General features: G+C 41.5%; 3 protein-coding genes across 7 annotated transcripts in view; 2 read left to right on the top strand and 1 right to left on the bottom strand.

Moving 5' to 3' along the window:
* The first annotated feature begins 12,662 nt into the window (after positions 1-12,662).
* Positions 12,663-36,199, top strand: GNE (glucosamine (UDP-N-acetyl)-2-epimerase/N-acetylmannosamine kinase). Its single transcript, XM_014953801.1, has 12 exons — positions 12,663-12,707; positions 14,732-14,940; positions 17,845-18,296; positions 19,390-19,542; positions 20,008-20,220; positions 20,882-20,969; positions 22,032-22,242; positions 26,152-26,281; positions 30,862-31,083; positions 32,074-32,256; positions 32,911-33,027; positions 33,760-36,199. The coding sequence occupies exons 2-12, from the start codon at positions 14,777-14,779 to the stop codon at positions 33,993-33,995; spliced, it is 2,169 nt and encodes a 722-aa protein (XP_014809287.1). The 5' UTR covers positions 12,663-12,707; positions 14,732-14,776; the 3' UTR covers positions 33,996-36,199.
* A 5,025-nt stretch (positions 36,200-41,224) lies between these two features.
* Positions 41,225-55,313, bottom strand: CLTA (clathrin, light chain A). Of its 5 annotated transcripts, none has more exons than XM_014953795.1 (7): positions 55,045-55,313; positions 48,528-48,565; positions 46,528-46,642; positions 45,404-45,515; positions 43,964-44,017; positions 42,711-42,746; positions 41,225-41,669 (listed from the first exon to the last, which is right to left on the bottom strand). In XM_014953795.1, exons 1-7 carry the CDS (start codon positions 55,232-55,234, stop codon positions 41,498-41,500), a joined length of 717 nt encoding a protein of 238 aa, XP_014809281.1. In that variant the 5' UTR covers positions 55,235-55,313; the 3' UTR covers positions 41,225-41,497. The 5 variants fall into 5 exon arrangements, with proteins under 5 accessions (XP_014809281.1, XP_014809282.1, XP_014809283.1 ...); XM_014953796.1 differs by having other exon boundaries at positions 46,528-46,639; XM_014953797.1 differs by lacking the exon at positions 42,711-42,746.
* Positions 55,314-68,543: 13,230 nt separating this feature from the next.
* Positions 68,544-71,633, top strand: part of NANS (N-acetylneuraminate synthase) — a 10,120-nt gene continuing 7,030 nt past the window's right edge. Inside the window, exons 1-2 of the mRNA XM_014953835.1 lie at positions 68,544-68,707; positions 69,836-70,051. Coding sequence (XP_014809321.1) covers positions 68,576-68,707; positions 69,836-70,051 — 348 coding nt within the window. The 5' untranslated portion in view covers positions 68,544-68,575. The remainder of the gene's footprint in view (positions 68,708-69,835; positions 70,052-71,633) is intronic.

The raw sequence follows: 71,633 nt of genomic DNA, 5'->3' as shown, positions 1-71,633 counted from the left end.
TAATTTTTTAGGTAGATTTTCTCAGAAAGCACTCAGCTAACAAGTGAAGTAGTTGCAATATTGAGGGAAAGGCAGAGGAAAGGCATACAGCAGGGAGAAGAAGGACAGCAAGTCCATGAAGGTTAGTAAGGTGGCACTGGAAAGAGCCCCAAAGAGCCAGCCAACCCCCCCAGAGGTGATCCTGATTCCTTGGCCAGCACTCCCACTGCAGGAAATAGGACTACTGATGCTGTTGCCCCAGGCTGTTCACTTTGCTGCCTGTAGAGCAGGTTTTGTGGCTTCCTATCATCTGTTTCCAGGGGATATGGCTCTCTGCATGCAGGAAGGGTGTGGAACAGGCATCGTAGGTGATGTCTGTCAAAATACAAAATAAAAAGTGTGTGCTTATTGTGCAAGGAAGGCCTGTTCCATTTGAATCTGAATGTCTTACCGTGTCAGCTGGAAATGCCTCTTTCTCTGAAGTGTTTCTTCACATATCCTCCCTTTCGTCTTGCCTCCCAGCCAGCTTTGACTTCAAATTTGGCTCCAGGTCTCCCTGAGATCTGGAGGGGTTAAGAAATATCATCACCTTGGATATTGTCCAATGGAGGCATCCATATAGGACTTTGATATTTTTCAAGAAATGGATTTCCAACAAGCACTGAAAATATGTTTGTTGTCCTTATTTTTAAGTAAGGAATTAACTGACAACACTTTTTGCCTTCTTGTAGCAGTATTTCTCTGTGCTGCTCTAAGTCTAAATGTGATCCTGTGCAAGTACATCAGATGCTAAAGAATAAACCCACTTAGGGACAGAAGTGAATATTAACAAAGCTCCTCATTCATATTAAGGAAATCAAGGGTGCCGACAGAAAACACAGAATGTTTGCATGTCCCCCAAGGCTTTAAATTAGAATGCTAGTATACAAAAACTAAATGGACTTTTTGACTTGGGAGCACTCTTCTACCAGAAGATTTCTCACTTCTTCTCAAATCTTCTACCAGAAGATTTCTGCTGCATTTCTCCTTTAGCATACCGTAGTTAAGTCTATCTGCAGCTAGTAATAAGGTTGGCAGCCTGCATTAGGGGAAATAATTAAGGAGATTCTCATCAACACTGTACTGCTTAGGGAAAGGGTACTTCAATGGGTTATGTAAAATTGAGACTAGGCCAGAGTAAAGGATCCCTGCAATCTTTTCCATAAACCATGTGGCAGAAGCCAATCATAGTGATTTTCCCACTAAGTACTTAGCTTTGAAAATGCAAAATATCTTCTGGAAAATCCTGTTCAAATTGGATGCTTTTTCTTACAATTTCATCATAAAAGATTGAGATGGATCATAGAACTTTGTATAAGAAAATACAGGTATAAGAGCATGCTACATAGTGTTAGTATTTCATAATTGCCTTTCAGAGATACACAAGGAGGTTTCAGAAAGCATAGGAAAAGTAAAAGAAAGAGCCTCTTGCAACATGGAGTCTCACTAGTGAAATGGCCGGGACATTCAGGCTGAGTTTCTCATAAATACTGCTTCTAGCAGCCAGGCCAGTCAGAAAGTCATCTGTAACCATATGATTTTGAGTAACCTCCTACATCCTGGAACATAGAGGGCCTTGCGAAAATAGACTGCTAGTCTCCCAGTGGTGTATGGTCTTTTCCAGAGGGACTCAGCATAGCCCATGGACACGTGTGTTGAAGTTAGAACATCTATCGAGAGTTGCCTTTCCTGAAAAATAAGGGAATATTTTAATAGTTGCTTTTATTTCATTGTACTTCTGGACCATCTGGACCATTAAAACATCCAATACTAAATCCAAGCTTTAATAAAAGAACATGGATAGCAAATCCAGCTGAGAAAATTAGACTATCCTGAAAGTTAAGTCAGAATAACAGTTGACTCAGATACTCTTCACATGACTGTTTTTCCACATCAGTATCAAAAAGCAGGAAGAAAAGGAGCAAATGGTTATTTAACATGTGAGGGTTTTTTTCTTTCCTAAATGTCATCCTGAACTTGAAAAATTGCTCTTCATCATTTACAAGGTCCTCTCTTCTTGTCCAAGTAAAGCACATTTACAGAAGGTTTGTTGGTTGAAGGTTTTCTATGCACTTTTTAGAGATAGTACCTCTTTTAAAATTGTGTGCTTGTTTTTACTTTTCCTTGACTTTTGTTTCTTGTTAGGAAAAACAAATATTTCTGGAGATTGCTAGTAATGAAAATAAGAGCTATAGATACTCCAAACAAAAAAAATGAGGACATTTTATTCTTGCACTAGAATTAAAAAAAAAGACATACTTTTGTGTAATGCCTGATAGAGAAAACATTTTGCTTTTGGCTGGCATTTGAGCCTTCCATTACATCTCAGCAAGCTGTTTCTTCAAAGGAAAAATCTGAAATGGTTTCAGGAAATTCTAATAGCCAGGTAATAGTTTAGGATTTAAGATTGGTCTAATAGTCACATGATTAAAGGAGACATTCAAATAACTCACCTAATGATACCTCATGATAAGTGTGTTACAAACTTCCAAAACAAGAAGACATTTTAATAACTCAGCTAATGATACCTAATGATAAGTGTGTTACCAGCTTCCAAAACAGGAGGATTTACCCTTTGCTTATTGAAACACTTCTTTGCCCATTTTATTTTATCTGTCTCTCAAAATTTCCTTATCTGTCTTTGAAACTGTAAACTGATTATATATTTGTACTGTAGTCATCTTTACAATCACATTTTCTTCTTTCGTCATGTTTGTCGTAGTGCAGTTAATAGCCAAAGTAAAAGTCCACAAACTACACCCAAAACTAATTATTTTATTATGGAAAAAAGGTGGAAATACATGCTTACTGTTATTATTCTTTAGCTCTGAGATTATATCTCTGCTTAGCAGATTTCTTTTCATAATTATGTAGTAGCATTATTAACCCTTAAAATTAGAAATTTGGAATTTACAGTGAGGACATAATATTTCAAGTATTTGTCAGTCCCATTGAAAACACAGCCGCATGCAAGTGCGATGCCATAGGGCCTCAGAAGGGAAAAGAAAGATGTAAACAAAAGGTACTAGTTGGACAAGAAGAATAAATAGGAACATCTAGAAATCTAGAACTGTTTGCAACACAGGAGGTATTTATTAATCATGACAAGAGGTGAGAGTTTGATGGAGTATTCCTTACTGTCAGCCATTTAACTTTCTTTCCAACGCTGCGCGCCAATTTTAAGTGGAAAGATTAGGCAGTCTTATCACTAGATGATTGTTTCTGGCTCCTCCTTTCCTTTTCTGCCAGCTTCCGGCCTGTTGGACTTCGTCCTCCGAGACATCACAGCTCTTACACCTTTGTTAGACCTTGCAAGTCCCCACAGACTCACATGCACAGCTGCTCCTTTCTGGACAGACAACACAAGCCACCGTTAGTCTCATTGTACCCACTGAAACATGGTAATTTTCCTATCTTCCATCTTTAAAATTGTGATAACACAGTAGGAATAAAAAAGAAATTACATAGGTTTAACTTCCACTGAAAGATAGATAGAGAATTCAGCTCAGTCTTGCAAACTTGCCTCTTTAAAGAAATACAAACTTGTTATTGTGATGAAAGCCCAAGTGACAAAGAACTGAGAAGCTTAAAAGAACTTGCTTCCTTGTCTTTCACATGTGATAGTCATTTGCATCCAGATAACTTGGCTTTTTTTCTGCATAGTTTCCTTGACCAAGTATGCATAACAGACAACTATTCCACCTGTAGCTGAGGTGGAAACAGATCTGGTATTTGGCAAATTTACACGCTTTTCTTACCTACAATCTTACAGCTTCCAATCCTCTCTGGCTTTTGTTCAAAAACTCTGAGTATGTACAGCAGCTCTATTCATTCCTGTCTGAACATATTCCAAGGCGTTTTAAGTAAACCATGTTGTCCACAGTTCAAGGGGTTTAGATGCGCAGCACAGTATGAGGAAGAACTCCATCATAAGAATCACCCTGGTATAGGCTGCCATCATTGTTCAAGAGCAACTAGTTTGAAGACAGCTTGGGAGTGGTGACCTGTGTCATATTCCCCAGTGGAAATTTGATGCGTGTCAACAATTTTATTCCCACAGGAGACTGAACTTGAGTGGAGCTTCAGAAGAAAAAAACTAACCATAACCTTAAGAGCTTTTAATCCAAGTAAATAAAAAAGACCCTTTTGAAGGATTAAACAGATCACACAAGCAGAGTGAATCACATCATGACAGTAAAAAGTGGGTCAGATCCATTATTGTATTTTTAGAGAGAGGGAATGGGAAAGAAAAGTTTTGTGGTTTTTTTCAGCTGAAGTTAAGATGAAGGCTCATGTTGTTAGAGATTGAATAAACTGGGGAAAAAAAAATCCTATAGAGTTTGCCAGGACTCTTTCCAGTGGTTTTCATAGGTTTCAGATGGATACTATTTCATCCCCTCATCTCTGACCAAGGAATCCCCTAGAACAGAGGTTGCTTTTCATACTGTGCCTCTATTGCATCTCACAACTCTAAGCAGTTACTGGAAACCTGACTCAAATTTTATAGGATATAGGCAAATGCAATTATGTCATAAAACACCAGACATCAGCATCTTTCCAATAAGAGACTATTATAGAACACTGGCAGCTCTAAAGAAAATCCTGAAATATTGTTAAGCTAATTCCTACATATTTCAATGATACTCACAGCTCTGCTTGTTACCTGGGGATTTTGATGCACCTGAGTTTAACATAGAATTGTAGAATCATTTAGATTGGAAAAGACCCTTAAGATCATTGAGTCCACCACTAAACCGTGTTCCTAAGTGCTTCGTCTACACATCTTTTTAATACCTCCATGGTTGGTGACTCAACCACTTTCCTGGGCAGCCTGTTCTAATGCTTCATAACCCTTTTGGTGAATAAATTTTTCCTAATATCCTAACATCCTAAACCTCCCCTGGTGCAACTTGAAGCTGTTATCTCAACTTGAGGAAAGACACCCTGACCTCACTACAGGTACTTATAGCGAGTGATAAGATCTCCCTTCAGCCTCATTTTTTCCAGGCTAAATAACCCCAGTTCCCCCAGCCACCCTTTGTAAGGCAGCTCCCTTCACCAGCTTAGAGACATATTCTCCCCAAGACAAGCAAGAAATTTTAACATAGTTTTGGATTTCCTTTCCCTTGGCCAGGAATTCTGTGCCTAGCAATCTCATCTACATGCAGGTCCTCTTTTTGTTGGTGTGAGACACTGAGCAAAGATGTGAGAGATCCATGTTGTGGTGAGGAGACAATAAAATCCCAAATTTCCTTTTGCATAGCATGTATGACATTGCCTTACCCTCCATCTCTTCTGAAACACCAGATATAAGCTGCTAGCCCATTATGTGATACTGGCCTAGCTAACACCCTGCTGTGGTTGCTTACAGTTACTATTAGCTGCACAGCTCACCTGGTAGTTTTAACTGGGAAGAACAAAAAGGAAGATATAGGAAGGTAATAACTTGTTATGCTTTCTCCACTATGTGTATCTGCCAGTATTCTCCATATATCATGTAGTATGTGTTACTTGGTCTTTTCCTACAAGAGATCTTCATAATGGAGTGCACTCAAAGCAGCTGAGCACTGCTGTGCTAGAATCTTTGAAAGTTATTAGTTTGGCTGTGTCAGAACCTGCTCTTCAGAAAGCACTATGAACCTTACCTTTAAAATTGAAATTGCTTTCAAGTATTTTAGGCTGGGCAGTATGGAAATGACATGGACATCTGCTCCAGTTGGTTTTGAAAGTCTTAGCCTAAGTTTTAGAATCATAGAATCATAGAGTGGTTAGAGTTGGAAGGGAATTTCAAATTCAGTCATAGAGTTCCAACCCCCCTGCCACGGGCGGGGACACCAACCACTAGAGCAGGTTGCTCAAAGCCCCATCCAGCCTGGTCTAGAACACTTCCAGGGATGGGGTATCAACAGCTTCTCTGGGCAGCTTGTCCCAGTGTCTCACCATCCTCACAGTAAATAATTTCTTCCTAATATCTAATGTAAATCTCCCCTCTTTCTGTTTAAAACCATTATCCCTTGTCCTATTGCTTCACGCCCTGAGAGAGTCCCTCCCCATCTCTTCTGTACTCTCTCTTCAGGTACTGCAAGGCCGCTACAAGGTCTCCCTGGAGCCTTCTCCTCTTCAGGCTGAACAATCCCAACTGCCTCAGCCTGTCCTCATAGGAGAGGTGCTCCAGCCCTATGATCATTTTCGTGGTCCTCCGCTGGACTCGTTCCAAGAGGGCCATGTCCTTTCTATGTTGAGGACTCCAAAGATGGACACAGTACTTCAGGTGTGGTCTCACAAGAGCAGAATAGAGGGGCAGAATCACCCCCCCCCAATGCTTCTTTTGAATGCTTCTTGCACTTGGCCTGGCTGAACTTCATGATGTTTGCACAGGCCCACCTCTCAAGCCTGTCCCTTTCCTCCAGCATGTTGACAGTGCCACATAGCTTGGTGTCATTGGCAAACTTGCTGAGGGTGCACTCAATCCCACTGTCCATGTCACCAACAAAAATGTTAAACAGCACTGGTCCCAGTACTGATCCCGGAGGAACACCACTCGTCACTGGCATCCACTTGGACATTGAGCCATTGACTGCAACCCTTTGAGTGCAGCCATCCAGCTAGTTCCTTATCCACCGAGTGGTGCACTCATCAAATCCATGACTTTCCAATTTTGAGACCAGGATGTCATGTGGGACAGTGTCCCATATCGGACACTGTGGGACAGTTTTCACATTCTTACACTCACAATCTGGTTTTGCCATAAATAAAATGGATGTAAATTAAGAGCTAAGGAAAGAAGAAATTAAAGCTCCACCTCATACAGATGTTGATTTAAAAAGAATATTCCTTTACTTTCAAGGGCAAAGAAATAACACAGTGCTACAATTTAGTCACAAGTGCTACTGATTCTGTCTGCCCACACTATCCACCTCATGAACATAGTCATGCACTGACAAATCCCTTGTCAGACCACAGTTTAGCCCCTCTTTCAGGATGGAATTTCCAAAGAGTCTGATCTCTGAGCCAGCTGCAAACCAAACCAGATGATCTTGGTCCTTCTGTTAAGCAGCAGGACCTCTCTAGAAAGAAGTAAGCTCCTCATCTCCAGCATTTCCCAGCATCTGCTGTATTAATGTCTGTTTAGACCCTGCAGAGCTGTTACTATTTCTGATGATTTTTGGTGAGGAGGGGCCAATGAATTAACATGAACACTGAGTCCTTACTCCTCTAATAAGCCCCAGTACTCCTTTAGGGCTTGGCAAGGACAGGAGGCCATCTTCACAGGGTCATTAGAGATATTGAGCAGCAAAGGTTAAGGCTAACTGGAGCAGGCAGATTATGGGGTGAGGCTTCTCCTCCCATGCCATCTTTCTGAATAGCATTTGTCTCTCTGCTGGAAAGACTTGGGGCAGGGCTCACTCGGTAACACAAAATAAATTGCATCATGTTTATGCATCCTGTTTGTGAGGGAGAAATAAATAAAAGGAGCATAAACTTGCCCCTTTCTTCTGCAGTTTGTGCTGCAAGATGCTGAAATACCATTAAAACATTTCTAGAAAAGAAACATCAAGAGATGCACCGATTCTGTTGTAAGAATAATTAACTATGTAGTTGCTTCTAGCAGTGTAAGTACTAGTATGATTCAGAATTTGAAAATATACATGCACTTTCACGCGCTCATGCTCAAATATGAGTCAGGCTCATCTTCAGCATTTTGGTTCTGTGACATCAGCTGTAGATATACTGGTGAGCTTATCATAACCCAAAAAGCAGGAGACAGGAGACAACTCAAACTTACTTACAATGACATTTCCACAATGCACACAGGTTTCTAAGCAATGTGCAATATGCATGAAGAAAGTCTACTGATGCAGAGAACAATGAAAACAACTGATGTGGGACAGGAATTAACATAAGGTGCCTTCCAGTTGCTACTACTACCTCTGGTCAGCATTTCAAGTTAAGATCCCTGGTAATCTGAGAAGCAATATTCTCAGTACACTGAGGCTTTGAGGAGCTATGATTCATTGGACCATAGCTGCCTGAGGACTTTCTGAACGTCACCACAAAATGTTCTTTCTGCCTCTCTTGGGAAACAGTCAATTCAAAATTTTAAATTCCCAAGGGCAAGTCTTAAAGGTTCTTCACTTTTAAAATTACATTGCCATAATTTCTATTTGAGATTTTTTTTCGTTTTAGGCTTCAGTATTCATTCTTCAAAGCTGTTCTAAAAAAGTATTTGTAACAGGTAGAAAAGTCAACATCTCTTTGGTAAAGGACAGGGATGCAACCATTCCCATTCCTTGCATCTATTTTTTTTATCCATGTCAGCCACAGGAGCCACTATTAAGACTAATTTTTCTGAAAAGTAGAGGGCAAAACAGAAGGGATTTGAGATACCTCAGGTATTACATGGATGAGCAAAGATACATTTTGTACTGAAAAACTATGTCAGAGTGCAAGTATGAAACAGCTGAATGTAGCACAGGCATGATCACAAGGATGGCCCTACCACATTAGACTGTCAGGTTTCAGCCACACAAATATGAGGTCTATCAGAGAGAGAAATGGTGAAGGGTGAAGAATTCTCATTCGACTTGACACCAACAGTCTGACACCAGCTACCAAAATGTTTTATTTAGGTACTTCCATACACAAATACAGTTGCCTAGGGTACACATGGTCCCCAGGGTACTGAACTAGGATCCAAGTCACAGTAGTCTCACTAATAAGAGACCACTTTGACCCCAAAACACATCCAGTGTGAGAAAACAAGACACATCTCTTTTACAATCAACTGAAACACGCAACCAGCATTACTTGACAGCTGGTTTAACAACTTTCTTGAGTGTGTCACATGCCAATGAAGTCAAGAGGGTTTAAGGAAATGCAGGCATTCTTGGCTAAATTAACACCAGTCACAGAATTCTGTAGCACACCCAGAAACTCTTCATGACGTACAGGCAGGAACTCTAACCACAGTGGGCTGTACATCCTGCAAGGTCTGGCAACCTCCTTGTTCTTCCCATGCGTTGCTGTGGACTGTGTCTGTCCTCGTTTTCCATCTCCCACAGGCGACCTCACAGCTCGCTGTTTCCAGACAGCCCTCACTCTGAAACCCGCAAGATCGTTCAGCAGTTTTAGCTGGATTGCTCTGATGCAAAGCGCCATCAGGTTATCCCACGTGTAAACCGGCAGCCAGAGGCTGTCCCGACGCAAGGGTGCTCGTTAAGAAGGCGAACCAGCGCAGGACACTACCGACACCGACACGGACCACCCCACGCTCAGCCCCTCGGCTGGGAGATGGCCAGCTCGACACTCCGCCCGCGGCAGGAGGTGCGCGGTGCCCGGGCAGGAGCGAATGAAGGCCCCGGCCCCGGCCTGCAGGGCGCGAGGGCGGCGCAGCGGTCTTTAGCCCCAGGGGAGCCCGCGCCTCAGCTGGGCTCAGCCCCCCGCCGCAGGGGCGGGCGTGGCGGGACCGCCCTGCTGGGGGCGGAGCCGTCCTTCCGGCTCGGACTTTGATGCGCTGGGTTCCAGCGCCGCCGCTGTGGCCTCAGCGCGGGGTGAGGTGACCGCGGAGTGGGGTCGCGCGCCGGCCCGGCCCGGCCCGGCCCGGCCCGGCCTGGCCTGGCCTGGCCTGCACGGCATGTCGGGGCGCCCGGAGGCACCGGGGCCGCTGAGGCCGTGCTGCCGGGGGGGACGGGGCGGGAAGTGCGGCACCGGTGACAGCGCAGCGGAGGCGGGGGGTTGCGGTGGGAGCTCGACAGAGCTGCCGGTGGCCACGCCGGGACGCCATGGGGCCGGAAGGGCTGCGCGGGGTCGGTGGGAGGCGACGGCTGGCGTAGCGCTGGGGGGTAGGGGCGCATGCGCCTGGGGCGCCGCTGCGGGACCGGTGCTGGGCAGGGCGGAGGGGGGAAGGGAGGAAGGGCGGTGAGGCTGCGGCCTGGGCGGGTGGGAGTGCAGGCTTGGCGGGGGGCCGCCGCGGGGAGAGCCGCGCCGAGGGCCGTGAGCACGGCTGCCTTTGGGGACCTGCGCTTCTTGCGCCGGGGAGGGTGCGCGGGAGCCTTCCCCCGCGGAGCGGAGATGAACGGCCGTAGGCGTGGGGGCGTGCAAAGCGGGGAGAAGGGAAAGGTTGTCCGCGGGCGGGCAGGCCGGCCGGCAGGGAGTTTTGCGTATGGGAGGTGTGTTGGGGGAGTGCCCTGGCACAGGCGGGTGAAACAGGCCGGCAGAGAAAGTGACCCTTCCCACGCGTGTGTTGCGTGGCGGAAGGTTTCTCCGTGCAGGGGCGTGTGTACGTGTGTGTGTGTCGGGGGCGTACAGAGGGAGTGGCACCGTGCAAGTGAGAGGGTACGGGGGAGCACATCCTGCACTGAGGTAACAAAAGTATCTATAGACTTGCGAGGTGCAGAGGGGGCGATCCCACGTACACACAAGCAAGAGGGACAGTTGATTCTGTTTTGGGGGGAGGGAGCGGAGAATGGTGGACAAGGTGTTTCACCGCATCACAGGGTAATGTGTGCACGGGGTGATACTGAGAATGCTTTCTCCCCTCACACGGAGTGGAAGGAGGCTGTTGAAAGACTTGCTTGTGCACATGGTCACCTGCATAGGGCTGCAGAAGGGCACAGGTGTGTGGATGCAGGCAGTACGGAAGCAAAGGCGCTGTGGATAAAGAGGGTGGCAGGAGTGCTGGTAGATGGAGTGGGAAGAGTTTTGGGCAGAATAACCAATATGGGTACTACATAGCAGAGCAGGTGGGACGGCCGCATGATTCCACAAGCACGCTGGCGTAGGCAGAGTGCAGAGATTGTAAAGAGAAGTATTCCAGGCTCTTTGATTTTGAAAGTAATCGCTTCAGAACTATGAATGTAGAATACACAGGTGATATATATATTTTTTTTAAATTTTTTTTTTGTGAAATATCAATAAAGGAGTCTCTTTTGCACTTGAGACTGCTAGCAGAAATACTGGCTATTTGGTTGCTGTAAAATCTGGCCCAGAATTTCCCAATCTTAAAAAGTCCTTAACCTCTAATAGTCTAAAAGCCTTAAGATGGGATATGGAAGAGCAGTAGACCAAAAAAAATTGAGATTAATTACTTCGCATAGTCCTTCATGGAGCACTGTTTTATTTCTTCTTTCTGCTGAAGATTGCTAGTCCTAGCAACATGGAAGAGATGGACCTTGGAAAAGGAAGGTAGATCCCAGACTAGAGAAGACTGTGTAGGTCAAACTAAGTATATCATTGAACACCTACAAACTAAGAGGCAATTGTTATTGATTATTGCAAAGAATTTCAGTTCTGAAAAGAAGTGATTAGCCTGCAAAACTTGTTAAAAATACTAAAATCATAGCGGTAAAAAACTTAAAATTATGTAGCTACGACATTACAGCTCTGCTTGAAGAAATAGAGTGTTAATGTTTGAAGAGGCTTTGCCATTACTTATTGACAGTGAATGCTACCTGAAAATACAGAATTATTTTTGCCCTTATAGTCTCAAAGTAGGTCATAGTCAAGATAGAATTCTGTTTTTAAATGTGATGTAGCAATACATCACATTTCTTTAGAAGTCATCATACGACTTAACCCAAAAAAACAACAAACTGGTTTAATTAGTGGTAAATTTCCCCATGTAGCTGACAGTTATATTGGAGTGTTATCAGCCCTTTTGCTAGTTGTGGTTTTTTTTTTGTTTGTTTTTTTTTTGCTTGGTTCTTCAGAAAAATCTGTGTTAAAACTGACAGCAATAGAAAACTGTGTCTGCACCAAGGCCTGTGTGTGGCTTACTTGCAGCTTTTTGAAACTGTTGTGTTACAGAGGTTTAAGGCAGTATTAAAAATAATTCTGCTTTGGGGCTTACTGTAGCCTATTGTTAACAGAAGTTGAAATGCACAAATAGCATTAATTACTTTTGATTCTGGTCAGTTCACATGTTTTTAAAGTATCTCCCCATCTATCTCTAAAATTATTTCAAGAGACTGTTATTGCAGCCAATAGCAACTGTAATTAAACGTGGTCTGTGTGGCCAGAAAGATGTGTGGTCTAGCAGTTCAGTTCTGATAGTTCTGTTATGTAGTTATGGTGAACTATGAGATGTTATTTTTCTTACAACTTACAGACTTAATATCTTATGAGGTGGTCTTTTCTGGATTTGGATTGAAGGGTTCTAGAATTTTAGACACTGCTTGAAGATCAAGGAGGACAGAAAACTATTCTGCTTCTTAAAAGTCTGCTTTGCACAAGTGAAAAGATAACTGCTTTGTCAGAGGGGACATGATGATTCTAGCTCAGGCAGGTAACTTGGAGTAAGCAGACTTTGGGGAAGGTCATTTTGTTACTTCCTTGTTCTGTGCCCTTTTACTTAGGCTTCTCAGTTTTTATAGTATAGGATGTGTATGCAGCAGTGGCTGACTTGAAAAGTCTTGTGAGGGGTTGGCTTCTAATTATACTAACATTAGTCATGGATCTTCAGAAACAAGCTTATAGGGGTGTCAGTAGTGGCCTTCACATCTTAAACATGTTTTTATTTGAATTAGTGGCTGGTTTTACATATGAAATGACAGGATGTCTTGCTCAGAACCATCTCCTAGCTAATGTAGTTTCATGTTTTACTTGGTGATAGAGGATAATGTGCTCTCTGAACTACCTTTACACAGCATCTAGCATCCTGCAAAGTGCTCTCTCTACATTTTCAACATGAGGTACTGAATTTCCTACATACATTTAAAGTATTTCAAGCCTGTTGGAAAAAGAAAGACAAGATTAAATTTAATCAGCCATCATATACGCATATAACTGCAGATGTTTTCAGCATGAGGAAATAACCAGTTTGCCTGAAGGATTATCATCTGGCCTTTTGAAAGTGTAAAACAGTAATTGACACTACTTTTCAAGTAAGATTCAAATGTAAATTCAAATGAAGGGGCTCAATGTAAACCAAACAATATCTGTTTCTGTATAGATATATACAGTTCTCCATAGAACTCAGCTTAATTTGTCACGATAGCAATCAAATGCTGAAATTGCAGACTGTATCTATTCTACTGAAGTTGGTTAGCATAGCCATAGCTGCTTTGCCTGACTAAATGAGCAATGCCATTTCTTTTCTGCTTAGTCACAGCAGCTGTCCTTGCTTTTTGCCACTTCAGTTTTATTCTGAAAGGTGATGTAAACGACTCAGGAATCATAGTTGTTGGAGTTAAACTTGAATAGCATCACTGCCAGTCATAGTTTTGCAGAGCCATAATGGATTGCAAGTGGAAACTTGAAATGTCTCTTACCTTGGACAACTTGGGATAGATTTCTGATCATCCAAACACTACTATTACTGCAAAACTGTGTTTCGTTACGTCTGATAAAACCTGAACTCATTTGTGTTAAAAATAGGGAAATTGAAAAGTTGCTGAATTTTGTAAGCTGTGTAAGAGCCTTTCTTCTAAAAAATTACTGAAAACAAAAATTTGAACATAATATAAAAGTCATTAAATTGGATGCCAGCATTATCACGCCTGCATAGCAGCTGCTCAGAAAGAGCTTCTCGAGCTGTCAAAACCATTTGAGAGATTGATGTGGCTCTGAGTCAGAGGTAAGCAATCTTTGTGCATTAATCTGGAAAAAGATTACTTGCCATTAAAATGAACTAAAAATCTGACATTCTGGTATGAAATCTAATGTTACTTACTTAAAATAGTTATTTTTGGAACAAGAAAACCAGAAAGATTATAAATAGGTGGTCAGATACCCTCTGCTGCCAATTTAATAGTTTCTGAGGGAGAGGAAATTTGGATTATTTGGGGGGAGTATTGTATCCTTTTTTAATAGGCTTTTCTTTTTCTCCAAAGTTTTTGCAGACTGTTAAATGAAGGGGGAAAAAAAAAAAAACAACTGAAAAAAACCACCAAATCGAAACACAATAAAAACAGCAAGGCAAAATGGTGAACTCAGGATAGGTAAACTTTAAAAATGATGACATGACTTAATCAGCTACTAAACAGGCTGGATTGGTTTAGGATAACGTTTTGTAACAGTAACTGTTTGTTGATGTTGCTTGTAAAAATACTAAGTTTCTGGGGCATTTCAATTGCCAGAAACTTTTTTTTAAATAGCTTCCAAATTATAGTCATCATCATTATTTGTCTACTTGTCTTGAAAAGTTGTTGTAACCTACTATTGTATTATTGCATATCTTGTTTTAGTCAATGTTTAACTGACTTTACGTCAGCAAAGTGTATTTAACTAATATGTAAACTGACTTGGGCAAAAACTTCCCCTTTTTGTTCACGCAGCCTGTCAGTGAATGTATTTTTTAGCAGTTTGTTCCATTCCATGGTTTCGGAATATGAGATTTTTTTTCTTTCATTTACTACGGCATTAACATTTTTTCCACTTATACAGAAGTTTCCATCTGAACAGGAAAAAGTTGTTTTACTGTTTAATTACATAATTGAACTTCATAATACTTATATATTCCATATATAGAAATTTTATATATTATTTACAGAAATAGAAATATTAAAATTAAGTGGGGTTTAACTAAAAAAAAAAATCTGACCTTTTCTAAAATCATTCTATGATAGGTACTGTAAGGTTTATCAATGGATGAGTTAGTATGTGTCCACAATTCTGGGCTGCCCTTGTGTATGCTGTTCAAGAAGTGTATCATTTACTTGCTATAAAGATTACTATTAATACTGCTGCTTTTTTTTTTTCCCCCTTGTTGTTTCAGGAAGTGTATTTCAAGAATCTTTCAAAACAGAAACAAAAGGAAGTCATGGAGAAGAATGGAAACAACCACAAACTTCGTGTTTGTGTTGCTACTTGCAACCGTGCTGATTATTCAAAATTAGCTCCCATTATGTTTGGTATTAAGGCAGAACCACAGTTCTTTGAGCTTGATGTCATAGTGCTTGGTTCCCACCTGATTGATGATTATGGGTAAGGCAAATTTTTGTATCTGCCAATCTGTTTCTGAGGTGTTAGCGATAACATCATGACCGTTAGGTAACAAAATACTTGTCATCATTAATGTACACAGCAAAATTTTAAATGTATTTTTCAGATTTTATTTAATTTTGCAGCTCCTTCTGAAACCGCATGTTTCTGAGTTTTTTCCAACAAATCTTGGAATTTTAGAAAACTTTGTGTAAATGCTGTAACTGAGATTGCTCAGTTACAATCTGAAGAGATGCTGTAACTTCAACATGATCACAGACTTTATGAACTGAGAAGCTCAATTCATTCAGATTTCTGTAAGAATTTGGTGATTATCAAATGAAAATGTGCTAAAGTTTTTAATTTTCACAGAGAAAAGGTGATCTTTAGTCATTTTAAGTTGCAATTCTTCTACTTTGTGTAGCTATTGGAGAAAGTACTTAGTATTCCCTTGGGATATGAAATAAATGTTAGTTCTTCCTTCAAGGATTGTGGGAGAAGGAAAAGGTGGTTGTCTCTTTCTGAGTAAATTAATAACTGATAGAGATATTAGGTATGGTTTGGCAGGAGAGATTAGGGTCCTGTCTGTAACACCCTATAAGTAAGCAGTCAGATCACTTGCCTGGGAGGATGGAATGTCTTCATGCAAATTCCTTCCTCTGGAAGGCCTTCCCACATCCCAAGTGATTATTCTTCCATTTTGTGGGGAAAAGGCAAAAGGAATGGCAGGCATATTCTTGCTGGGTTGTGGTCATTGTTTGCTTGTACAAGATTTGGCCCAATCAAGTCAAATAGGTTGGAAAATACTGACTTGGCAAGTCAAAATCAGAATTTAGCATAAGGCTTGCAACGTATCAGCAGGTTGAACTTTTAGAAATGTTATGCATATCTTCAAGTAAAGACATTTTTTAGACTTTCCAATGAGGAATTCTGGCACTTTATAAGTTAGGGTGTGAGAAAGTTATACTATCTCAGCTACTAAGACAAGAAGTTCCACTGCTGCCTGTTCTCAGTACAGAATCACATGGGGTTGGAAGGGACCTCTGGAGATCATCTAGTCCAACCCCCCTGCCAGAGCTCTGTATAATTATATATAATGCTCTGTTCCTTGCTTTGGATGTTGGCAACATGGCAACATCAGAAAACTAACCTGATTTTAAAAAAACAAACTTCTAACTAGCTTAGCATATTGAATTGCATTGTGCCTGACTGGAGAAATAAGTTAATCCCAAATTAATTTGAGGAAGAGGAGAAGCATAGCCCTGATTTTTCTACAGTTCTGAACCCTTTGCTGCCTGCAGAGCTTGTGCAAAGTAATATGAAATACTACTTTTCCAATTCAAAAGTGTTTTAACACCTGTCTCTCTGATGTAAATTATTTCTAATGCACAAAGCAATACAGATTTTGATCTGACAATTGTTGTTGCTATTAGTTGCTTTGTGGTAAGCATTTTTAAACCCTGGTACTGCTTGGGTTTTCTTTTTCAGTACCTAGCCCTGCAGTCCTTAATCTGCGGGACCCTAGAGGATTAGTAGGTCCTCAAAATGTGTGTGTTCTAATTATTTGAGTAGGGTAATCAACAGTGACAGAATTTAAATGATAGTGATCAGTTTCTTCCTGAAACGTTTGGAGGATAATAAATGAAACAAAACACCAAAATGCAATCTTGTTTGTTCCCTAGATTTTGAGCTTGCAGAAGGGAAATAATATAGAAGAAAATAGAAGAATTTTTTTGCTATAAACGTGCATATAGGGGAAGAACAAGAGTAATTGAAATGGAGTTGGTAATGTAATGCAGTTTATGCTATAAAAATCTGAGCCACTTTACTTGGTCACATAAGTTGATTTTTTAAAAAGGCAAATCCTTTTTACTTGCCAAGTTACTTGTAGGAAAATATCCTGTGTGTTACAGCAATGAGCAGAATTGAATAGATAGGTAGGGTTTTCTTTAGTTACACAGAATGGAAATTGCATCTTTACTTGAAGTGGAGCACTTCATAGTTGTGGCTAGCTTTGTTAAGCTTGCAGGTTGTAAGATTTCCTTTTGCAGAATGTGAGTAGCAGGGTGGATTTAATGAAAATTAAATCTGATTTAAATCAGTTGAAAAGTGAATGTCTCAGATGGGTTGAAGGCAAAATTGGAAAACTTGAGTTTTTTCTCTTATTCTAGCCAGAGCATGCAGACTGCTTAGGTCAGGTTTAGTGAATGTGGAAGACAGGTGATGTTATACTGAGGTGTGAACTTCCATATTTCAAATACATAACTGTAAACAGTAACAATTGTCAATATTCAAGGAATGTTTTAACTTTCTCATTATGGAATGAAGCTGGTAGTATACGCAGACAATCTTTTTTCGTTAGTGTCCTTTGAAATTCAGGCCATTTTGTACAGTGATCTCTTAAGTCTACAAGTATGTAAGTGTCAATACATCTCAAATACAGAATCTGAAAAGTGGATGCTAGCTGCAGTATGTTTTCCTTGAACATAAAGGCCTCAGCTTTGCATCATACCTGTTGTATTTATACATTTGTCCAGCAAAGCTGATAGATTGGTAAGGAGTCAACATACCTTTCCTGAAAGGAAGTTGTGCCATATCTGTTCTCTGAAAGGCTCCACAAACACGTGAAGAAAGCTTTTGATTTCTGAGGATTTCCAGAACATATTCAGCAAAGCTTCTCAATAAAGGTGTCTGGAAAAACTTGATGCTTGGATTATGAGGGAAGATCCTCATACGGATGAGAACATTCTGTAAAATTGTAAAAACAAGTTTCCTCAATGAAGGACCTGTGATAAGCAGGCCTTTTTTTTCAAACGCAGTACAACTATTCTAATATGTACTTATTTTGTCAAGCTGTGCTCCTGTAAAACCAAATTGTATTTACTCTAACTCTTTTCTTACCTTCAGCAATACCTATCGTATGATTGAACAAGATGACTTCGATATTCATACAAGATTGCACACCATTGTGAGAGGGGAGGATGAGGCAGCTATGGTGGAGTCAGTGGGCCTTGCATTAGTCAAGTTACCAGATGTCCTGAACCGCCTGAAACCTGACATAATGATAGTTCATGGGGACAGATTTGATGCTTTGGCTCTGGCCACATCTGCAGCCCTGATGAATATTCGCATTCTTCACATTGAAGGTGGGGAAGTCAGTGGGACCATTGATGACTCTATCAGACATGCTATAACCAAACTGGCCCATTACCACGTGTGCTGCACAAGGAGTGCAGAACAGCATTTGATAGCCATGTGTGAAGACCATGACCGCATCCTTTTAGCGGGATGTCCCTCATATGACAAGCTTCTTTCTGCAAAGAATAAGGACTACATGAGTATTATACGTGTGTGGCTAGGTGAGCAGTCCACTTCTTATGTTTTTCATTACTTCCAACACTATACAAACTCAGTAACTGGGTTATCAATCTGTGGTATCTGTTGACTAGTGGCCCTGAGAAAAGTACAGGAGAGAAAGATGAACTTCTTGCTAATAAGCTTACGTTTGCTTTATTGGAGATGATTATCAAGCATCAACCCACTTCTCAAAAAAAAGCAGTATATTTGGTAATACTATCTAATGTTTCTTTCTTTCTGCATTTTCTCTTGCTTTTGTTTTGTGTTCTACCACGTATAGCTGGAAAGCTGCAAATCTGTCCTAGTAAACACACCTGGTCCTTTCGCCAAATCAAAAAAGTATCTCCTTAAGTGGGTAATTTTTCTGAGCTGAACAATTTAAAAACAAAACAGCCTTACGTGAACAGTTATTTTGGTGTGAAGGATGTATTTAAATAGAATCAAAGAAAATTTAAGTAGAATCAAAGCTGTTCAAGGCTATTCTAAAAAAAAATCAGTGGGAATTTATATTAGGAACGTTATTTTGAGGAATGCACTGCAACAATGGGGGTTTGTGTTTGCTTTTTGTCTTTGACAAAGCAACCTCCTATATTGACCTGTGTAGTTGGAACCTGGAATTTTCTTAAATGAGTAGCTGAATATTTGGCAGATAAACTTCTTTATCAAATGTTCTGAATTATGGACATTTTTAAAGCAATGGGAATGAAGTCTTTGATTGAGGCTGGACAACAGACAGAAAACCTGAGCAGCTTCAGGAGTTTCACGTTACTCCAGACTTGCACTGTTTTGAGAACAGGCTCTTGACTCTGGTACAATCTTGCAAAGCTTTAAATATAGGCTTGCAAGTTAACAGTTTGTTGGGGTTTAGGTAGTGGTCTCTAAAGTTATGAGACTTCCTTAGAGAGGCAAGTAACAGGATAGATCCTTCTGTCACTGCCTTCAATTTTATAGTAGCATTAAAATTTATATGTTGGATATCCCATTCGGTGCCTTGACTCTTCAGGTTTTCATGTCAGTTGTTTCAAAAGTATGTCCTCCCTGCCTCTTACTGTTCAATGCCAATGAAAAAACTTTTTTTGGGCTCCATTTGGACAGGTGAAGATGTCAAAACCAGAGATTATATAGTTGCTCTGCAACATCCTGTAACCACAGATATTAAACATTCCATAAAGATGTTTGAGCTGACACTAGATGCACTCATCTCCTTCAACAAGAGAACACTTGTTCTCTTCCCCAATGTGGATGCAGGTGAGTGAAATACCTTAATCACAGAGAGACATATAACAGATTGTCTTTAAAGCATATATTGGTTTTTATGGAGTGCTTTTATCCCAGAACCTCCAGCCAGATGGAAATAGCTGGATGGTCTTACATCAGGTGTGCGTCTGCTGTAGCTCCATGTTCACATTGCTGGAGGACATTTCAGCTTTTCAGTGTGGGGAAGAAGATGAAGGGAAACCAAGTGACACATAGAAGCAATGTTAGTGCCTCTTAAATTAACTAAAGACTACAAAAATATTTTTGCAGTGGATTTTGGGATCAAACTTGGTCTTATGTGCCCAGCTCTGCAACTTACACTGTGAGGATAAATACAGAACAAAACCAACTCTGAGCTGGCAACTCAGTGAACAGCTATTTGCTCCTTCAGATGTTTTGATTTTCAGTTTAACGACAGAACTTGAATCATTTAGTCTACTTCTTGTTTTTCTGCAGGAAGCAAAGAGATGGTTCGGGTGATGAGGAAGAAGGGCATTGAACATCATCCCAATTTTCGGGCAGTAAAACATGTCCCATTTGACCAGTTCATTCAGCTAGTTGCTCATGCTGGTTGTATGATTGGTAACAGCAGTTGTGGTGTCAGAGAGGTGGGAGCATTTGGTACACCTGTCATCAACCTAGGGACACGTCAGACAGGAAGAGAAACAGGTACAAGTTTGCTTAACTACTTTGATTTCCCCATGGTTCTGAGTTTTTTTTTTCTTCCACGGGATAAAGTCAAATGAATGTTTGACCGAGGCCATATTGAAGTATTGGTGTAACATAATTTTTGACCCATGTTAAAGCTCTGCCAGCTATTCCTGTATCATGTAAGATAATGAGGCTATTATCTATAGACAAGTTAGAATATATTTGCAGTGGATTCTGTTTCACAGAATAGCAAACTCATTGTTTTCCTTTATAGCTAGTTTGATGTTTTACATGTATGACAATTTCACTTCAAAAAATACAAAATCTTCACCTGTTCAGGAAGTAACTGTATTGAAGTATTTCACGATACGCAGATATGACACAAACAGCTATTTACCTCCTGTTTTCATTTGTGCATTTTTAATTTAATAATTGAATTCTGCTGAAAGCTAGCATTCTACTTTGTAGTGTTTTGTAATGCGCAATCATAGGAGTCACCATTGCTTTACTGGGAGCAAGGGGAGGCATATAATTGACGAAGAGTGATGTTGATCTGGCTGGAGTCTTTCCTGCTCAGAGGAAAGAAAAATAATTATTTCTCCACTTCTAGAGAAGTTATTATCCTCTAATGTAATTCGAGGAGCTGATCTGTCCTATTATGTTAACTTTTGTAATCTAGGTGAAAATGTCCTTCATGTTCGTGATGCAGATACACAGGATAAGATTCTGCATGCTCTACAGTTGCAGTTTGGTAAACAGTATCCATGGTAAGTATATTCTTGCTTCATTGGAGGGGATTTTACAGCAGTAGATAAGTCCTGAGGTAGTTCATGATATTTGATTGGAGTGCTTTTAATGCACTAATCTGAGGTTATAAATTATTTTTCATTTCACGTACTTCATTCAGAATCATAATGCAGTATCTGGTATGCAGATTAGCATTTGTAGACCAAAATGTTACTTGTAGTGTTTTGATACGACTAGTAATTTAACATCCAATGGAAAGTCAAGAGGACAAAATTTATACGTTAGCTTAGTCTACCATGACTTCAGAGAGCTTGTTCCATAGGAGCAACATGAAGGAGAACATCCTCTCTGCCTACTTATGACTCATGCCTGCAGGACACACTACTTTATAGCTGGATTGACCTCAGGCATGTTATGAAGAGAATCCTGAGTGCAAGCTGCAGGATTATAGCAAGTTGGTTTTAGTTACTCTTCAGCTATACAGTATTGACCCTCAGTTCTGTAAAATACAAGTTCTTACACACTTCAAGAGATAACAGTTGTCTAATTAAGGATAAGAATCAAAAGTATATTTCTTAAGAACCTCAACAGAGTAAAAAAAAAAAACTAATTCTGTAATACCAAATGTCTGACACTGTGTATGATGATATTTTAAAATCAGACTTGCACATTGAAAACTGATGTGAAAGTAGTTTATTACATAGTTGTCATCTATGTGGTAGGTATATTTTGTCTGGACTTGTAGCACATACATAAACTTTCTATAATATAGAGCTTTATCATGTTGGTCCTTCATTTAACTCTTATTATTTTTTTCATCATTAGCTTTCCAGTTTGCTACATTCCATGCTTTGTATTCCAAAATGGAGCTAATGCCAAAATTGCACCATCTATTGTGTGATCTTCAAACTACTGACACTTATCTACCATATCCCATGACAGACTTGAGTAGCGTGAGCTGCAGCATTGTTAGTGTAGCCATATCATAATTTTATAAAGACATAGTGTTACAGCCTCTGTCATATGAAGGACTTTATAGATTGCAGTGTTACTTCAAATTACTTTTTTTTTTTATATTATAGCTCAAAAATATACGGAGATGGCAATGCTGTTCCAAGGATTTTGAAGTTCCTTAAATCTATTGACCTCAAAGAGCCATTGCAAAAGAAATTCTGTTTTCCTCCTGTCAAAGATAATATCTCTCAAGATATTGACCATATTCTAGAGACACAGAGTGCTCTGGCTGTGGATCTAGGTGGAACAAATCTCCGAGTAGCAATTGTCAGTATGAAGGTAAATATTCTGTTGTGCTTTAAGATATACTGCGAACTGCATTGGGCTTTGTGGTTCTGTTCCTACAGTGGAGATAAGGGCTTATAATGCAGAAGAGCTCCAAAACAAAGCAGTCCTACTGGCTTTTGCTGTTGAGGCGTAGAGCAGATTTTTCCTCATTTGTTGCTCTTCACATACAGTCTTGATACAACTTGCCTGCTGATTTGATCTTCTAAGACAGCTGTTAAACTAGCAAAGCCCATTTGCTGATACATGGTCCTGGCTGCTCCCTCTCTGTGGGATGTTGTAGAAACCTTGAAGAATAGGACAACTTTCAGATGTGTTGGTTCCTGATAAAAGGTTACTCAGTTCACCCTGCAACTTTTTATATGTCAAGCAAAAAAAGATAAAGGCTCCAGAAGCAGTCTTCTTACTTCCTCACTGCCTTATGCAGCCATGTAATAGACACAGAACCATTTTGAGCAACAACAAGCATCTAGCGAAGCAATTTACAGAGAGAGAGTGGTGGGTTCATGGTGGGTTCTTCTCTTCTACCAAATGAAGAACAGCCAGTAATCAGAAATTCTCAGTATCTTCCTGCATAGAAGCATAATCAGTAACACAGTACTGAGCCTCAGCTGGAAGAATGTTCACTGTTATGCCTCACACCAGAGGGACGTAGACCACGTGGAGGAGGGAAAGCAACAATAATCACTACAGACATGGCAAATGGGAAAAAGTTGAAGAAACTAGAATTGTTTAGTCTAGAAAAGAGGAAATTGACTGGAAAGGAAAAAAAAAAAGCCTTCAGATATTTAGAAGCCTCTTCCATGAAGAGAAAAATCAGATTCACTTCTGCATAAACAAGTAGTAAAGTCTTAAAATAGTGGAAGGGAAAAGTATTTTAAAGTTTTTATTGCCCAGCTTAGACATCAATGCAAGAGAATAGCATTGATATTGCATCTCTCCAGATGTTAGAGATAGTCTGGAAGGGTATGGTGTCTTCATTGCAGAAATAGTAGGAAATGGTTTAAAAAGGTCTTCTAACACCAGCTGAATTATAGTTTGTTGATCTTACATTGGAAGAGTGGTAGATTTGAGTTTTATGATGATCTAAAATTCCTATAAGGGTTTTTGTTTTGTTTTTGTTTTTTCAATTGTGTTGGCTGTGTCCTTTGATATATTAAAAGAGGTGCTTGATGGTTTAATACCATCATCAGAATATGTAGAATTGGATACATACACTAGAATTGATAGAGACTTTACAGATTGAGTGAGCTTTGAATCTGAAGTACCCCTCTTCTTGTAACGTAACCCATTTGAAATAGGCTTGAAGTTACAGCTTTGTAAAGGCTGTATGGAGAGATGTTCAGGTTTAGGGATACTGTGTGATTAATGGCCTCCATGTTTAGAAGTTCCTCAACCCACTTCTCTGGCACAGTAGGAAGCTTTCCATTCTGTTGCATGTGTCATAGCTTATAGTAATAAGCACTTCTGCTAATAAATATGCACACTTCCATAGCTTCACTAGTCATAGATAACATATTACAAAAGTTTAGTAGCTAACTTAGGATGATGAAAGTTCAAGCTTGGCAAAGATAACAAACTGAAGTCTTAAAGAACAGCGAGTGGGGCTACCAAAATGGTGTCAGTATCAGCCTGGTGCCGGATCACTTGCAGAGGCATCTTATAGTGAAGCAAGTAAATATACCCATGAGCATCAGCTGATTATCCAGATCACTATATTTTTTTAGAAGTAAAATTGACACTGTTTTCTGCCAACATAAACTGGGAAAAAATTAATTATAAAAAACCCTGTCCATTTTGCAGAGTGTAGCTTGACATGGCTTTTATAAAGTTGACATGTTAGCAAATCAGAGGTCAGACTTTCATATTACAATTTATGCAACAGATGTAAGCATTTAACAGGAAATGGGAGAGTTGAAGGTGTAGTATTATTTTCATTAAGAAAATCATAGAATCATAGAATTGTCTAGGTTTGAAGGTACCTTGAAGATCATCTAGTCCAACCATCAACCAAACTCTGATTAAAAAAAATAGTAATAATAAAAAAAACCAAAACCATGTCACTAAGCAGTATGTCGACCTATCTTTTGAATACCTCCAGAGATGGTGCTTCAACCACTTCCCTGGGCACCCAAATCCAATGCTTAATAACCCTCTCAGTGTAAAAATTTTTCCTAACATCCAATCTGAACTTCCCCTGACACAACTTGAGGCCATTTCCTCTTATCCTGGTGCCCATGACTTGGGAGAAGAGACCGACCCCCACCGCTCTACACCCTCTTTTCAGGTAGTTGTAGAGAAAATAAAGTCTCCCCTCAGCCTCCTCTTCTCCAGACTGAATAACCCCAGCTCCCTCAGCCTCTCCTCATAAGACTTACTCTCCAGACCCCTCACCAGCTTCGTTGCCCTTCTCTGGACCCGCTCCAGCACCTCGATGTCTTTTTTTGTGGGAAAGGGCCCAAAACTGGACACAGTACTCAAGGTGGGGTGTCAACAGTGCTGAGTACAAGGGAACGATCACCTCTCAGGTCCTACTCACCACACTGTTCCTGATACAGGCCAGGATGCTCTTGGCCTTCTTGGCCACCTGGGCACACTGCTGGCTCATGTTCAACCGACAGTCGACCAACACCCCCAGGTCCTTTTCTGCCAGGCAGCTCTCCAGCCACTCTTCCCCAAGCCAAAACAACTGAGTTTTCAAAGCTCCTTTTAAAAGGGGTTTTGTCTTCCAATGTTTGGTGCAGCTTTGTCTTATCTAAAATAACTTCATCTCATTCCTTTCCCCCTCCAAACCAAAACCAAAGAGGAAACTAAACATAAAAATTCCCAAACCCTGTTGCTGATGTGATTCTGAGATGGTGGGGTCTAATACTCAAACCATTAAGGTCTTGGAATTTTCCTTGTTATTTTGACAACAATGGCTCAGACATGTTGCATATAGAATTTGTTAGTCCTTTTTGATTAGTTATGTTAATACAATGCTGTTAACTTAGATATATTGTAGAGTATGGTGGCTATAATAGGGAGAATAACACTGCTAAGCAGCGTATGCAGTTTCCTGGCCTAATGCTGCAATATTATTATGTGCTCTAGGCAATCCTGCTTTAGCAGGGAAGTTGGACCAGGTGATCTCTAGAGGTCCCTTCCAACTCTGACAATTCTGTGATTAACATTACATTAAGATAGTTCCTCAGTACCCACAGATACAGGCATGTATAATAAATGCTTTCATTACCGGTGCATGACTCCTAGGGTTGAAAATAATCAATCCCTCCCTTGTATAACATACGTCGCAGTAGATGGTACTCCAGAACTATTTTAAGTGACTTGAAAGTATAATAACTTAGAAGAAAAGTTATTTCTGAAAGGATAGTAAATTCTGCATTCAAATTTCTAGATTTCTCTCTGGCTGACTGTCTTCCTGCAGGTAAAATAACCATGTCTGTGACACTATGCAAGATTTTCACGTAGGCAAATTGGAAACATTTTTTTCTTAATGCACAATGGCTTTTCTGTCCTTTTTAGCTATTGCTATTCTCACTTTCTTTTAACACTTCAGTATTGAGCTATATCGTGGTTAAGTCTCAACAACAGTTCTAGCAGCTCCTGTGATATTTCCTTGCACAATTAATTTGTTTCATAGAATATGTATTCTGTCTTGGACAGGGGAGGTTGATTACAGAATGTAATATCTAGTCTTACAAACTTGTCCCCAGAATTGTCTGGAATCTTGTGCAGAACAGACTCTAGGACCAAGATCTAAAGCGTGCATCTGTTTGGTTTTTTTTTTTAGAGGCAAGTTATGACTCTCCATTTTCAAGTTGACCTGTAGTTTAAATTGAAGAGAAATTTCACCACAAATAACATTTCTGTGGGGCACATTTTGTTGTTTTTAATTTCTAGGGTGAAATAGTTAAGAAGTATACACAGCTCAACCCTAAAACTTATGAAGACAGACTAGAATTAATCCTAAAGATGTGTGTGGAGGCTGCATCAGAGGCAGTAAATGTGAACTGCAGAATTTTGGGAGTGGGTAAGTAAACAAACTAACTTCATCTTTTCATCTAAGTTTTTCAACATGAAATGAAATCACTACTGATTAATTTAAAACACCTTTTTAAGATGGATCTTGTGTATTTTAAGTTCTTAAATTACATTCTTAACACAAAAAGTTTTTCAAATGTCTGTGAAAATGAGAAGCTGACTATAAAGATTGAAGTTGCCCCAGTCTCTAACAGCCATGAAAGCAATCTGCTAAATTATATCTAAACTCTATCTAAAATGTATGGTATATAGATTTTGTGGATTTTGAAGCTTCCTGCAGTCTCAGAATTGTGAGTCAGATGCTTAGTGTATATTGAAACAGCTCTTGAAACAACTGCAGCTGAGTCAAGTTTCCTCTACTGTCTGTAAGCCTTTCTGTATGGCCAGAATCAACTGTGCAGCAGAATTCTTAGTTACACTAGGGCAGACTAAAAATGCAGCTAACAGAGACAAAAGCAGCCTTTTTGTTGACTTCTGGTTTACTTAGACTGTGATAGAGTTCCCTGTTAAACTCTGTGTTTATACCAGAAAGGACTTCTTCAATTTAAAGATGACTGGAAGCTTTGCTCTTAAATATTAGTTATTTATAAAGGTGTCAATTAATGTGTCCTGGATTTTTAAGGAGGACATGAAATCCTCATTTTAGCTGAAAAATGCTCCAAAAGAGAAGTAGTTTGCTCCAGATCAAAACTTACTTGAATCACACAGTACGAATCACAGAATCACCATGGTTGGAAGGGATCTCTGAGATCACTGAGTCCAACCTCAAAAAAAACCCAAGCAAACAAAACCACAAAAAAACAAGCAGAATTGTCTGGAATCTTGTGCAGAACAGACTCTAGGACCAAGATCTAAAGCGTGCATCTGTTTGGTTTTTTTTTTTAGAGGCAAGTTATGACTCTCCATTTTCAAGTTGACCTGTAGTTTAAATTGAAGAGAAATTTCACCACAAATAACATTTCTGTGGGGCACATTTTGTTGTTTTTAATTTCTAGGGTGAAATAGTTAAGAAGTATACACAGCTCAACCCTAAAACTTATGAAGACAGACTAGAATTAATCCTAAAGATGTGTGTGGAGGCTGCATCAGAGGCAGTAAATGTGAACTGCAGAATTTTGGGAGTGGGTAAGTAAACAAACTAACTTCATCTTTTCATCTAAGTTTTTCAACATGAAATGAAATCACTACTGATTAATTTAAAACACCTTTTTAAGATGGATCTTGTGTATTTTAAGTTCTTAAATTACATTCTTAACACAAAAAGTTTTTCAAATGTCTGTGAAAATGAGAAGCTGACTATAAAGATTGAAGTTGCCCCAGTCTCTAACAGCCATGAAAGCAATCTGCTAAATTATATCTAAACTCTATCTAAAATGTATGGTATATAGATTTTGTGGATTTTGAAGCTTCCTGCAGTCTCAGAATTGTGAGTCAGATGCTTAGTGTATATTGAAACAGCTCTTGAAACAACTGCAGCTGAGTCAAGTTTCCTCTACTGTCTGTAAGCCTTTCTGTATGGCCAGAATCAACTGTGCAGCAGAATTCTTAGTTACACTAGGGCAGACTAAAAATGCAGCTAACAGAGACAAAAGCAGCCTTTTTGTTGACTTCTGGTTTACTTAGACTGTGATAGAGTTCCCTGTTAAACTCTGTGTTTATACCAGAAAGGACTTCTTCAATTTAAAGATGACTGGAAGCTTTGCTCTTAAATATTAGTTATTTATAAAGGTGTCAATTAATGTGTCCTGGATTTTTAAGGAGGACATGAAATCCTCATTTTAGCTGAAAAATGCTCCAAAAGAGAAGTAGTTTGCTCCAGATCAAAACTTACTTGAATCACACAGTACGAATCACAGAATCACCATGGTTGGAAGGGATCTCTGAGATCACTGAGTCCAACCTCAAAAAAAACCCAAGCAAACAAAACCACAAAAAAACAAGCCCATAAAACACAACACCCCACCACATCACACCCACCCACAAACCAATAATCTCGGGCACTAGAGCATGCCCTGAAGAGCCACATCTACACGTTTCTTAAATACCTCCAGGGATGGTGACTCCACCACCTCCCTGGGCAGGCTGCTTCAGTGCCTGACCGCCCTGTCAGTAAAGTAATTCTTCCTAATATCTAATCTAAACCTCCCCTACTGCAACTTCAGACCATTTTTAACACCAGTCGAAGAAAAGTTAATCTGAATGTCTTTTAAAAGTATCCTTCAAAACCATGTTAAGTATATAAAGTCATAAGAAAAAACACGTCACACTTTGAAATCAGATATTTCAGACTATCTGTTGGGTGACTTGACTTAACCACCCGTATTACTTTCTTTTGTCCAAATACTAAAACTTGAAAGCCTCATTGTTCCTGTAGAAAAGATGGTAAACTCTGCAGTAGTCACTGGTGCAAGAATCTAAGAACAGTTTACAGTCAGCTACATTTATTAGGATAATGAAGCCATAAACTGGTTTACAGAGGCTTATATATACGGGAAAAAAACTTTCCTTGTGTTTGTCATTTTACAAGAATTACATTCCTGTTTATCCTTAGCCCCCTTCCTTCTGTGACTGATGTCTTACTGTTGCATTACTGAATAATGAGGGGAAAAGTTGTGCTACAGAGTAAGAAATTTCTGACCTGGCTGTTTTTACTGACTGCTCTTTGCCTGATTCAGACGCATAGTTTGAATCAGAATACAAGCTGAAATGGAAAGTTCTCTTTAGAAAATGGTATATAATTCCTATAGGAATAATTAAAACATTAGATTCTAGTCATCTCCTTAAGGCTAACAATCATAAGATGGAGAGTTCCATCTCCATTTCTTTGGAGAAACTTTTGCAAGACTGAGCAGAAGGACTTAATCCTGGACTTTTTATCAGTAACGCTAGCCACCTTCCAGCTATCATAGGTAAAAGCAATAACCACTGGAAATTAATAAGGAGAAAGAGCTACTAGCAGAAAGCAATGAAAAAAAAGTGTTTTCATTCTCTTAGTGCTATAAACTGTTGTCAGCAATCAAAACACTAGCTACATGAACATAACGTTGATTGAAGAACTCCCACTAATACAAAACAGGTTTTCAGAGTGATTAAAAAGTGGGAATCTGAAAAAAAATCATAATTTTCAACATCTTTTTGTCTTGATGATCAAATAAGTCTAGATTGCAACAGCTCTGAAGTTAGTTTCAATTTTGTTATTTTTGTTGGGTTTTTCACTAAAAGCAAAGCATTTATATTAAAAACAGCTTTATGAAAATGAGGGAAAAGTAAAGGCTATCAGGCCTAAAAACCAGAAGGAGCTGTTACTGAATTTTATTTTTTTTTTTACTTTTACAGAACACAAATTTTAAACCAAAGGAGACCTAGATCTATACACAAATGTTGCATAGAGATACTTGTGACAGCTATGTATTTGCTGCTATTAGGCAGTATGTATGTTATCTTTCTGGAGCTGACAGTAGAGAAAAAAGGATGAAGAGATAGCTTCTGCTAATTCCCATAGTCTTTTACATCAATTACAAAATTATTTTATTTAGAAAATGTAGATATGTTTTACTAAGCTATTGCTGAGTTAGCAACCCAGTATGAAATAAGGTTTTGTTGTAATAAACATTTGTTTGTAAAATCCTAAGGAGATCCTCACAGATTGACATGGGGGATGTTGTTTCTACTAGGTACTTGCTGACAGGTTCTCAGATTATTTGTTCTTTACAAAGTGAGATTTTTGGGGGTCTTACAGCTTTAATGTTCGATTCAGGTGCTTGTCTCATAGCTTTTGTGACTGCTTTCTATTATTAATGTTAAACCTGGGGCTCTTTTCTATCTTTAGATAAGTGACAGAATTACAGGATCTCTACAAGAATAGATAAAAAGTTCAAACTTTGTTGTCTAGAGCTAAATACCTCTGTAATAGAGTGGCCTACCTTTCAAAGGTCCTGACAGTCCATCAACATTGGAAGCCTCTCCAGCTAGGGAAAACATGGTTTGGGTAATAGTGCCTATTGTTAGCCTTTATTCTGTTCAGTAGACAAATCTCTGAACAGAGTAGTGGTTTTTTTTTTTTCTGGAAAGCAGTGTATTTTTAAGTAGAAATCACTACTCAAAGCCCAGTGATTATTTTTTAGTCATTCTAAATCTTGAGAGTTACAGCAAATTTCAGGACACATCTGCTGTCCCAGGGTTTGAACAATTTATTTTGTACAGGTTGCTGTTGTATGGGTTTTTTAGTCACCTTTAATAGGTCACTAAAAAGCAATACAAGTATTAAGTGATTTGGTACAGTCTTGCCTAATGCAGGAACATTAACTCTCTGACTAACACTAACTATTACCCATCTAGTTAAGTCTTAAGATACTGATTGCATTGTCACTACAGCAATGGAGTTCTGTGAATTATCTGTACATGTCAGAAATTGCACTGCTAGTAATACTTTTACTTTCACACTCTACTTCCAATGCCTAGCATTAGAAATAAAAGTACTTGTCATTACAAAGAGAAAAATAGATCCTTTACTTAAAGTATTACACAGACTTAGTTTCAATTTTTTTCTCCTATATTTCTGGGGTTTAGGTATTTCCACAGGTGGACGGGTAAACCCCCGAGAAGGAATTGTGCTTCACTCTACAAAACTCATTCAAGAGTGGAGCTCTGTGGATCTCAGAACTCCAATATCCGATGCCTTGCATCTGCCAGTCTGGGTCGACAATGATGGAAACTGTGCTGCTCTAGCAGAGAGGAAATTTGGTCATGGAAAAGGAATAGAAAATTTTGTAACACTTATTACTGGTACAGGTGGGTATGTTATAGTTTAATGAAACTCAAAGTCAAAACACCAGGACCATCACACAGAGGCTCAGCTAATCTTAAAAGCATAAGGACCACCATTGTTCCTGGAAAATCCAAATATATTAGGTTCTTAAACCAAACATAATTTAGCCACTGTATCTATTTGTTTCTTTAATGTACTTTATTCAGGCAAATGAAACCTTTTGCATAGTATAAGCTTCTTGATAAAAGAAGTTCTGCTGCTACAAGCTATGCAGGCAAACCATTTTTTCAAAATAAGGGAAATCCAAGCAACTTTACCTGGAATCATTTTGCTTTTTTCAGCTTTATAGCTTAATTCTCTTCCAGCTGCAGAAATACAAGTCAGATCAGGATACGTATCTGATAAGCAACTGAACGTGAGAGATGATCCTTATTATATCTCAAACACAAATGTGGAATAACTTTTCTCATTTTTTAAGTATATAGTCCTTTAAAATGGTGGCAATAATAACTAGTTGATGAATTTGGTTTGGGAAGATGCAGCAGAGGATTGCAGATTTAAGTATCCTTGGCTCTTTGGCACAAAGATTTAGGTCTCCAAGTATAGAATTAAAACATCTCTGAAATGCAAAAAATTTAATGCCGCTTGAAAGGTTAGTTTTGCTTATAAAAAGTATGACTTATAAGCTTAAAAGATTTGTCATATTAGTTCAATACCATCCATGGGCTTTTTAAGAAAGGAAAAGCATTATATACCATTTTGATACATATATGAATAGGAGGGAGCTATGAACTTGCTTATAGAGATGTGTTGAATGAGTTCTTCAATAGCCAGTAATTTTTGGTTTGCAGTATAGACCACTGATGCACAGATTTTATCTTGTCATGGTAGAATAAGCAAATGTCAATGTCCTGCAGAATTGAGGCCTTTAGAAACTGTATATAATCCTTTTTTTTTTCTTCTCTTTTTTTTAATTGTTTTCGTTAATTGATGAAGTTTTCATATCTTTGCAGGAATTGGAGGTGGAATTGTTCATCAACACGAATTGATCCATGGCAGTTCTTTCTGTGCTGCTGAGCTTGGGCATATTGTTGTATCTTTAGATGGACCAGAGTGCCTGTGTGGTAGCCAAGGATGTATAGAAGCATATGCCTCTGGAATAGCATTACAGAGAGAAGCTAAAAAACTGCATGATGGTACTACATCCTTTATTTTTGAAAACATGATTATTAAATTGCAGTATAGGAAGACATTTGCAAAGGTGTTATTAAGAAAAATAGACCTGCCATCTCTTTCTAGGAGGAGACGAGAATAGGTGTACAGGCAACCAGGTAAGGTTCCTGTGTATGGCCAGCCCAGGAGCCACCACAACCTGTGTAGTACAATACTTTTTTGATGATGGCAAGAACCATGCAAGCCACATTTGGAACCACTGGTCTCAAAATTACCAGAAGCAGGTAGTAGAGCTTAGTTTCTCCTTTTCAAGTGTGCTGTAAGGTAATCTGACAGGCATTCTGTGAGGTTTGATTTAACAGGGATTGTCATTTGGCAATAGCTTCTCAGATAAGTTTGAGAAGATTTATATTTTATTTTAACTTTTGGGGCTGAGACTAGTGAATTACCATACTATTTGAGTTTGACGGCCTGCTTCTACAGGTAGTTCCCTGCATAATATGGATGTGATCACTCTGCCTAACCTCAGGGTTGGACAGATTGCTCAGTATTCAGGCTTCAGTATGCAAGTAAAAGAGATTTGAAGATCTTAACTGTCTGTTTGTCACCTTCTATTTCTTGACTTACCACATCACTATGTTTTGTTCTTTTGGCTTTCTCTCCTCCTCTTCAAACAGAGGATCTGCTTTTAGTAGAAGGAATGTCAATGAAGAAGGAGGAGGTTGTTAGCGCTGCACATCTCATTCAAGCAGCTAAACTTGGGAACACAAAAGCAGACAGCATTCTTAGAACAGGTGAGAACATAGTCCGAAGGGTGGAGCCCTCCCATGATGGCATTTTGGGGGGTACAGAAATGGTAATGAACTGTAACACTACAAACACACAACTCTACATATTGAGGACCTCTCTCTATAAAAATTACTATGGGTATTGAAATGTTAAATATAAATGTTGGAGGAAATGTGAGCAGAAGTGTATATTAAAAGTGCCTGTTCTAATAAGTGAAAAGATGAAAAGCCTCTGCAAAGGTCAGTTCAGAAAAAAGTGAGGTCTCAACATTCTCATATTGGAAAATTCGGGGACACTTCATTGTAGGCAAGTGAATGGCTAGTCTGTGCAAGCAAAGGCAATTTATGTATTACTTTACTTTACATATGGTAATATACTCTTTTTACTAGTTTTAAATACAGTCCTCTTCCTCACATATAGCTGATAGCACTAACATGGTAGAGTAATGCTTTCCTATTCTCTCTTAGCTTACAAGTGTGGTAATATATTGCTTTGTCTTTCACATCCATATAATTGGATAATGCATTGTTATGCAATAAAATTGCTTTTCTTTTACTTTCAAAAGAAAAAGTAATGGCAAACATATTGTTTGATAACATAAACCTCAAAGCTGTCTGCCAGGCGGATTAGAACACTTTCCTGACAGTGTCATTTGCTGCTAACAGACCTATTTCAAATACTGATGCATGGACTGATTTGAGTGTTCTGCTTAATTTCTTTTTACTTTATCTTTTCAGCTGGGACAGCACTAGGCCTTGGAGTTGTGAACATTCTGCACACCATGAACCCTTCTCTTGTGATCCTTTCTGGAGTTCTAGCTAGCCACTACGTTAATGCTGTCAAAGATGTGATAAATCGACAGGCTTTGTCCTCTGTTAAAACTGTAGATGTGGTGGTCTCAAATCTAGCAGATCCTGCTCTTCTTGGAGCTGCTAGCCTGGTACTGGATTATACTACACGTAGAATATACTAGGTACCTAGAAGAATTATAGAAATGGACTATTCAAATTCCTAATCGGTGGAGGGAATACTTGCCTAAAATTTTTGTTTGATGAGAGCAGCTACTGAATCATAGTGTTCTGACTAGTTAGTGACTACTTCAGTGTTTTCTAACTGAGGTACTATCTTTTTGTATTTTTCCCAAATTTCATTTGACTTCATAGGAACTCACGTGTAATTCTGTTGTTTTTATTAACCTCTGTTGGTAAGCCCCTATGTTGCTTTAAGTGTAGCTGAATTATTTATGAGCCTATCTTGATGTATGGTGGGGAGTGTGTGTATGGTGTGTCAAATTATAGCAAATACTTGGGGATCCATATCTCATTTCCCATCTATGTGAAATGAGAAGTCTAGAATATGACCAGCTTTTCAGTTTCCACGCTTCCACCCACGAAGTAAATACAATGTAATCACCAATAGCAGGTAGTAATTTCAGTGGGTGGAAACGAGGGAAATTGCCTCTACAGTAAAAAAGGCTGCATTTAGAAACTGCAGTTCATTAAGAACTTGGACGAGGCAGTTATTTATTACATCATCTTTAGAGGGCGGAGTCTCATTTTAGAAGCTTTGCATATGTAGAAAAAAGACCATAGTCTAGTGAGCTTACAGCTTGCAAAACAGTCCAAAGAAATGTACAAGTGTAGTGGTGACCATCTTTGTCTCCTGGCTATGGCCCACAGTAAATTACCTGAATTTTATTGTTTGGGGTTTTTTTAAGGGACTTAGTTTACTACTTTGTCTACCAAATTAACAGAGAAGGGACCATTTATTCTTGTGTAGCCAGCTAGCTGAAATTTAGCTATGTGGTGCATCTGATAAAGAGTCTATGTTTCAAGAAAACTCTTCTACTGTTCAGTGACATAGTGCATCTCCTCAGCAGTTCTGGTGGCTGCAGGTACACTGTTCTTTTCTTGCATTCATCATCAGCTTGCAGGATGGAAAGTCAAATCTGATCTTCATCCTCACCTTCACATATTCAGAAGCCTGAGAGCAAAGCGTGTAAAAAACCAAAAGCTTGCCAAGATAAACCATGGTTTATGTTTCTTTAACTAATCCTTCTTGATATACAGCTCTGTGTCTATCCAGCTGCTTTTTAGCACACTTTCAAGATCCTGTAGTAATAACTATTTATCATAAAGAGAAACTGAAAACCAGACCCATCTAAGTGATCAGCTATCCCAGAAAAAAAGATACCTGTGGAGATATCTATCCTCTGTCCTGCATTTAATGGCCTATTTTGACATCTGACTCAGTCACAGATGATATTCTTAGAAACCCAGTAACGTACTAGTACACAGGAATAATAAGGGTTATATCCACACTCAAATGTCTTTTCCAACAAAACACCCTTCTGCAACCACTGCCCTCTGCTGTGCAATAATCTTGGACTGAATAGCTGTTAGTATAGTGAGCAACTCCACTAGCTAATTCTGGGATATAATTACACAAGTTGCCTTCAAAGGAATGCTTACTGAGAACTCACATCTTCCTAGCAGATTTTAGAACCACCACCTGATCCCCTTCTTGCTTTCTCCAGGAATAGCTGCGCAGCCACTATATTGTAGTTTTTCTCAGAATCTGCAAAGACTGTCTCTTAAAGCCTACTACAACTTTGCACATGGTTATGTCACCAGGGTTTCTTAGTTTCTTTTCCTGTGTTTTCTTGGTTTACTTGGTGTTTCCCACTAATTTCAATAATAGAGCAGTAGCTCCATGAGCAGGCCAAGGAGAAATCAGCTTTGCTCTACAGTAGTAGCAGCTTAGGTCAGGAGTAACATTATTGAGGCTGTTAACAGAGAGGAGCCCTGTCATTTATCTTTCTATCACAAGGAATGCCTGACTAAAAGTGGGACCAAGCTTTTGCTTTCCAGACCTCTTGAAGCTCTATATTTTTGATATATCACATTCAGATATGGGTGGTGAGCAGCTCTAGGGAGGATGCAGGCATAGTGAAAAGATGAAACATTAACGCATTTGAAAAAATTTATCTAAATACCTTTAATGTCTAGTGCTATTAAGAAAATGGTTTTTCAGATGCTTTTGAAAATGTGTTTTCTGTCAACTGGACAAGAACCTGCTGCAAGTGCAAGTGATGCAGAAATATTGCACTTTTCCCTGAGAGGCCTGTGGGTTTATAAAATCAGAAAGAATAAAAAAAAAAAATCATATTTAAAAGCATACTAGTGTTTGTTTCTCCTTCCTTGCCTGTTCAGAAACCTCCCTCACACTTCAGGCACATTGTTGTGGACTAGAGGTCTTATGGCCACTAGCTCCCAATTGCATCCAGTCCCAGGGAGAGCAAACAGCAGAGGTTTACAAAACATCTGCAGTTCTGTGCCCGCAGGTTACTTGATGCTGACCCTGTGTCTTTTAGAGTAGCCCATACTGTGAAAGTCATGGTCTCCAGTGAGAACAAACCAGTCTTTATCTCCATTACTGGGAAGGAAGAAGACAACAGCTGAACTCTCCTTCCCCAGCTATTATCAGCATATCACAGCCTAAAGCAGCAGAGCATTCTCATTACCTGCAGTGGCAGCATCTGCTAATAGTACCTGTTGGAGGAGGAGGTTTGGTTTTGCAGCTTCCCTGATTACTGTATGCAGTACCCTAACTGCTGAAGCCTTAGCAAGAATGCCACTGTCCAGCCCTCTCTGCAGAACTGTATGACACTCAAGAGCTCGGGCAGGAGGACACTCCTCATGGACATGCATGTTTATAATCAGCATTGCATGAGCAAGCACCACTCAAATGAGAGTGGCAAAAGGTTGGAAAGCAACTTAAAGTTGCAGCTCTTAGTGCTGTAGAGTGTAATTCATGTAATCAATGTTAAGACCCCTACCAGTCCCTACACTTCATTGCTCCTTATCCTTGCATTTTATGGAAAAAGACTCCTTTGCCTAAGCATAGAAACCAAAGCAGCCAGGACTTGGCACCATGGGGAGGCCAGCTGATCTTACAGATCATTGCTGATGCTTTGCATATAATCAGTAGCTAATACATAGCTAATCAGTACAGCAACACAGTCTGGAATTTCTTTTTGGTATCCTGAGCAGGAAGTTTAGTTATTCAGCATTTTGAGCCTTTGATCTGCCACCTAGACACTCAAAATTAACAAATACCTCGGACTTCTGGTGGTCTTGAAGCACTGTCCTGTGCCCATTTAAATGTATCAAAATTGTCAGAACTTGGGCATACCACCCATAGAAGCAAAGACAGTAAGGTGCAGGTAGAGTCTATACTCTGATCCAATTTGCATTAGTGAAATCTGATTGCTGTGTGGAGTTCACAGGCATTAATATGGGTAAAAAATCCAGCCTGTACAGACCTTGGACCATTCCAGATAATTGTATTTATTATCTGGCTTATCAAAGATACATTGGAACTCATGCTTTGGCAGGTGAAGTCTTGGTGCTAAAGCCACATATTTAGTACAGCTGTTTTGGTCTGGCACCAAGCAGATGCTTCACATTATGGGCACATAATGTGCTTTAGTAACAACTAAAAACAGTCAAGAGATTCTGAAGACACAGCCAAATATTTTTAGGCTTTGCTTAAGTTTGCACATACAGTTGTCATGCTTGGTGGGCTGGTTCATTTGACAAGTTCACACAAAGCAACATCAAACCATATACTTTAATAAGATGCCCAAATCACCCACTGCTTGTACATTGCAGTTTGCTGTAAAATCAAAGCTGACCGCTTTTCCAGCTTGAGCAAGGCAAGGAGGTGGCAAGTAACACAGTGAGTTCTTTCTAATGCTGTCATAATTGAGGGAAGCTTTTGATTTCACAACCTCCTGACCTCACAGAGTTATCAGTTGTAAGTTGTTACTGCCAGCTGAAGAAAGCTTTGCATGCTTGAAAGCATACATTTTTCTCCATTATACTAAAAAGAGGTAAGACATGTCCACACCACTTTTCCCTTGCTTGTACTATTAGACCACCATTGTTGTACCTCTGTATCTGCAGATGACTGAATAATAGGTCTTCTGCCTTTTTTTGCAGGAAGCACATTAAACAGAAATTTTACATGCAAATAAAGTGCCAAATCTGTGCTCAATTAGAAAGTGTAAGAAGACTATTTAAGGTAAGTGTTTGAATAAATATCCTGATTAATTTTTTTCCCCTTTATTTTTAATTTCAATTTCACAACTCCATCATAAATACAGATATAGCACTTTTTAAAAAGCTAGTAAGATTTCACCTCATGCCTTGAGTCCGGTAAAATTTCTGCTCATAGTAACCAGCTGTGCCCAGTAAACAGCAACATGAAGCAAAAGATTAAATGTGCTTGGAACTGTAGCCAAATGCATTGCAGTGCTGTAATCACACATAATTGCAGTACTGCTACAAGATCTCATGAAACACTACCTTGTTGAACAGTGTTGAGTAGCCCATGCTTCCTGGTACTAGAACATACCAAAACATGTATATGGCCTATCACCTAGAAAGTCAGACCACAGAGGCCTGTGTTGTCACTAACCTTGTAACATCTGAGGATCACGCAGATGTGGTGCGGCTCCAGGCATGTTACCAACCACCCAGTGCCAGTGTGCTGCTGCAGCACAACAGGTCTGCAGGGGAACAAGCTTGCCTATATGACAGGTGGAATTCCCACTGGAGGAATCCTCTTTTGGCAAAGACAATAGACGCTCACCTTGTCCAGTCTATAATACAAGCCAGTAAATTATATATTTCCCTCTTCACCAGCTGCTCAGAAAAAAAAAATGTCAACAAGAAACAAGCAAGCCCTAGCACGTTGGTTTATAGCTATTTAAAACTTACCATGTCACAACATCAAAGTAGCTAAAATAATTCTCAGACATAGGAAGTCTAAGCAGAGCGCTGGTGAGGCCACACCACTAGGGAGGCCACTTCTCAGCACTGGTGAGGCCAGACTGGGGGCACTGGTTCCACTTCTGGGCTCTGTAGTATAAGAGTGAAGGACATACTGGAGACAGTCCAGCAAATGACCACAAAGACCATTAAGCAACTAACACATCTCTCCTATAAGGAAACACTGAGGCAGTTGGAATTGTTCAGCTTGGAGAAGAGAAAGCTCAGAGGGATTTCATAAATGTGTACAAATACCTGTAATGTCTGCAGCCCATCTTCAGAGCCCGACTCTTTTCAGTGGTGCCCAGTGACAGGACAGAGGCAACGGGCACAAACTAAAACACAGGAGGTTCCTCCTGAGCATCCAAACCCACTGTGAGGGTGCTGAAGCATTGGCACCGGTTGCCCGGACAGGTTATGGAGTTTCCCTCCTTGGAGATATTCAAAAGCCATCTGGACATGATCCTGGACAACCAACTCTTAGGTGGCCCTGCTTGAGTCGGGGAGTCAGACCAGATGACCACCAGAGGTCCCTTCAAACCTCAGCCAGACTGTGATTCTGTGACTGCACTTAATAGGAGGTAGGAGAGAGACTGAGCTAGCATACTTGAATATAAAATTAAGGCAAAAGAGAGAATCTACAAAATCTTAGAACAAGAGCTGAAGGAGGGAACCAAAACCCACGGAGCTGCTTGTTAAGTGTTCCAGCTAGATGGTGTACACAGAAAAAACCCACCAGATGCATCATTATCGCCTGCAAACCCAGCTTATAAAACACTTTTCACTTCTGTAACATTGAGTCTTTGTCCATTTTCTTGGATTGAAGCTCAAAACCATGGCCTTAGCACTATGAGATAAGACAATGTGGTGATTAATCAGTTCCATAACTCAGTGTGCAGGAAACCCTCTAATCTGCTGAACTTTCAAATCACATGAAATTCAAATTAACATTTTAAACATTGTATATTTAATGCAGTGGAGTTTTCTTTATTAAACAACCAATTCATTCTAGAAGCCTTTGTTTGTAGAGCTTTGGGTTGAGTAGAAGAACAGAAGTTTTCAGTCTAGGTGAATGCATGATTGAGTATGAGTATTCTATGAACTTGCTCTGTGTTTTAGTCCTATTAAACTCACCTGTGGTACCCCTGTGCAGTTCAGAAAATAGGTTGCTGCTTCAATCTTCTACAGAATTAAGCTTCCAGGCATGTAGTCTACTATCATTTTCTTATATACTTACCAGTAGTGTGTGAATACACTTGCAAACATAAGAATAGCTCCAGTCACTACAGACAACAATAAGGTACAGCTTAACTGTTGAAGCCCAACTGGCAACCATTTATATTCAGTATCTTATCCACCAAAGGGACAGAGCTGCAGTAAGACAGTTGCTGTGCAGTGAGAACCTTACTAAGGTAGTAAGGGAGAACCTTACTAAGTTTTCATCTGCATCTGCGGCCCTCTTCAAATTGCCTGGACTAACCTAGCAGCTTGTACACAACTGTTACAGCAATTTTGCTACACAATAGTTAAGCTACTGTATCTTTGATTAAAATGGTGAAATAATGTATGAGACTGAACGGACCATTCTTACAAAATAGACAGCTAAGGGAAGTCTTACCAGAGCAAGGCTAGAATACAGCCCCTTGGTGAATGCTGAGTGAGATTAGAGAGCCAAGGAAGCAGCAGAACAGGTTTTCTGGATCAGTTTGTTTCAAATCCAACCACCTTGGCAGACAGAGCTCCAACCCAGTTGATGAGCAGCAGTAAGAGCAAGTCTTCCCTTCTCTTGCTCTCCAAATCTCCCAATTCACCACCCTGGTGAGAAAGTGTCTGGAAGAGTCAGTAAGGACAAGGATACAGTTCAAAAACACCCAAACCGCCTCTGCACAACAGGACTTTGCATACGAAGCCAGCATTAAACACATGTGAGAATAGAATATGCAGTAGAATATCAAAGGTTTTAACTACTCAGTGCCCATCCTGCATTTCTAGCCTAAGATCTGCAGCTGGAGCAACAGCAGTGCTACAGTGCTTCACAGAACTGCTTACCTGCAGAAGGCAGTGTCCTCAGTTCCACTAGAAGTGAAATAAGCTCCTTAACAAGCCTGCTGCTCCAGTTTCCTAGATCTTCTATCTTCTGTGATAAATTGTACTGGGAAGCAGTTTTTAAACTAAAGCTTTCAAGAGCTTTAAGAAAGCTTATAGACAAGCAGGACAGCCTCTCAGAGGCCAGGAGCATTGCTGGCTGGTCAGCCACTAGCAAGGTGAAATCACTAGCAATTAAGAGAAACATTTTCTTACACTCAATTCAAACCTGTGTTGTCAAAACGGAACAGAAGACCTCCTTCATTCATCCAAAGTCAACACATTTTGCTGTTAAACAGATCTTTAATATCAGTAATGTGGGAAGTGACATCTCAGTGCACAACAGCACAGAGACTACAGTTTTGGAGGTTCTCCCATTTCAGACACAAAAAGGAAACATGAGGAAAAACATGCAATCAAACAATGATCAGCTCTAGATACATCATGAGGTTTGGTCCAAAAAAAACATTGAAACAATTAATCCAGTTACTGCAAACATAGCTTCTCCGAGTACGGTTAAGATATTGCATTTGTAGTGTTTCCATTGTACTTTCCTTCAGCGAACCAGCGGAGCCTGCTTGAGTGAGATGAGGACCGAACGCATGCGGGACACATCTTTTGCCTGCTTACTAGACTTGGGATTAAAGTCACAGAGCTGAGCCACACGTTCCCACTCAGTGCCCGGAAAAACATCTTCTGCATCATTCACAAAGGCTTCTTCAGCTGCCCTAAAAGCAATGCAATGCACCTTGCGTTAATGCCCAACAAATAAGGCACTCTTCTCTTACAGGATGCAGTTTCTTTCAGCACATTTTGTAAGAAATGTGACCTGACAGCTGCTTGTGGAAATTATGGCTACTTACGCTCCCACTGCGCCAACCCCAGACGTGAAAGTAGGTTGCAGTAGTAAGCTATGCACAAGCAGTGCAGAGGGTTGCTGTGTAAAATGTTGGAATACAGGTGTTTGGTTTTAGGAATAGTTACTGAGTCTTTGCCTAAGGAGTCACCCACAAACTGGCCAAGAAGTAAGGTCCTATACCGGCATTTTATTTACATAGAAATGCCCAAGCTTTAACTACTTAAGCCTCTGCCACTTGATGGCTAACATTGGACACTTGCCAACCAGAAATTTAAAACTCTCTGCAAGCATGTCTCCAAACAGATTCCATTTGAGGATTTAATCAGCCCCAAGGCTTACAGGCCATCAAAAAAACCCCCAAAAACTATCTGCTGATGATTCCCAATGCTGTAGTGGAGCAGCATGAAAAGTAATTTAAGTCATGAATTCCATGCTTGTGGGTGGTATAGACTTAAGCACTTCTTGGCAGAGGGGATGACTTGTTTGAGGTCAGCTCACAGGATAAACACATTTACCCTGCTCTCACCCTAAGAAGACTCTAAGGAGGCTTTGCACATTATGTACAGGTTACTGCCACTGGCTTCCCAGCTGTATCCTTTTGGCATTGCTATGCTGCCAACAACATTGCTTCAATGCAGGCATAACACTCCAGCATCTAGTTTACATGAACTGTGGGGCCCCTGGTAGCTGCCCAAGCGCAAGAGCAGTAAACATCATGAGGTCAAACCAAATCCATCTACTCCAACAAATAGTACAGAAAAAGCAGTGAAGATGACTCTCCCATGAGGGTTCAGCACTGTTCACAGGGATGATAAGGTTACAGACACCACTGAAGACAAGGGTCACTACAACACTGCTACTTCATGTGACATGACACTTTTAAGGGGCAGTGAAGATTTTTTTACTTAACTGTTCTAGGCTGTAGCAAGGATGATTTATGTTTGTGCTTAAAGGTGAAGAGAAGAAAAGAAACAAGGAGAGAAAGTTTAAGTCAGATATAGAAAATGAGAATGAGTTCAATGCAGATGATCAGCTGGCTGAACATGCAGTAGTAGCCTAGCCTACATTCAGCAAACAGGCTGTCAACTTTATTCTGCAGCACTGCACATTTGCATTGGATATAGGAAAACAAGGGATTTATAGGAAAAAAAATGTATCAAAATCAACTCCAGGAGACTTCAGAAAAGTCAAACACCACCTGTAAATCCGTCATCTCACAAGTCTTGGTTTACATCCACCTACAGTTAGATAATGAATTCCACACTGGACCTTCAGTATTAACTCACTCAAAGCCACACCATGGCTCACAATACACCTTGTAAGGGTGTCACCTTAGAATCTGTGACATGGCCATCTTTCAATTCAAGTCTAAAAATTAAGGGAAGAAATTAAAATACACAAACAAGCCAATGAACATTGCAATCCTTCCAGCCCACAGAAACTAGCATACTCATTGGGGCTCGAAAGTCACCGTTGTATTCTCATTGATCCATTAGACTGGCAAAATGCACAGAGCTCTCCTAAATGTTCTCCTAGCAGCTGATGCTGATCTTCCAATATCACCTTCTTGTGCTTTTCATCTGTTCTCTACATGTACACATCTTTTCTACCTGCTGTAAACCAGGGTAGTTCCTTTCTGCCTTCCTTGGCTTGCAGAGTTTTACGTGCAAGCATTGCTTGAATATTTTTCTGATTACATAGGGAAACGAGCACAGAGCAGGAGCTCAATGCCTATTACAGAGAATGCAGAGTTAAACACTGTGCTTCTCTGTGGAAGTGACTAGGACTAAATACAGCAGCCATGTGAGACTGTAGACACTAACCCACATACCCAGCAAAGCACCTTGCTAAGCAGTGTTCACTGGCCTGGAAACAACTGTAAACCCCTACATCTAAAGGCTACTGAGGTCATTACCAAAATTCCAGCAGTATGTATACTACATGACTTAATCTGAAAGTGCAGTGAAATGTTATGCAGTGTATGGGATACTTACAGAAAAACTGCACTCAATACTGTAGATCAGAGTCAGTCCAAATAGTGAAGGCTATTAATTTATACTGCCCTGAAATATTCAGAAGTCATCTTCAGACATTCAACACTATTTCTGACATTCCTCGTTAGCTAGTTGGCTAGCAAACAGAATTAGTAGTTAAGCAACATACACATAACCAATCACGTCAGCGAAGGGTTGTTTGAAGAAAGCTTCATCTGCCACCCTAGGTAGCAAGTAGTCCAACAGGTAGGCAAGCAGGCAGGAGAAAAGAGATAAGGATAAGAAGTAGGGAACACAGCTGAAGGCAGTTTTAACATGCACATTAACCTTGTATCACCTAGATTTACTGTAACAGGCAAGCAGATACCACACGGAATGTATCAATTAAGCCATTGCCTCAGAGGGGCACGCAGAAGCTCTGCTACACCCTAGAAGTTGGGACCAGCCAGTTTAGGACTAGAGTCCCAATCTTAGTATTAGGGTACTTCCAGTGGACAGAAGCTACCATTAGGAGAGCCATCTCTCCAGGCTGATGAGAATGCCAAACATTCCTTCTGTGCAACAGTTGCAAAATGGACTTTGTTCCAGAACACATACCCTGCCCTCAAACCCTGGCCACAATAAAGCTGTGGGGGTAAGACAAGCTCTGGCCACCATTAATTACATTTCCCTTTCTTGGCCCAACCAGAAGACTGTACTTCAATGAACGGAACTGAAAAATCCATAATTCTGTAGGAAGTGTAGGCCTCCATGCCTCCTTTAGGAAGAAGTAGGACTTTACCTACTCAAGACAACCCTGTTTCTGTTAAGAAAAATGGTGTTAAAATAAAAAAACCCACCCCAAACCCAGTTTATCTTGAAGTCTGTGGATTCCTAAAGTATAAAGCAGCCCTGATCATCACCTGATCAGAATGACAATGGTAGCCCTAGGTCAGAAGTAGCAATCTAAGTGGTATTAAGTCAATACTATCACCTTCACATAGCCTGAAGTTAAAATTTCACAGGGAACTTCTCAGAAGATGTAAGAGCTTACTAGACTAGCAATCAGGTCATTAGTTTCTGACCTACAGCCCATAATTAAACAATGCAAACCCAACAGAGTCAGCATTTAGTTATTCACCACCAGAACTGCTTCGGGTTATTTCTCAAATGCTTCCAAAAAGGAGCAGTCGAAGGCTTTAAGATACCTAATGAAACAACTTGCAGCAAAGACTAACTAAAAGTCACTTCCATGTGTTCTAATGATAGCAAGTAAGATTGCTAGTCTCAAGGTAGATAATTATAGTCACTGAAGACCCATGCAGCTGAGAGCATGCTAACAAGTGGGTAGACTAAAGTTTTTTTCTGGCGATGTTCAGTCTTTGTGTCTTATGGAACCATTAGTTCATTATCTTAATGCTTTGTCTGCCTGTTCTTGGACATTTAAACAAGATTCTAAGAAAATTTAAAAGATAGTCTACCACAGGAGACCCACTCCTTAGAAGGAGAGGTTATTTTAATGATCTGAAGGACTAGTGCCTTAGGGCATGCTGGAAGTATTCTAACCTCCCTCCACCCATTTCTTTCATATCCAGTACCATAACTCTTCAGGTGGCTGGAGAAACCTTACCTGTTGCTGGCTTTTGTTTTCTGGAGCTTTTCATCTTGCCTTGCATACCACTCCTCCAACTCCTTTATTGCTTTCTCTTTCCATTCTGCTTCCTGCTTTCGTGAGTTCGCATCTGAAGATTAAAGAATTGATTTGTCAGTCACATTTTCTCCCGCTGAATCTTGCCATTTCAGCTGATGGCTCAGATTGCACTCTAGTGCAGAGAGTTGCTGTGTCTACTCAGAGAAAGGTTAGGAGATTTCCTGATTTAGACCATGAGAACTCTACATATCATGAACATTCAGAGGATTAGCTAAACAGAATGCCTATTCTGCATAACTGGGATTGTCCACTTCAGTTTAGGATAGGCATTTGTAGACTAATTCATATTCAGTAAGTCTGTTGGCCTGCACAGTGTTTAAAAACAGAAACAGTCACCTTGCTATGCTAGTGCTAGAACAAAGCTCAGTAAAGCCTCTGTGCTTAAATAAAGCAAAGGAGTATGGCACTAAGCATGCTTTTACACCCAGTCTACAGTTGGGGACAAGCTCATGTGCTGTAAGTAGCCCGGAAGAGGAACAACAGGCTCAGCTATATTCAGAATTACATTGTACAGAAGGTTCTGTCCTAACAATTTAAGGCAAAGCCTCCCCCCTAATGCAAGTGGAAATCATACCAATTTGTAGGTTCTTAGAAGCCGTCCACTGGTAGGTATCACTGCATTTGACAGCTGTATTTAGTTTAGTTACTACTCCGTGACTTAACTTATCTATTAGATAGATTAAGATCTGTGTGACAACAGATGGACTCAGCAACTACAAAATGAGCAATCTTTATCCTTTGAAGAAAGTTATGATAGCTGCAGCATTTATTCACTCTTTTCTGCTGATAAAAACTGTTCATTTTCTGTCAGCTTATTTGTAAGTAAAGGGCAGGACACATGAATACTCTTGAGGTTCAGAGTTGCTGACTCCAACAACAGTATTAAGTCTGCTTACTGGAAGACTCACCCAGACTTCCTACTCAAACTCAAGCACATTAGATTCCCAAAAGCCAGAAGCCAGTCTTGAGAATTCTGCTGCTTAAGAAGCTGCCACTAAGTCACTCACAAGAAAGAACACTACTACAACAAACACCCTCCTTACCAAGTTGCTCCAGGCGCTCCTTTTGCTCTTCTCTCCACTTACGAATACTCTCCGGTTCTGACTGCAGTCGATCTACTTGGGATACGGTCACACAGTTTGTTGGACCATTAATCTTCTTAAAGGGAAGGAATAGTAATGTCATTTGTACATGACAACTGAATATTTCAGATAACTGCCTGCAAGCTACACAAAATTAGAATTTGAACTGAGCACGTAATGCATTTATCTGATCTTATATCACATTTCCATAACCACATTTCCATTACCACGAAAAATATCTTGCCACAAATTGCAGAAGGATTGAAGCAAATTGCCTCTAGCAATCAGGGATCAAACAAATTCAAGTTGACTGGCAAGTCAAACCGTGTCAGAGCTCTGCACCTGAAGAAAGCAGAAGACAATGCCTAGCCCCTCACTATTCAGTTGCAGGCCTAGAGATCCTCCAGTTCATTTCACTTAAATATTTAGATGTGAAGGGTTTTTTTGTTTGTTTTTTACAGTTTTATTCATAGGAGTTTAAAACATTCTCTGTAATTTATTTGTCTACTTCAGAGGCATTTGCCAACTTAACTGATAATAAAAACCAATGTCCTTTAAAGACATTACAGAATTGGAATTGCTGTATACAGCTTAGAACCCAAGAGGCATTTCTACATTTAAGCATCAAAACAGTGTATTGGCACACATTTTACTATACAGTAGCTCAAAGACTTGCAATGAATAGAGCTATCATAAATTCACCAGATTTGTGGAGCTAATTAATATTGTGCTATTTGCCACACATCATACACCAAGTCCAACAACTTTCATAGGTTCACCTTACTCTTAACAGACCTAAGAAATACCTCTCCTGACAGTACCAGATGGATTGCAGCTACTGACAGATTTCACTGTGTCTGGCCCCTCTTTGGGCCTCCTGTAGCCCTCAATGAAGGAATAATGCAAAAAGAAGGAGCTAGGCCAGTGAAACAGCACCAGGCTTCACATTCAAAACAAAATTAATTGGCCAGTTACAAGGCCAAACTAGTTACCAGTAGCTAAAACAAAAGTTACATATAGCCCATTCAGTGTGTTCTTCCTCCTTAACCTAGGAACCTCTATCAACCAAAACAGCTGGTCACTAAGAACTGCAAACACAAAATCATGGTATCTCATCTACCTTTTGTTATATAAGGAATCACAAAGCACCAGTAAGATACAGTTTTTCCATCAATCTCACAGCAATGGTGAGGATATAAAAACGCTGGCAGCAATGAAAGTTGTTTATGTCTCCACAAAGCTCAGTGGTCATTCACAAGTCTATGGAGAAGAAGCTCATACAGTGCCCCTTTTCCAAGCATTCGTTCACACAGGGCTACCCAGCCAACTCTGATACCAGGCAGCGACAATGCTTAGCCAAATTGATGTGAAATTCAGTTACAAAGCAGTGATTGTCTTAGCATGCCTCATCCTTCCCTGATGCTAATAAAGCAAGTATCTCCTCCTCTTGTCATTACCATAGCTGACTAATGTGTTTCATACTATGATTGAGCTATTTAGCTCAACTTCATGCAACTATGTCACTAAGAACTGTATAATGTTTTCACTCAGCTCCTTGTAAGACCCACCTTGATGAGACAATCAGGATGCAGGAATTATCCTTAAAGAGCAAGCAATTCAGAAAACTGCTTTGACGTAGATGGAGCATGCTTTCAGCTTATTAGCCAGTGGCAAGCCAAAATTCAGCCATATCACAGAGCCTGCTCATTCTGCTTACAGTGGTTATGTCCTATTAAGCCATAATTCAAAATGGACACCTACTTTATGTTGCCTCTAAATTCAGAGGAGGAGCATATTAAGAGCATTAACAGCTTTTGAGATGAGCTAGTATAATAGAAGTTTCTCTTCGAAGATGAAATGAAAGTACATTCGAGATAAGAAATGGAAAGTATTAGTCTAGATTAAGGTAAAGTTCTCAGAGTAGAACAGCATATTCAAAGTACAGAATACTTCTATCTTACCTCATAGTCATTTCTGTTAACCACTTCATCAGCAGCATCTGTAAAGAAGTGACTGTAGTTTAGCCATTTGAGAAAAGACAAAACATACATTTACTGATTTCAGTAACTTGTATGGAAAGCTTTACTAGACTATCTAATATGGGAGCTATGCAAATAAGTGTTACTTTATACTTTGCAGGGTCACTTCCTTACCTCTGCAATTTTCCCCAATAGGCACAAGAAACTAAGCAACCCCTTATTCTGTAGAACTAGTAATACAAGATCATTTCTTCATCATGAGATCATGCTTCAGTCTACATAAACAGAGCTGATGCTGCTGAGAAGCTGCTACAGACAGTGTTCTTAAGTTACTTTCTCCTCCCTATCTTAGAAGGCTTAGTGACTACTAGACAACTGTTCAGACGTTAAGAAGCATGAATCACTGTTTTGGTCTCTACCTAGAAGATTAGCAATCCTGCAGCCAACACTTAGTAATTCTTATCCTAGTTTGGTTACCTCCTAATTCCTAATCAGCTCAAAAGATAAAGCTAACATGCCTAGCAAAGTCACCTTTCTGCTACCTTCTGTGATGACATGTTTGATAGCTTCCTATGTCAGCTGCAGCATTACTCCCTCTAGAAGTGACACTGGCAATAGAGCTTCAGGAAGAGGATCAGCGAGGAATGTTTGCACAGAACCCTCAGATTTTATCTTATTGAAAGACAGCCAAAGGGAACATATGTCAGTTGTAGGTGAAGCATTTAAATTCGTGAAGCTACTTACATCTACAGACTATGCAAAACACCAATATTTTAAAAAACTGCTAAATCTCAGCAACACCACATGTAACTGGCACAGTGTGACGTAACATCTGTTGATATGATATAACAAATCGTAACAAATCATGCCTACCCATGCCCAAAACCTTTGTACCACCCATAACGCTACCATGGACAAACTTATCACACAAAAGTGTTTCTGCCATGTTAGTACACTCTTCAATGAAAGAAGAGACTGTGCCAAAGTCACCAAGCAAAGCAAGCAGAAAATCAAGTTATCTTGCACCACCTTCTTAAATAAGATGGCTATTTCACCTACAACTACATTATGCTGCAGTATCCTCAATGTCTTTGTGGCTAGGTATGCCCCATCTTCACATTGGTAGTGTTATGGCACACGGGATACTCTTTTACACACGCGATACACATACTCTTATCTGGGAACTAGGCAAGTATGTATAAGTCCTGAGCCCTGAACAGCAATCATTAACTGTATCAGGTAGAGGACTGTAAACTCATCAGTTCAAACGTAGCAGTTAATTTGGAAGATGCTAGTATTCAAGAACACACTTAACTAGCTTCAGTAGAGGAGGACCCAAGTTAACAAAAACCAGATTTTCAGTTATGAGAACCTATTATTTTATAACTCGACTCCTATATCTGAAAGATGGTGGCTACTTTGTCCAATTCCTATTCCTCTGCAAGTTACAGGAGCCAAAAAGAACTGGTTTGAAAGGCACATAAACCTAAGAGCATCTGTCTGCTTCACAGCAGCTGCCCTGCGCATCACTTAACATCAAGCTGGAAGCTCCTTCAAAGCAGATCTGTAGAGGTCGCTGCACACGTGCTGTCTTGGGCAGTTACAGCTACATCTCACAGTTCTACTAAATGGGTTTATAAAGACTAAAGCCCACAAAGCAAACATGTTTACACTTCATTGTCCTTCAATTTAAGCCTATCTGCACTACAGACGCATGCTGCAGCTGTTCACCTTGGCTTGACAGGGCTGGAAATTAAGGCTAAGCCAGGCTCTATAACTCATCATGACATTAACAGCTTGAATAAGCCAGCTGCCCACTCTGCCCACCTTGGAAGAGCCAAGATCAATTCAGACAACCAAATTATAGACATTAGTTTATTGCTCCAACACTCAAGACAGGCTAGCCTTTTAAATATATGTAGTTCTTATCTCTAGAAAGAAGGCAGTTGTTTCATGAGAGACTCCTTGGGAAGCACTGACTCTCCAGCCAGGTGAGAGGGCTAGTAAGTCTTGATTCTTCCAAGAACTGTGATAATAAGATTAAGTTTTCTTGTTACAGCAAGAAACACCCATTAGGGTCACTGGTACTCATGCAGTAGTCTGCTGAGGTAAAAGGAATGACTTCATTGCTAAGGGCTGCAGCTGAAATGAAACAGATATATTTGTCTTAGGGCTGCATTTCTGCACAGAAACAGCCACTAACTGGCATAAAGCCAAGTGTTTCCAGAGGGCATCCAGGTCAGAAGCATTAAAAATATTAAAATAAACTTCCCTTCTGTTCTGAGCCCCCTAAAACTTGTGATTAAGATGCAGAGTCAGCACGCTAACTCTGCATACTGCAAGCAGAAGAGGAAATGGCACTGTAGCAGCATGCTGTCATATGCCAATACAAGTATGCTAACTGGACCAAGACCAATAGTCATTCTCTCACTTCAGCTCTCCAGTCCCAGTGTTTGTGTAATTCAGTAAGAAATCCAGAAAAACTACCTGCTTGCCAGCCTTCATATCAGTAATCAATGCTAACTGTGTATCAGATTTCCTGATCAGATTCTGTCCACAGAAACATGTAATTTTATACCTAACTTTCCACAGAAAAAGCCCAAATACTGTTACTGCTATCATCGTGTTTTCTTCGGCAATGAACAATGAGGGGTCTCTACTGGTTTCAGAGTCCACCTAATTCTATCATAGCATATGATAGCATCTTGAAGCTCCTGAGGTTAACACTGCACATCTACAACTAGCAGCTCTGGATATAGCAACAGAAGAACATAATCAAGTTTAACATATTCTGGCATAAGGTTAAGTAACTTCACCACTCAATGCCCAGTTTCCCATCCATTTTTCTTTTAGGCAGAGACTACACTTCTCCTTTACCTACCTCTCATCCATAGTAAGATGAGAAAGAAGAATCTTCTCCAAAGCTTTTGTTTAGATAGTTATGCAAGAAACTGAGGAAGAAATAGTTTTCTAGCCATAACTCATTCTTATGCTTGTGTGTAAAATACAGGCATGCAGGTCAGGAAGAGTGTTTCTTTCCCATGTTTTAGTTCTAACCCACTTGCATACCAAAACCCATTAGAGTTCCCTCATTTCCAATAATCAATAGGCTACTACTAGACGACAGCTTCCTCTCCGCAATAATGCTTCTGTAATTTCCCAACAGATACAGTATTCTCTTGTAAACAAAAGACAGGGTTTTCTGCCATAAGCTTCATAACAATGCAGTATCACCACAAGCCAGCAAATACAAGTTAGATCGTTACAAATACCATCCCTTTATTATACATTTCTCAGTGCTACTTTATCTGAAGCCTCAAGATTGAATAGCAAAAGCCAGAACAACAGCTGTTGAAACAATTAAGAAAAAAGTATCAATAGTCACAAACAGCTAACTGCTTTACTGTGTTTAAAATATCTGTGGTGATAACTAGAGAGACAGGGGAAACAGTTCTTTCCTAAATAATTTTCAAGCAAATTCATATTCAGTCCCTGAAAGGCTGTTAAATGTGGTTTAAGGACAAACCACCAAATGCAATTAAGTTTTTTAATTGTTAAAGACAGCCTCTTCAGAAGATGGAGAAACAGCATTCATTCAAGTTCATACTAAAGTGACAGAGCTTGAAACTGTGAAGGCAGTGTTTGAGACTAGATAGCCTACATTAATCTTGTATTTCCACAATTGATAACATAGAAAACTGCTTGTCTTTGAATGTAATTCTCCACAAGAAGCTACTTGACAAGTAGTCACAAGGGTTTTTATACTGACATACAGGTTCTAGAAGCCACACACTTCAACCTGAACTCACTCTCTCCTCCTTACAGGACATTGCAAGTCCTGTTATAACCTGAAGACCTAGTATTGTCAGACTGGAGAGAACTGAAGAGTTTGACTGTAAATAAATGCAGGCGTAGGTTTATCACTGAAAAGGAAAATTCATAAAGACCAAGTTACTAGTAACTAGGGAACAGCACTGTACCGCTTGATTTATATGGTACTTCCCATTTTCTCAAGTAGTGATTATGCTTTATCTTTCAAGGGAAATAAGATGTTTTCACATCCCCAGGAAGCTTGAACAAGATAGCTATTTACATAATAAATGGCCTACTGGTTCAGGCCAGTATTCCAACCCTGACCAGGTCAACATGAAGTGATTCTGAGTGACACACATGAGCTTGGCAGCATTCTGCTATTCCCCCCTATACTCATCCAGTATCAACCATTACTACAATTAACAGCAATATACACTAATACTAGTTTCCTGATATTTGTATTAACTATTCCCTTCTGTCCATGTATTTACGTAATCTTTTTTTAAGAGGCTTCAATTTAAAAACTGTTTGTTGTATGTGACACCATGTTTCTTACAAGTGTATTTCAAGAAGTTGTGTTTCTCACAATATTTGAAGTTAAAATCTTCAAACTTCAGCTGAGAGCTGCCTAAGTTTTTGGCCCAGTATTTAGAAAGAAAACTTATCCAACAGACCTGTAAAATAAGGAGTTCAAAAAGGTACAGTTAAAAAAAGTAAATCCACAAATCCCTGATTACGATGCTTAAGGATTTACATAAGAATCATTTGCCACCATGCCTGAGCTAGCGCATTTTGCACTGCTGCAGCCCACACTTTTTAACAAGGAGGGAGTTGAGTGCAGGCTTCAACAGTCAACAAACGGATATTATGTTAAAAAATGGGACCCCTAAAAGTCCACAAGCAACATTTAACAGGCTAGAGCATAAATGCAATCCCAGTGCATACAAGAAAGCAAGAGGACATACAGCTCACGTCTAAACTTCCCAGGAACTTACATCATATTATCATATTCATTATTTTATGACCCTCTTTCTACAGAAAGTTCTCCAGTAATAGTTTTGCATTCCATGACAAGTGAACTTAGGTGACTTGAGAAAAGCCTCTTGAAAAGCAATTAAAGAGCTACTTCCACATATCAAACCAATCCAGAAATATTTAACAAGGTGACTTTTTGACAAGAAATCACTCTGCAATAGCCACATTGCATGCACATAAAGAAAGTATAGGTCCCAGCACCTTGTGAGAAAGGCCAGTGTCAGAACTTTCTCCAAAGAAATTAGTCCTCAAACAGCTACTTTAATGTTCCAGAGCCTGTTTGGAATGTAAAGTCCATATAAGGGGCTCCTGAAAGTAAGAGAGGAAGTGTCCACTGTGTCTGTTTTTTGCAATATACACAGCATACAGAAGTCAAGTTACATCTGATATCAGAACAGGATGATGTTCTGATAATGATTATCCTCATACTATGGTACTTAAGCAAGTTATTCCCCAATAAACACCCTTTTTACAGGAAGTGTGTAGTCCATTAAGTTTTGAACTTCACGAATGAGCTGACTACAGGTGCGCTATCTCTAAATAAGGACTGGTAGCAGCAGGTCTCCACTACTCACTTTATCTAGTTGGGCTTTATTCTAAGAGATACTACAAACCCACATCCTGATACATAAAACATGCCAATGCTTTCAGAAATTAGGCTGCATAATGAAGACTTAATTCTGAAGATGTTCTAACCGGGAAGCAAAGTTATTCAACTTAATCTGAAGGAGAGTAGCATCTTCCTGAAGCAACAAAGAAATACCCTATGACCTGGTGACAAGTACCAGCAAAGTCTTTCAAGGATGCTGAAAGATCAGACAGCATCATCCTGCTTTCACAACTCCTCTCCACTTAAGACTTCAGTTAAAAACCCTAAACCTTTCGTAATCAGAAGTGTTGACTCAGGGCTGCTTCAGCTACCGCTAAACTAACTGAAAACACACTAACCTCTAGTTCCCAGCATACACAGCCACTCTCCTCTGAACGCGACAGTGCATTCTCCGCTGGCGGTTCTCTCACATTCAGTACAAAGGTTACCAAGGAACAAAGGCTAGAGGATTAGTAAAATTAAACATTAGCTTGACTGCTAGCGTACTTTAAGACTAAAACTAAGATCACTGCTTCTGAAGACAGAAACACAAGGGGCAGAACCCAACATACCCCGCTTTCAGGGGATCTACACTTCAGGCACGCTCCTGGATTAGAAGAGATCAGAGTTACTCAGCAGTGCATTCTTAACAGGCTACACCTGGGCAACCCCGGGCACCCCGGCCTCTCCAGGAGATACAAACCGTGAGCTCCACCGCGTCCGGGGGAGCAGGGAGAGATCACTTACACACGGCAGAGCACACGCAGGGCGGCCGAGACGGCATGCCTGCGCGGCCCAGCCCTAATCCCGAGACCACCCGCAGGCAGCCGGGCCCCACTCACCGGCGGCATGTGCTCGGGGAAGAAAGCCTAGGCGCGGCCCCCGCCGGCACCGCCCCTTCCCGGCCACGGGGCCTCGGAAGGAGAGGGGAAGCTGCGGGGCCCCACCGGGCTAGGACCCGACCCTCCCCGCCCCACCCGCTGGGCACGGCGCCTCGCTCCACAGGTATCCCGCCACGGGTAAGGGCGGCGGAGCGGAGCCCGCCGCCCCCTCCGCGCGTACCCAAGTCGAGGTCGTCCGGCACCTCGCCGTCCTCCAGGATGTCGTAGCCCTCATCGTTCTCGATACCCGCGATCTCGTTCTCCTGCTGCGCCAGGAAAGCGGCGGCAGGATCCTCGTCGGCGTCGGCCAGCGCCCCGTTACCGCCGGCGGCGGAATGCGGCTGGGCACCGAAAAGCTCCTGATCGGCCATGGGCACGAGAAGCGACGGCAGCACCGGAGCGCGAGCGACTGCGGCCTCCGCGCCTGCGCCTGCAGCAGAAATCAGCGCGGAAGGGAAGGGAGGGGGGCCCTCCGCGGGGCCAATGAGAGCCGAGCACCGCCCAGCAGCAAAGCCAATCGGCGCGCGGGGAAGGCGTGGCTAACGGAACTCTCTGCGTGAGGCGTTGGGCTCGAGCCAATCAGCGCCAAGAGCGTCGCTGGGGGGGGGGGCGGGAGGCCGGGGTCTGGAGGCCTCCGTCTCCCCATACGGGCTGCGGGGGAGCCGGCCGCGTCCGGGGAGCCGGCCGCCCAGGCAGGCGGAGCCCGGCCCGGCAGGCCCGGTCGGTCCCTACAGGTCTCCCTCCAGCATTGAGTCTGCGGCAGGGAGCGCCTGTCCGTTGCGTTCCTGTCAGAGCACCCCGCTGAGTGGAGCTGTGCTCCCTTCCCGCCAAAGGGCGGGCGCGCCGCTTGAACCCGGTGCCGGCGGGGTATGGGCGCAGTGCAAACACCAGTGCCGGCACAACGTCGAGCCAACGGCGTCTGGGAGGCAAACCTGCACCAGCAGAATAGGTCAATTAAAGCAACAGTGGATTTTCTGCTGTGACTTTGCGTGGTTTCTGTCTGATACTGGGAAGCTTAGACTAGTGTGATTTCAAGCACTGTGTATTCCATTGGACCATATGGAACCAAAAGTATTTATTTGAAAAACGATGATTTCTGACACACAAGATTTTATTGACAAAGTAACTTTGAGGGGTTTCTGTATCTGCAAATACTTTGTTGGCACAGCAAAGACTAAGGGGAGGGAAAAATAATGTAGAAAGGATAAAGTTATGCTGGCTCTCAAGATCATAGGATCATAGAACCATAGAATCATAGAATCATAGAATGGTTTGGGTTGGAAGGGACCTTAAAGATCATTGAGTTCCAACCCCCCTGCCATGGCCAGGAACACCTCCACTAGAGCAGGTTGCTCAAAGCCCCATCCAGCCTGGCCTTGAACACCTCCAGGGATGGGGCATCCACATGGGCATCCCTGGCAACCCTGGGCAACCTGTTCCAAAGTTAGTTCCAGGCAGTGCAGTTGCTGCAAGAGGTACTTGTTAAACTCTTACCCTTTGCCAATAAGCCTGTGTGTATGTTGCATGAGGTATTAGAGATATGCCGCCCAGGCTTGTGTTATAATGCCATTCAAACATGCTTCAGAAGGTGGCCAAATTCAGAGAAAAGTGTAACTCTGCAAGTCAGTTTGTTCCAATGTGGATTGAAGAATGTGAGCTAAACAGTATGTTGAGTTACACTTTCTTCCCCACTGTCAGCATCATTTGCTAAGGAAAAAAGAGCAAGCAAACTCATGCCATATGACAGAAAGCTCCCTTCACCCCACTTACTCAATTTGAACATGTGCCTGGTTTCTCCTGTGAAAATGCAGAATCTGGAATGACAGGAGCCTAGATTTCCCTCTGTTTTGTCTTCTAGGAGAAACACAGCAAGGTTATTTATTTTAAATAATGTCCAGAAGCCACAGGAAAACTAAAGAGTAACAGCAGTAAGCAGACCCAAAATTCACAATAGGAGACTAAAACCGAAACACCATCATTAAGTATATGCCATGCTTTCACAGAAACTTGCTTGCTTTGTCCCATAATTTGTTCCAACAACTCACTCCCACGTGTATTCTCATCACTCCTCTTTCCTTATATGTAAACAAAAGTGCAATATCTCACTACTTCTCTTTAACTGTGAATAGTGAATTTTGGATGACAACCTAGCAACTTCCTCTTTCACTCCTCCAGTGCCTCTTAGCCCTGTGGGAGATTTTTGATGACTTAATGGCACAAACACAAATAGAATACTGTGATTTAAAATGGAAAGCCAAATTGTTTACTTGCTTGTCTTAAATTTGCAGAATAGGGGTGAAAGCATATGAAATACAAGTGGAATTACAAGTTTGCAAATGGCTCAATAAAATTGTTATCTGTATTCCATCAGAACAGATAACTTCATCTTATTTGCTTTAGATACAAAGGAAAATACTGTGGGTCATTAGACGTGTCTTAATGATGAACTCTAAAATTTGTATGCTCTCTATAATTCAAGTGCACTGTGAAGTACTTTTGCACCATCAAAGCTGTTATCTTTTTCCTTCTTTCTTACTCTGCAAAAAGAAGTCAAGACAATGCCTTCTTTAAAGGCAGATGTCAATGCTTAGAGACCACTAGGCAACATGAGTAGTACCCTTCATAACTCATCCGTAGTCATTTGTTGATGTGTTACACTGAGAAGAGTTTATTACAGGAATGTTACATGAATTAACCTTGAAGTAAAGATTAAAAGCCAATTAGGCTACAAAAGACTTTCAGGATGGTCCTGTTTATCTCCATTCTTTGAAAGATGATGCCATAGAATTCCAGTTTCTAAATGTACTGAGATCTGTTTCAAAAGTAATTTTAAAAGGTGTTTTCAAGCATTTGTGAAAATATGGGATTGCAGTTCCGGACTTCCAACATTAAAGAAATCATTGCAACAAAGTAGTGGGATTTTTACTGAGTCTTCAGAATGTTTTTGATTTAAGAAATTAAACATATAGTAGAACAGATGTTTCCATAGCAGAAAATTTAAATGCAAGTCCTTGCAGCTCTCTGGAAACATGCAGATGAGAAAGGCACTGTACAACCGACAGCTGGACATGAGCCATATCGCAGGAAATCTCTCTAATTAGAATCTCATTGCACAAGATCCAACAGCGAACAACAATTAGAAAGGGAAAGCACATAATGACTATGATCTGGTCCAGGTCCATTGAAATAAATTAAGAGGTTACCTCAACCTGCTGATGGCTAGGGACTTTCAAGCTATACAAAAAAGCTATAGAAAAAAACCCAGATTTTCAGTTATGAGAACCTATTATTTTATAACTCGACTCCTATATCTGAAAGATGGTGGCTACTTTGTCCAATTCCTATTCCTCTGCAAGTTACAGGAGCCAAAAAGAACTGGTTTGAAAGGCACATAAACCTAAGAGCATCTGTCTGCTTCACAGCAGCTGCCCTGCGCATCACTTAACATCAAGCTGGAAGCTCCTTCAAAGCAGATCTGTAGAGGTCGCTGCACACGTGCTGTCTTGGGCAGTTACAGCTACATCTCACAGTTCTACTAAATGGGTTTATAAAGACTAAAGCCCACAAAGCAAACATGTTTACACTTCATTGTCCTTCAATTTAAGCCTATCTGCACTACAGACGCATGCTGCAGCTGTTCACCTTGGCTTTCCCACCTTGGAAGAGCCAAGAACAATTCACACACTCAGACAACCAAACTATAGACACTAGTTTATTGCTCCAACACTCAAGACAGGCTAGCCTTTAAATATATGTAGTTCTTATCTCCAGAAAGAAGGCATTTGTTCTGTGAGAGAGGCTCCTTGGGAAGCATTGACCCATCAGGTAGGTGAGAGGGCCTGAAGGGTCTCACTCTTACTTCAGATGCATATTGTCAAGCATGTGTCTTCTGCTACAAGGTCTCCAGTTATCACAGCAAGCCAACGCTACTTTCAGTTTACCATGCTGATTTTTTGCCATGAGAATTCAACTGGGTGGAGTAAAGAGGAGATGCTGCTGGTAGTGCCTGCTATGTTAAACACAAACCTCCCAAGATAAGAGGTGCAGCTGCGTTTCAAAGAACACCCAGAATTAGAAGGCAGAGTAAGAGAGAAATGTACCTATCATGAATAAACAAGTGGTGCAGTCACAGCAGTGCTTGGTATTTCAGTAGAATCTGAACAAGCAGAGGGTAGAGATTGTACCATGCCTAAGGGAAATACAGAGTTGCACAAAGATGAACAAAGCAGAGGGACAGAGTGTTACAGCAGAACAGTAGGAAATAATATGATGAGATCAGGGACGAGTGGTATAAAGAGGTAGGTTTGCAAATATGGGGACAAGATACTTGAAATAATATGAATTACAGAAGGAGCAATATAAAGGTAAAGCCTTGGGAACATGATATTGTAAAGCCACGTTTTGAATCTATTGAGTAGGGCTAAAGAATCCAGAGAACAGAATTCAATGTGGAGGTTTTTTAAGCAATTAGACATTAAGCATTACTTTCTTCTACCAAAAGAAGTGGCAGGTGAGTCACAGAATTGATTAGGCTGGTTAGTCCAACCTGCTTGCTCAAGCAGGGTCAGCAAGAGCAGGCTTCCCAGGACTGTCTCCGATCTGGTTTTAAGTATTCTTTACAGATGAAGACTGCACACTCCTACTGATTTGTAGCTGCAAGAATTCAACACTTCTGTAAATTAAATCATAATGTCTTGAATAAGCCAGCCATAAGATAAAGAATTCAAATTGGCAATTAGATGTGAAAAGCCTGTTTTAGCGGTTTGCCAAGTATTATCCAGCAACTCTGCAGCAGGGTGCATCAGCACTGACTCAATTTAGGGACTAGCTTTTCTCTTCCCTAAACTTTTTATCACTGTCAGCCTGCTATCTTCTAAAACACAGAATATACAGACTTTAGAACACTCACCTCCACTACACTTGGTACAGCCTGGGGCAAGATTCCTTTCAGGGCAGATATTTTGCTGACTTATATTTACTATATGCTAAAAAAAGGGCAAAAATGATGACTGAAAACCACTCTTAAAACTAGCAGCCCTTACCCTTTGAGGTTTTTCTAGTTCTAAGTATGGGCTTTGTGTCATAGCCCTAGTCATGTGCATTATCAAAACAAAAAGCAGTGTGTCCCAGTGACACACACAGGGTTGGAGCTTGCAGCTCTCTGCTCCTTCAGCACAGGAAATAACTGAAGGAGATAGTTGTGCTGAAGAAGGAAGAAAATACGCTGATGGCAGCCTCTGATTAAATTCAAGATCTTTACCAATTTTGAATGTGTTCTAATGGATCGAAGCCCTTCACCTGTGACTTTTTAGGAAAAAGATGTTTAACATCATCTGTTCTGTATCCTTCACTGTCTCTCTCCTGCTTTTTCTCATGCAGACTCATTATTCCTAGTCCCATTTGTCTCATATTACCCATATGACTAGGGAAAGGCTCCTTGAGTTTCATGACTCCATTCCCTCAGCTTCTGTTTCTAGCAGCACTTTTCATTAAACCAGCCTCCTTCAAGTTCCCCTGCCCCGCACATTCCAGTCCAGCTTCCTAAGCTCCTCAGTTCTTGGGATCTGCCCCATTCTCCCCAGTTCACTGGCCCAGTGTCAGCCAGTGCCACTTTTTATTCTCTCCCTGTTCCCTAGTTTCTCCTTATATCTTTACCCTTCAGAATCTCTTTCAACCTCTGTAACCCTTAATCACTGGGTGTCAGTCACAGTTGTCTTGCTCACACTACCCCAGCCATCCTTTCTGAATACTTTATCTGGACTCAGTCTCCCACTTCTTCACTGTGGAAGTAATTTAAACAGTTATTTAAAATGTACAAGATCTGGTAACAGGGTAAGTCCATCTATTAGTGCAATTTACTGAACTGCTAGTACACCTAGGATCAGGGTTTGGCTTCTTGGGTCATAGGACTCATTTTGAGAAACCTGGTCTACTGGGGCTGGATGGGGTCCACCTCTCAGAAAAGGGGGGAAAAAAGCTTTGGTCAGAGGCTTTCCAAGCTGGTGAAGAGGGCTTTAAACTAGAGTTCCTCAGGGAGGGGAACTGCAATCCATCCCACTCCTACCAGTATGATGCCAGTGCCAGCAATAGATGCCCAGAAACTGGAGAACGGTTACTCCTGGTTGAAGGGAAGGGGTTTGAAAGAACCAGTCAGATCTGGCAAAAAACAAATGGGTACAGGACTGGTGCCACAGCCAGGGCTTTGGCTACTTAGATCATGAGACTTGCTTTGAGAAACAAAGTCTACTGGGAGCTGATGGGATCCACCTCTCAGAGAAGAAGAAGAGCATCTTTGGCCTAAGGCTTGCCAAGCTGGTAAAGAGAGCTTTAAACTAAAGCTTCTACGGGAGGGTACATCAATCCATCCCACTCCTACCAGTATGATGCCAGTGCCAGCAAAAGATGCCTGGAGCCTGGATGAGGATCACAGGTCAGCAGGAGAGCACCTGGAGTGCTGCACAAAGGAATTTCAGCCACTCCAGCCAGTAAGTCACCTTCATTGGGTGCCCAACTTAATGCCTTTATACGAACACTTGTAGCGTAGGGAATAAACAAGCAGAGTTAGAGAAGTGCATACCTGCAGGGCTCTGATCTTGCTGGCATCATGGAGATGTGGTGGGATGACTCTTATGACTGGAGTGTTGGAATGGAAAGATACAGGCTCTTCAGGAAGGACAGGCAGGGAAGACGAGGAGGGGGTGTTGCTTTTTGGGTTAGTGACCAGCTGGAATGCATGGACCTCTGCCTGGGGATGAATGGGGAGCCAACTGAGAGCTTATGGGTCAGTATCAAAGGGAAAGCAGGGACAGGTGATGTTATGCTGGGCATCTACTACTGGACAGGTGATGTTACGCTGGGCATCTCCTACTGGCCACCTGACCAGGAAGACTGAGCTGATAAATTTATGAACTTTAGTGCAGCCAGGAGAGCACACAGCGAGCTTAGTACCCTGGATTTCAGGAGAGCATACTTTGGCCTCTTCTGGGATCTCCTTGGTGGAGTACCATGGGACAAAGCCCTGGCGGGAAGAAGGGCCCAACAAACCTGGTTAATATTCAAGGACCACCTCCTCCGAGCTCAGGAGCAATGCATCCTGACAAAGAGGAAGTCAGGCAAAAATGCAGGGGGCCTGCATGGGTGAACAAGGAGCTCCTGTACACACTCAAAAGCAAAAGAAAGCCTACAGAGGGTGGAAACAAGGACAGGTAACCTGGGAGGAATACAGAGAAATTGTCCGAGCAGCCAGGGATCAGGTTAAGAAGTCTAAAGTCCAGACAGAGTTAAATCTGGCCAGGGACATCGGAGAAAAGAAGAAAAGCTTCTATAGGTATGTTGGTGACAGAAGGAAGATTATAGGAAAATGTGGGCTCACTGAGGAAGAAAACGGGAGACCTGGTCACCTGCAACATGGACAAGGTTGAGACACTCAATGACTTTTTTGCCTCATTCTTCACCGACAAGTGCTCTACCCACATCACCCAAGCCACAGAAGGTAAAGGCAGGGACCGGCAGAATGAGGAACCCCCATTGTAGGAGGTCAGGTTCAAGACCAGCTGAGGAATCTGAAGGTGCACAAGTCCATGGGACCTCATGAGATGCATCCACGGGTCCTGAGGGAACTGGTGAATGAACTTGCCAAGCCTGTAGATACCTGGGTCTTCCTTTTATCACTTTATAAAAATGGGGGTTATATTTCCCCCTTTCAGTCAGGGGGAACTTCACCGGACTTCCATGACTTGTCAAATATGATAGATAGTGGCTTGGCTAGTTCATTCACTGCTATCTTAAGGTCAGATGCTGGGCTGAAACAGATAAAATCTACAGAAAACACATTTTTGCTGTCACCACAAGAAGTATACTGCCTGTGACTGTTGTCCAGGTGTCCCAGTAAAAATGATACTGTCATTGGTAGTGAGAAACCTAATGCTAGCCTTGCAAGGCCACAGAACTGGTGGGCTGTTAGCTTGTGCAGTTTTGCAGTGCAAACAGAAACTTGGTATCAGGTGTCTTTTGTTATGATGTGGAGTTTGAGTGTGGGATAATACCAGAGACCTTGAAACTATGTGCACAGGATGAAAACGGAGGCCACAAGACTGTAAACATCTCACTGGCAGGCGGCTTCTGGTTATTGGAAGAAGTATGACTTTTAAGAGTTGGGAACACTGCTTCAGACATAACAAGGAGACCAAAGAAGCAGTCAAACAGCAAGATAAGGCAAATGGTGTGGCTGGGGGAAGTTAACACCCACCAGTATCGCACAGCATGTAGTCCAAGAAAAGGAGACCAAAGCCTTAAAATCTACTGAGAAACTCGAACATTTTATAAATGTTTGGATATTTATAAATGTTTTATAAATGGACTAGATCTTGATATTTGAAAGAAATTGCTGCTGGTAAATGGTCATCAGCACTGGCTCATCATGGAATTCTTTTCCTACAAACTATGTCAAACCTGCAAGCACATTACCAACTTCAAGGATCTCTTCGAACCTCTTTTATCATGCCAGCCAAGCTCCAAGACAGTATAAAAGTCTGTTTTTGTCTGACTGCATAAACAACACTACACGCACTTGTCTCAAGCTCTGTAATTCCCGAATAAAGCATTACTGCATGTAAATTCAGTTTGGCAAGTGTGATAACAGTGTCCCAACTATTGTACTCTGATGAGCCCTGAAGACAGCAGGCAGTTGGACTAGATGATCCCTTTCAGCTGGAACTGTACTGTCCTGTTCTATTTCGATTATAAATTTTCTATCCTATTCCATTCTGTTCTGTTCTATTCTATTCTATTCTAACGTTTACTTCTCATTATAGTGCACAAATATACCCATAAAATCCCCAGTGAGAGATGGCTCTCCCACTGAAATAAAAGACAAACCTCCAACAGAACCAGGGGTTTAAACACCACAGAGTTTCACAAAATACAACCTTGGAATAGGTGTGGCCACACCCCCATCAGGAAGTAAGTGGTAGGTAGTATAAAGCTGCCTGAGTAGGAATTGTTCTTCTACTGTTCCACAGTTTCTGTACTTTTATTACTTGTTTCCTGCTTTTGTGCTTTACATTAGAATTATGCATGTATAGCTGCATATCCTGCAATTCTACTGCTTTAATACACAATAAAGAAAAAGCACAGAGGCACAATCTTCTGTCATTTTAGATTAAGACAGGCAAAATTATGTTCTGCCATTGTAAAATTATTCCAGAAGTTAATTATTTGTGTGCTGGAGGCATATATTTCCTGCTTCTTTACCTGATGGTTGAACAAGGAACTTGCCCCAAGAAAGAAGGGTGTGTCAGTTCTGTGAAGCTGGTGGGAAGGTTTTGTGTAGGAAGAACCTAAAGCACCTAATGAACTTTGAGGAACAAGATGGGCCTTTGGGCTGCAAGCCATACTGTTTAGGTGCAGAAATGTCTCATACATAAGTATAGTGTATTACAGTGTAAACTAAAATTCAGTGAGACGTAGCACATTAGAGACTCGCTTCAAATATTACAATTAAGAAATACTTTCTCAATGAACTGCTCTTTCAGCCAGCTAACTTTTGGGGTAAACCTCATTATAATTACTGTTAGCATTTCTATGCATTCTGTATTAAGGTTACACCCATAAGCTGTTTTGCACAACCAATAATGAATGTGCCATGTTTTAATAAATGATTAGTTATTTTTTACAGTCTTAAAAGTCAACAGGCTGACCCGCAGAACCTGCTTTCATTTAGACAGAAACTTGCTCCTCAAGCTTAACAACAACTTTTTATTTCACACCTAAAATTTTTCATTACAATATTCTTTATCATTAAAGCTCTGGAAGAAGCTTAGAGTGCCTAGATGACAACTTCTTGAGACAAGAAATTAATAGCCCTACTCGAGGAGATGCATTGTGGGACTTGTTGGTCACAAATGCAAGTGAAATCATCAGGGATGTCAAAGTTGAAGGCAGCCTGGGCTGCAGCAATAATGCCCTAGTGCAGTTCACTGTCCTAAGGAGTTTGAAGCCCACGAGAAGCAAAGTTAGGACTCTAAATTTTAAGAAAGCAAACTTCCAGCTCTTCAAGGAGTTAGTAAATAGGACTCCGTGGGAAATGGCCCTCAGGGACAAGGGAGCAGAACAAAGTTGGCAGATCTTTAAGGATGCTCTCTATAGAGTGCAAAAGATCTCAATCCCCACATGTAGGAAAATGGGCAAGGAGGGCAAGAGACCACCATGGTTGAGCCGTGACCTGCTGGTCAAACTAAGGGGCAAGATGGGGCTACACAGGAAATGGAAGAAGGGACAGGCATCCTGGGAAGAGTATAGGGATGCTGCCAAGATGTGTAGGGATGAAGTCAGGAAGGCCAAGGCACAGCTAGAACTGAACTTGGCAAGGGATATAAAGAAAAACAAGAGAGGTTTCTACAGGTACATTAACCAGAGAAGGAAGGTTAAAGAAAACATACCCCCCCTGATGAGCAACAGTGGGGAACTTGTATCAACAGATGAGGAGAAGGCGGAAGTTCTCAACAACTTTTTTGCCTCAGTCTTCACTGGCAACCCCTTTCCTCCTAGCTCTCATGTTGATGGCACACAAGTTGGAGACCAAGGTGACAAAGTCCCTCCCACTGTAAGTGAAGACAAGGTATGTGATCAACTCATGAGCCTGAAGATATACAAGTCCATGGGACCTGATGAGATACATCCCAGAGTCCTGAAGGAACTAGCTGACGTACTTGTCAAACCACTTTCCATGATATTTGAAAAATCATGGCAGTCAGGTGAAGTCCCTGCGGACTGGAAGAAGGGAAACATCACACCCATTTTTAAAAAGGGTAGAAAGGAGGACCCTGGGAACTACTGACCAGTCAGCCTCACCTCTGTGCCTGGGAAGATCATGGAACAGATCCTCCTAGATGCCATGCTTGGGCACATGAAGGACAGGGAGGTGATCCAGGACACCCAACATGGCTTTACTAGGGGCAGGTCCTGCCTGACGAACCTAGTGGCCTTCTATGATAAAGTGACTAGGTCAGCAGATAAGGGATGACCTATGGATGTGATCTCTCTGGGCTTCTGCAAGGCCTTTGACACAGTCCCCCACAACATCCTGATTGCCAAGTTGGACGGGTATGGATTTGATGTGTGGACTGTTCAGTGAATAAGGAACTGGCTGGATGGTTGCATCCAGAGGGTAGTACTCAATGGCTCAAAGTCCAGATGGAGACCAGTCACAAGTGGTGTCCCTCAAGGGTCCATGCTGGGACCGATACTGTTTAACATTTTTATCAATGATATAGACAGGGGGATTAAAGGCACCATCAGCAAGTTTGCAGACTACACCAAGCTGTGTGGTGTTGTCAATACACCAGAGGGATGGGATGTCATCCAGAAGGACCTGAACAGGCTGGAGAGGTGGGCCCAGGTTCATGAACTCATGAGGTTCAACAAGTGCAAGGTTCTGCACCTGGGCTGGAACAATCCTCGCCATCAGTACAGGCTAGGGGGTGAGGTATTAGAAAGCATCCATGAAGAAAGGGACTTGGGGGTGCTGGTGGACGAGAAGCTGGACATGAGCAGGCAGTGTGCAGTTGCAGCCCAGAAGGCCAATCACATCCTGGGCTGCATCAAAAGATGCATTGCTAGCAGGTCCAGAGAGGTGATTCTTCCACTTTACTCTGCTCTGGTGAGACCTCACCTGGAGTATTGTGTGCAGGTCTGGAGCCCTCAATATAGGAAAGATATGGACCTGGTGGAGCAGGTCCAGAGGAGGGCCACAAGGATGATCAGGGGGATGGAGCACCTCTGGTACAAGAACAGGCTGAGGGAGCTGGGGTTGTTCAGCCTGGAGAAGAGGAGGCTCCGGGGAGACCTAATAGCAGCCTTCCAGTACCTGAAGGGAGCCTACAGGAAGGCTGGGGAGAACCTGTTTAGAAAGGCCTGTAGTGATAGGACGAGGGCAATGGCTTTAAGCTGGTGGAGCACTGGAACAGGTTGCCCAGGGAGGTGGTTGAGGCCCCGTCCCTGGAGATATTCAAGGTGAGGCTCGATGAGGCCCTGGGCAACCTGGTCTAGTTGGGGGTGTCCCTGCTGAGTGTGGGGAGGTCGGACTAGATGACCTTTGGAGGTCCCTTCCAGCCTGGACAATTCTATGATTCTATGATTCTAAGCTAACTGCAATCTTGGGCAAAGTGTCACATCTAAGTTCCAGGTAGTTAATGAGGAAATCAAAGGTTTTGAGTGGCAAGAAGAGAGATGTGTGTAGCGTTACTTAACATTGTTGTTACAATCTTTTTCTGTCATACAATGGTGTTTAGTTGCAACCACAGCAACACATCCTATTTTGAGTCAATTTTGCTTCAAGGAAGAAGGAATTATAACTTTTTTCCCCACATACTCCATTTGATTGTTGTTAGAACTCTTATATTTTACACTTTTAAATTATTTTTGTCTTACAAATAGTCTTACTTTGCTTATTGATATATTTTAAGGCAAAATAAGAATGCAGTCAGCTACAACACTGAAAATTCAAACCATTTTTTTCTGTGCACCTCCTTGAAAATGTGTAAAGCCTTTAAATTTTTCACTGAACAGAAACTCTAGTTTCCACAAGGTGTAGTTCTGTGTAAGGATAGAAGACAATAAGCAGATAGATGAAGAATTTGTAATTAATTTAGGGGTAAATGTATTAAACAGCCTTTGCTAGGGTCACTTCCATTTAACGATATCCAGCACAGTAACCTATGCAAATCCAGACCACGTTACGTACTGCCCTTCAGGAAAACAACCTGGCTTTTTTGGCATGTCACAAAACAAGAAACTCATCTAGTTGTAAAAAGCATGAAGCTGGAAGCATATACTGAGTAATTATCAGGAATTTTTGCAACCATGTGGCCAGGTGTAATGTCTAGCTCGTTTCTGCCAATCTATTTGAAGCTATTAAATTAATGGAAAACGGGTGTTCTGGCACACAGCTCTACTCCCGCGCGGAGCTGCGCGGGGCTGTGCCGAGACCTGGCAGATGCGAGGCGTGCCTGGGCTATAAGGTACGCCGCCCGTACCTTGACCCACACACGCTGCTGGGCGATTTATAACTCATTTGGGTGTGCCTGGCAATGAAAATTTTTCCTAGACCAAGCCCTTCCTGTAAATTCCCTCTGTATCAATGATTACTCGGGCCCTCTGGGGTACGACACCCACAGCTGGTTCGTGTTTCCCGGGAAAATCTGCCGCCACAGAAAACGCTGCTTTGGCGAGGCTGGCGGAGTTCGTGCAGGGGCTTCGGGACCGAGGACCCTCCCGCGGGCCCCACCTCGCTGCCCCGGGGTCGCCGCAGCGGAGCACCGGCAAGGGCGGGGGCGGGAGCAGGGGGCGGCTGCGTGTCACCAGCGCCGCGCTAGAAACCTCCGCCACCGCGGCACCCTCAGCCACCCTACCGGGTGCCGCCGCCGAACCCCAGAGGTGCCGGACTCGCTCCTGCCAGACGCCGGACGCGCCCCGAGCTCTCTGGGCGTCTGCCACGGGCCCAGGGCGCTCCCTGACTCCGCCCGCGTCCACAGCGCCACCTGGCGGCCCGGCCGGCGGGAGCGCGGCAGTCCCGCCCAGCTCCCGGGAGGAGCCCAGCGGGGAAGGGGCGTGTCCCGGCCCCGCCCGCCGCCGCGCGGATTGGCCGCCCGCCGCGAGGGCGCGGCCGGAGCTGAGGAGCGGCGGCGCAGTCGGGCGGCGGCGGGGAAGCCATCATGTCGCGGGAGTTTGAGCTGTGCCCCGGGCGCCGCATCGGCGGCGAGCAGCCGTGCTTCATCATCGCCGAGATCGGGCAGAATCACCAGGGCGACCTGGCCATCGCCAAGCGCATGATCCGCATGGCCAAGGTGCGGTGCGGTGCGGCGCGGCGGGCGGGGCCGCCCCCTCTCCCTCAGCGCTTCCTGCGCCGCCGGGAGGGCAGGCCCGCTCCGCCACGCCGAGGCAGGCAGCGAGGGCCCCAGGGCAGCGGCGGTGGCCCGGGAAAGCCGGGAGAAGGCGTGAAGCCTCACGCCTTCCCCGCAGGGGACGCTCCGGTCGGCGAGCATCGTCTCCTGGGCGGTGGCACCGCGTGGGAGGAGGAGTGGGGCCATTTCCAGGAGGAAATTTAGGAATAACGTAGCGGCAAGGAGACGGTGGTGAGGGCCGGCAGCGCGGGTGTTTGATGTGTAGCCACCAGTCTGTGGCTCACAGCCCGCGGGCACATGGTGTCAGGGAGCCCCTGCCCGTCTCGGGACACAGGCGTGTGCGGGCACCGGCGGGCCGTGCGGTCTGCGAGGGCTCACGGCAGCCCTTTGCTTGTGCCGTAAGCTATCGGGGACGTGGGAAGGGGCAGTTAGCTGCAGAACCTCTTACTTGACTTGATTGCATTCGTGTTTTTTGAGGTGGTAGTCTGTCCTCGGGTAAAAACAGCTAAGCTGTTCTAACATTTGGTATTATGCGTGTTAGATACATATACGTTAGAAAAGGGCATATCATCACTTGAGGAAAGCTCGGGGCATAAGGCGTTCAGAGCCATGACTGTGGTTTAAGTGCAAAACAGCGTAGTGAGACTTTAACTTTGCTGTCTGCGTCACCTCAAACAAATGTCAGGTTCATACTCCTTGTTCTACAGAATCCTGTCACTTGTTTTCATGTAAAATTATCATGTGACAGCTGAGCTTGGAAAACACCACAGAAGTAAACTCTTCAAATAAGTGGCATGCATAGCAGAAGGCAGTTTGGTTTTGTAGTTTTAGTATGATTTCTTTCTAGACTGCTGCTCTGAGTGCATAAGCATCCTGAAACAAAAGGGCTTGTGTGTGTAGGTCCTCTGTCATTCTGTGTCCGTGCCATTCCTGTGATTGCTACGATGATGATGATGATGTGAAAATTCCACTGCAAGTGATCAGATTTGTTACAGAAATCCTGTCTTCGGACTTAGCACTAGTGCAGTTTCACTTGCACTTCCACTCAGTGTGCACCAGTTTGTTTTGCAGGACTGCGGAGCAGACTGTGCTAAATTCCAGAAGAGTGAACTGGAGTACAAATTCAACAAGAAAGCCTTAGAAAGGCCTTATACCTCTAAACACTCCTGGGGAAAGACCTATGGGGAGCACAAGCGTCACTTGGAGTTTAGTCATGACCAATACAGAGAGCTAAAGAAATATGCAGAGGAGATTGGCATTTTCTTCACAGCTTCCGGCATGGATGAGGTATGTGAGCCATACTGAAATGACAAGCAGAGTCCAGTTGTTTGATCTATTGGTTATTGGCACAATAGTTATTACATAAAAAGAATACGAAATATGTGTGGACCTTGAATTTCTAAATGAGGAAAGATTTAGTACAATTTAGTGAACTGCCAGTTCACTTGTGTCTCCGCAATGGTTGAGTAGATAGCTGAAAATTTTGGAGGAACTGTCAGGTATGCTGAGGTATCTATGCATAGTAAATCTTTAATTAGAGGCAAGGCCTCAGTTGAACTCTGTAAACAGTCAAGGCTTTGAGAGTTTAGAACAAGACTGCAATCTGACCGCTATCCGGTGTTGTCTGTTATACTGACTCCAAGAATTTCAAACTCACCTCTGTATTTAAACTAGATTAATGTCTCAAATCAATCCCTATTATTTCCCTCTTTTTTTTTTTTTTTTTCCTGCTGCTTACTAGACTCCAGTTCTAAGTGGCAGAAATGCTTATATTCCTTTCTCTTTTACTAATGTCATAGAAGGGGTCTCCACGTTGCCCTCTTACTCCTGAAGCATTTATGGAGTTTTGTCAGCGGTGGTCTTTAAACAGCCAGTCACCAACTTCATGAAGCTATCTGCTGCTGTTCCCCCTTGAAAGATGTATACTTTATCTCTTGCGTGTTGCCTACCTTAAAGTGATGTTTAGTTACAGTATTAACAAATGCAATGTAGAACTGAAATATGTAAACTGGAAAGATCAGACACCAGCTAAACCTCAATACAGATCAGAGTTTACAGATTGTTTTACTTTTCTTTGTGCCCTAGAAAATACGGAGCACCAAACTGAAAGAGATCCCCCAGAAGTAAGGTAGCAACTCTTGCATAAGGCAAGAACAGCCATGCCCCTGTTTTTCTGCAAGTAGCCTTATCTAAGATGGGGCAAGGATGGGATTTATTTAACGTTTTAAGGTGATCTTTCAGTGCCTCAGTCTCCATACCAAGAGAATTCCTGATGTATCAACTTGATCTCCTTTCTTGTTATCTTTTGTCCTGTTTCATCTGACATAAAAGTTCATGCTTTTCTTGTATCTCTTCTCTGTGTATTTGAACACCATTATCACATCTCTTTTCTGCTTTGTATTCTCTGAAGCAATTTCAATTCCTTCAACCTTTTTATGCTGTCTTTCTCAGTCCACTGGCTGTTCTCACTGCTTCTGTTAACTTACTGTCCTATTGACCACAGTCCTTGAATTGCTGTGCCCCAGCCAAGATGGTCAGACATCTGAAGTAATTTTTTATGGTATTTGCTGCTACTAGCAGCAAATAAAAAATTACTTCAGGTGTCTGACAGACAAAAAGGCACTTTGCATGTGTTGCAATAGCCCAACACCATGGACTCAGATCTGTGAAAAGAGGGTATTGTAATGTTTCTCTTATTGTTACCTTCATGTCTAGGAGACCCTCTGAACACCACCTACTCCTTTAAGAAAATAGTAATTAAATCCAGTAGTCTTGGACTTCTGTAACTGGGATCTTAAAGACCAATATGCTGTTGAGGGGAAAAAATTACTCTCTTGATGCTAAAACCTCCAGCTTCTAAAGACTATAT

This window comes from Calidris pugnax, unplaced genomic scaffold, assembly GCF_001431845.1.
Source record: "Calidris pugnax isolate Ruff unplaced genomic scaffold, ASM143184v1 scaffold250, whole genome shotgun sequence".
NCBI classification, from domain to species: Eukaryota; Metazoa; Chordata; class Aves; order Charadriiformes; family Scolopacidae; genus Calidris; species Calidris pugnax.
This window is presented reverse-complemented; position numbering and strand designations above follow the sequence as displayed.

Excerpts from the sequence above, each read along its gene's own strand:
- GNE (XM_014953801.1), top strand. The coding sequence starts at position 14,777 with ATGGAGAAGAATGGAAACAACCACAAACTTCGTGTTTGTGTTGCTACT. Across the intron at positions 20,970-22,031 it reads TTTGGTAAACAGTATCCATG|CTCAAAAATATACGGAGATG; the intron begins GTAAGTATATTC and ends TTTATATTATAG. Across the intron at positions 32,257-32,910 it reads AGCTAAAAAACTGCATGATG|AGGATCTGCTTTTAGTAGAA; the intron begins GTACTACATCCT and ends CTCTTCAAACAG.
- CLTA (XM_014953795.1), bottom strand. The coding sequence starts at position 55,234 with ATGGCCGATCAGGAGCTTTTCGGTGCCCAGCCGCATTCCGCCGCCGGC. Across the intron at positions 46,643-48,527 it reads TTAACAGAAATGACTATGAG|AAGATTAATGGTCCAACAAA; the intron begins GTAAGATAGAAG and ends CTTCCCTTTAAG. Across the intron at positions 41,670-42,710 it reads CCTTGCTACAGCCTAGAACA|GGCAGCTGAAGAAGCCTTTG; the intron begins GTTAAGTAAAAA and ends CATTGCTTTTAG.